The sequence below is a fragment of the Rutidosis leptorrhynchoides genome, chromosome 5 (assembly GCF_046630445.1).
Source record: "Rutidosis leptorrhynchoides isolate AG116_Rl617_1_P2 chromosome 5, CSIRO_AGI_Rlap_v1, whole genome shotgun sequence".
NCBI classification, from domain to species: Eukaryota; Viridiplantae; Streptophyta; class Magnoliopsida; order Asterales; family Asteraceae; genus Rutidosis; species Rutidosis leptorrhynchoides.
The window spans coordinates 391526714-391598802 of NC_092337.1; the positions used below are offsets into that span (position 1 = coordinate 391526714).

General features: G+C 34.3%; 1 long non-coding RNA gene and 1 other non-coding gene across 2 annotated transcripts in view; one reads left to right on the forward strand and one right to left on the reverse strand.

Moving 5' to 3' along the window:
• Positions 1-27105: 27105 nt before the first annotated feature.
• Positions 27106-27212, reverse strand: LOC139850745 (small nucleolar RNA R71). The gene has a single exon (XR_011760126.1). It is a non-coding gene; the product is annotated as a small nucleolar RNA R71 (small nucleolar RNA).
• A 43798-nt stretch (positions 27213-71010) lies between these two features.
• LOC139846558 (uncharacterized) overlaps positions 71011-72089 on the forward strand; it is a 4368-nt gene continuing 3289 nt past the window's right edge. Inside the window, exons 1-2 of the long non-coding RNA XR_011759095.1 lie at positions 71011-71140; positions 71225-71276. This is a non-coding gene — a long non-coding RNA (uncharacterized lncRNA). The remainder of the gene's footprint in view (positions 71141-71224; positions 71277-72089) is intronic.

Sequence of the window (72089 nt, forward strand, 5' to 3'; positions counted from 1 at the left end):
TCTTGTGTAAAATTGTATCATATTTAATAGTATTTCCTGCTAAATTTAATAGCTATTTCACGTACACCTCGCACGACATCAACATACATCTAAAAGCTGTGTATTGTACGAGTACGAATACGGGTGCATACGAGTAGAATTGTTGATGAAACTGAACGAGGATGTAATTGTAAGCATTTTTGTTAAGTAGAAGTACTTTGATATGTGTCTTGAAGTCTTTCAAAAGTGTAAGAATACATATCAAAACACAACATGTATATACATTCTAATGGAGTCGTTAAGTCTTCGTTAGTCGTTACATGTAAGTGTTGTTTTAAAACCTTTAAGTTAACGATCTCAATTAATGTTGTTAACCCAATGTTTATTATATCAAATGAGATGTTAAATTCTTATATTAACATGATATTATGATGTATGAATATCTCTTAATATGATATATACATTAAAATATCGTTACAACGATAATCGTTACATATAAGTCTCGTTTCGTAATTCTTGAGTTAGTAGTCTTGTTTTTACATATGTAGTTCATTGTTAACACACTTAATGATATATTTAAATATAATTTTATCATGTTAAATATAGTGTATCAATATCTTAATATGATACATATATATTTAGTAGACGTTATCATAACGATAATCGTTATATATATCATTTCGAGTTTCTTAACTTAGTAATCTCATTTCTTATGTATATCACACATTGTTAATATACTTAGTGAGATAATTACTCATCATAATCTCATGTCAACCATATATATATGTCTATATATACCATAACATGTAGTTTTTACAATTTTGTAACGTTCGTGAATCGCCGGTCAAATTGGGTGATCAATTGTCTATATGAAACTTATTTCATTTAATCAAGTCTTAACAAGTTTGATTGCTTAACATGTTGGAAACATTTATTCATGTAAATATCAATCTCAATTAATATATATAAATATGGAAAAGTTCAGGTCACTACAGTACCTACCCGTTAAATAAATTTCGTCCCGAAATTTTAAGCTGTTGAAGGTGTTGACGAATCTTCTGGAAATAGATGCGGGTATTTCTTCTTCATCTGATCTTCACGCTCCCAGGTGAACTCGGGTCCTCTACGAGCATTCCATCGAACCTTAACAATCGATATCTTGTTTTGCTTAAGTCTCTTAACCTCACGATCCATTATTTCGACGGGTTCTTCAATGAATTGAAGTTTTTCATTGATTTGGATTTCGTCTAACGGAATAGTGAGATCTTCTTTAGCAAAACATTTCTTCAAATTCGAGACGTGGAAAGTGTTATGTACAGCCGTGAGTTATTGAGGTAGCTATAACGACCCTCATTTTTCCATTCTATATTTTTCCAATATTAAAAGCCCAAACAATATAATTAAAACTTAATGATTAAACTTTAATCAACAATTGTTAAGTGTTAAGAGTTAGAAAACATATTAATTAACTTTGTACAAAAATTGACAAGTTAATAAAAGATGAAAATAATAAACTGTTAGTCGACACTCACTGCTAATTAAAATTTATGCATTTATGTAATATTATAACTAATAACCTATAAGTAATAAATAAAAAGTGACATTTATATAAATAATAAAACAATTGGGAACTAAATATATACAAGTCATGAATTAGTAAAAAGAAAATAATACTTATCATGTAGTAAATGTAAAAATAATAATAATAATAATAATAGTAATAATAATGAGACTAAAAAAATATTACATCCTTATGTTGACTAAAAATAAAGTATAAACTAGTACATCCTTATGTTGACTAATTATAAACTAGTACCACCTATTGTTGACTAAAAATTATAAAACAAAATAAAATCATTAATTAGAACATCCTTATGTTGACTAACACTCTAATACTTGCACTATATAAACACTCCTAGACTCCTAGTTTCTCATTCACAAATCACACCAAAATCCTCTCTCAAAAACAATCTCTCCCTCTCCCTCTCTTGTGGTATTCGGATCTTCAAGCTTGTTCTTCGTGTTCTTCAAGAATCTTCAAGGAGTTCTTCAAGATTTTCAAGGCTTTGATCTTCCATCTTCATCGTGTTCATCTTTTCTTTGTTAATTATCTTGAATCTTCAAAGGTATAACATAAACCCTAAACTATTTACATAAACTTTAATCTTTGTTAATTCATATTCATATTATAAACTTGTTATTCATAAGTATATACATAAACACACCTAGATTTATATATACATATATAAATGTAAAAAAATATATTTTTATATATATATACATATATATACGAATTATATATACATATACATATTAAAACCTTAAACCCTAATACTACTTATACTAGTACTTAACATGTATACACTATTACTATTACTAGCACCTATAACCTACTACTTATATTGTAGCACAAAAACATTTTGGGATATGTATTAGAGATGTATAGATCTTCGAACTTTCTTGACTAATGGTTTCTACGAGATTCTAGGCAGAGGGTTTGGATTTCCGATTTAAAGGGTCCTATGGCTCAAGCCTCTAGATCTAAATTAGCCATTCGAAGGGAAAGGGGTGATTGGAAGCTTATCTAATACAGCAAGTATCCTAAAATGGAAAACACTCATAAAAGTAGAAACTCTCTAGTCATAGAAACTTAGTAAAATAAGAAACTTTCTAAAAATGGAAACTTTATAAAAATAGTAACTTACTAGGAATAGAAACTTAGTAAAACAAACTATACTTAAACACATACTTAAACTTAAACATGGGCAAAACACTTAACTACTCTTAAATGTCAATAGGTTGACTTTCCTGCTCACTCGTTCAACTCTTTATTCCGAGGAATAACTCTCTCTCTACTTACTAAGGTGAATTCATAGCCCCACTCTTTATTGCTAGCAAACTTATTTAACTTTTTGGGGTGAGACACATGCTGCTTTTACTATTTACAATTTAGACACAAGTACCAACTGTTAAAACTATGCTATACCCGGCTATGTCCGACTAAGTCCCTACAGTGATATTTTTAAGTGCTGCGGCATGCTTATTTATTGGGGGTAGGCCTATCGGGAGTAACGTCCCCGATACATTTGACTAAGTCTTTGTATTACTTGATAATGAAATTAAACCGACAAGGACAGACACAACTTGTCATGGGGCAAACTTGAATGTTTAGTCTAAATATCACGCACTGGCATAACTTTTGGATCTGCGAGATCTACTTTTTGATCCTGCGGGAGATCAACGTTACAAACTAAATCTTGTGGTCTAAAACAATGATAACTACTTTTGTTAAACCTATGAATTTCACTCAACCTTTTTGGTTAACACTTTAGCATGTTTTGTCTCAGGTGCTGTTTGATTCAAGCTTTCTTATCTACTACTTATGTGATGCTACTTGGACTTAGGATCAAGAGATATCGCATTTATTACCTCTGCATATGAACAATTACTTTTTCGTTATTTCCATTATTGTAACGACATTTCATTTTCCGCTGCGTACTTAATAAAGTTAAATTTTCTCATTTAGTATTGTTCTCGTATTATAATATGTTGGTTTATTTGATATTAGTAACGTTTCTTCCAGACCCTATTGGGAGGACGTTACAGATTGGTATCAGAGCATAACCAGGCTGTTATAGAGAACCAGGATTGCATTTTTATGTGTGCCTTACTTGCTAGCTAGGGTGCCTTAGCAATCTAGGAAACTATAACCTTTCCTGCCTTAGACTTAAAGCATTTAGAATTGCCTTATAATCTTAACAATCATGCTTTACCAAACTTGACTTAAAGATTCTAATCAAAGTCTCTTTCCTAATGTAGGACTACAACTTTCCTTGACCATAGTGCCTTTAATTGTTGCCTTTAACTGTTAAATGCTACACTATACTTTAGAAACTTTACTTATCTTAGAATGCCGAGCTAATCTAAGAACTCTGCTCACTTTCCTGAGTACTATCCAATTACACCACCGCATCTAAATGCGACACAATGATTTCAGAAATTCTTGACATTCATAAGTCATCTATCATGGTTATGTGTATTACATATGTATTACATGAAATATTATCCATGATTTTGAAATTCTTATAATTGTTACTACTCACACTCAAACGTATATAACTCCCTGTTATATCACGTACCTATATGCCTTATGCCTTTATGCATCGGTTTATGAATCGAAAAATGTCATTGGGTTATCACAGTATACGAATTGAAAGTCTTTAATCAAAAGATTATTAGATTACATACTTATCACTTTATGATCTCGACACGTCATACTGCCATTATTAAAGTATAGACACATCATATCTTATTATATCTTATCGTATCTATCCCAATAGATTTTGTCTAACACTTTTCCTAAATTCCCTCCGTAAATTACGGAAATCTTTTTGCTATATACACGTATTCGAGGAGACGAATATATCATCCAGTATTCAACACTAATCTCATATCAAAAACCCTAATTCCAAACACATAATATGGATTCCTCGAACTCTTCGAGCTCCAATGGCAGCGTAACCGGAATAAACCAACCAATCAGCCATCATCTATTTTGGATGAATTGGGGATGGGTTCGTAGTAAACTTAATCAATGGAGACAAGAAGAAGGTGATCCCTTCCACCAACCGAATTCACCTCTTGGTGAAGAACCTGAAGCACTTACTGGCGAACCCGTTCGGAACACTATTTTCACCCTCATTTCCAGGATATCCAGTCACGAATATATAATATCTAAAATTTTAGAACTTATTCATCCACTTGTCCGAACCGCCAATCATCCCGGAATAATAGAAGAAGTCAACGAGCTTCGCGCTCGAGTAGTGGCTCTGGAGAATATGGTGCGAAACCTACGAACACCAGCAGCAGCACCAGCAGCATAACCAGTACCACCAGTACCATCGACATCACCACCAACATCACCACCAACATCACCAGCTTCACCAATGACAACATCCGCATTCCACGCCTCAACATCACACTCAGTACCTCAAACATCAACATCATACGCCCCATAGATACCAAAGAATATTAGTAATAATGAGTTAAGATGTATTGACTCATTCTTCCTGAAGAATTACATATGTATACTTTATATATATGGATTGGAACAATAATAAATCTTTTCGTACTAAGCTATTATGTGTGAATCTTAACTAGTATGTACTACATGGTTAATTCATATCACAATATGCTATGATGTACATCTTTTGTTAATAACTTAACAATCGTTAATCATTGCTCCAATACAATAAACTCCATTTCGTAATAAACCAAGTGTATTACTCAAATACATGATTGATTGTATACTTTAATTTTCGATGTACTCGAAACTTTCTAGAAAATATCATTAGTGCCTTATGAATTTCACAAGAATTCCAAGAGCACCAACATCATATACCGAAGTATATCAATAACAATGAACGATGAAGTATTAATTCATAACTTCATTAGCGAAATATTTCACGACAATTATGAAATCTCTAAGGTTTTGAAGATTATTTATTCTCGTTTCAACAGCAAATCAAATGAGTTTAATATTATATTAGCTCATTAAAACCATGATTACATCTGAAGAATACATAAATGAACGTATATCTTCTCTTTTGTACAAACTGTTAATTGTAAAAAATATTTTAACGGGTAGGTAAAACCCGAGAGATATTCATATCTCATATAAAAATGTTACATTGTACATTCTTCCATTCTGATTCAGCAGTTGTTAACTATACTACTTACATTCACATGATATATGTATATGTTCACCAAAGAAAAACCATTTTCATACAAATTCAGTTACATACTCTAATTTTGACATATCGGAACTTAAGTAAAGCTTTAGCAAGTGTTATCTTCCTAAAGATCACTACATTCATGAATTATATTCATTCGTATTCTATGATGAATTATCAAATCAAACCACCGAACTTACCATTCCTTACTTTTGAAAATCATAACATTTCTTCGTCAACCGTTAGATCCATTGATGGATGCATCTTACGCTTAAACACTTCAAATTCAAAATTCTTGAAAACATCCTTTGAATCTTGACGATCGCAATCAGCGTTTAATCATCTAAAAATGAAATTTCTTGAAACCATTTCGGATTGATAACCGATGATTCAAATATGGCTGCATTAAATGCAGAGGAAACAGAAAAATTGTAGATGGTCTTAAGGGCCAACAGTTTGATAATAAAGAATGGTACGTTGGAAAAGCTCAAAAGAAAATTTGGAACTGAAAAACGGATTGAGCTAACCATGGAGGAGACCAAGGACAAACACAAGGGCCAAACCCTATATTCAAAGAATCCAGGTAATTTTGGATCCGGTGAAATCTTTAGAGAATATCTTGCTCCGAAGTCATGTTAAAAGCTTGCGGAAAATTTTTCTTCATCAACTTTCGAACTTAGAAATTCCAAAATATCATCATAAATATCCTCTATATTTCGGAAGATATCTTCATAACGATTCATGTCCGCAATTAAGTATCTCTTTGCGATATCTTTATAAAGGAAACTGTTTTAGTTTCTATATTCTGTAAAATTCGAGTTTAAATTATAAATGCATTGAAGAAGTGTTGGGAATTGAAGCATGAGTTAGTATAATATAATGACGTCAGGCCAACGTGATTATATTACAGTAAGTCATGCTAAGTTTTTAATGGAAGATGATGATTCATAGATTTTATAATCATCATTTTCCATGTTACACGACTCTTACATTCTATTTAACCTCTAAACATATCAAGAAAATATTTTTCTTGATGATTCGGTCTTTTCCGGATATTCTGGTAATATGACAAATCAAATCGTGCTATTACCTTTCCTTTCTACTTTATATATTATGATCATTCGAAACTTCATACCTATGAATTCTGGACCATTACTCGCTTGACTTGAAGTAGGGAAGAAGAAACAAAAGCATAAAGCTCCGACATATAAGGGAAAATATAAAGCCCGATAACGACTCCGAAATTACAAACCGTGTATATCAATGCGTATAGAAATATAAAGACACGGGATAATTAAAAATACTATAACCCCAAGAGCATAGTAGAAGTAAACAGATTCCTCTGGCGGTAAAAGAAAAAGAAGAATGACTGCATAGATGGTCAATATAATAACCAGGATCAGAACTGGATTAAGCATTTTCTTAATCTTTTGGAAGTTTGAATTGAGAAAGAAAGTATACAAGTGGTGAAGATAATGAAACGAAAGAAGCTAATTTATAGCAAAATTCCAAACACATCAATCGAGGCAAATCACCGCATTTAATCAAACAAATCTCAAAATTTCGTAAATACCGGAGAATCAAATCTTATAGATTACGAAGATTTCCTTTAATTCCTTGAATTCCGGAAATCAATCGTGACTACGTCAAAAGTTAAGGCGAACATTTAATTTTCTCATTTCACTCTTTTATGATAGCTTCATTTATACTCTTCCTATAAACGAATCGTTTTATCCATATTATTCAATAGTGATAAAACTTTATTTTTCAACTTATATTCATCATTAAAATATTCTTGTTGTAAACAATGAAGATCTCTATCAAATTTCATGACTGTGATTTTCACGAACTCCTCTTTGTTTGTCTGCCCTAATATTGTGGCATAAAATGCTCAAGGTTTTAAATGAGCTCAATACTATTCATAACACATTTCATGTATCCAATTTACTGAAATGACTTGTATAACATCATCATTTTGAATGATCTTCGCATTAATGATAAAATGCACTTCGTTGAATAACCTATAGAAATCATGGAAGGAGAGGTCAAACAAACGCGTAAAAGCAATATACCTATCGTTAAAGTCCGTTGGAATTCGCGTAGGGGCCCCGAATATACCTGGGAATGCAAAGACCATATGAAACGGAAATATCCCCATCTCTTCTCAACTGCTGTTGCAAACGAGGAAACTACCTAAAAACTTCGGGACGAAGTTTTCAATAACGGGGAGGTACTATAACGACCCTCATTTTTCCATTCTATATTTTTCCAATATTAAAAGCCCAAACAATATAATTAAAACTTAATGATTAAACTTTAATCAACAATTGTTAAGTGTTAAGAGTTAGAAAACATATTAATTAACTTTGTACAAAAATTGACAAGTTAATAAAAGATGAAAATAATAAACTGTTAGTCGACACTCACTGCTAATTAAAATTTATGCATTTATGTAATATTATAACTAATAACCTATAAGTAATAAATAAAAAGTGACATTTATATAAATAATAAAACAATTGGGAACTAAATATATACAAGTCATGAATTAGTAAAAAGAAAATAATACTTATCATGTAGTAAATGTAAAAATAATAATAATAATAATAATAGTAATAATAATGAGACTAAAAAAATATTACATCCTTATGTTGACTAAAAATAAAGTATAAACTAGTACATCCTTATGTTGACTAATTATAAACTAGTACCACCTATTGTTGACTAAAAATTATAAAACAAAATAAAATCATTAATTAGAACATCCTTATGTTGACTAACACTCTAATACTTGCACTATATAAACACTCCTAGACTCCTAGTTTCTCATTCACAAATCACACCAAAATCCTCTCTCAAAAACAATCTCTCCCTCTCCCTCTCTTGTGGTATTCGGATCTTCAAGCTTGTTCTTCGTGTTCTTCAAGAATCTTCAAGGAGTTCTTCAAGATTTTCAAGGCTTTGATCTTCCATCTTCATCGTGTTCATCTTTTCTTTGTTAATTATCTTGAATCTTCAAAGGTATAACATAAACCCTAAACTATTTACATAAACTTTAATCTTTGTTAATTCATATTCATATTATAAACTTGTTATTCATAAGTATATACATAAACACACCTAGATTTATATATACATATATAAATGTAAAAAAATATATTTTTATATATATATACATATATATACGAATTATATATACATATACATATTAAAACCTTAAACCCTAATACTACTTATACTAGTACTTAACATGTATACACTATTACTATTACTAGCACCTATAACCTACTACTTATATTGTAGCACAAAAACATTTTGGGATATGTATTAGAGATGTATAGATCTTCGAACTTTCTTGACTAATGGTTTCTACGAGATTCTAGGCAGAGGGTTTGGATTTCCGATTTAAAGGGTCCTATGGCTCAAGCCCCTAGATCTAAATTAGCCATTCGAAGGGAAAGGGGTGATTGGAAGCTTATCTAATACAGCAAGTATCCTAAAATGGAAAACACTCATAAAAGTAGAAACTCTCTAGTCATAGAAACTTAGTAAAATAAGAAACTTTCTAAAAATGGAAACTTTATAAAAATAGTAACTTACTAGGAATAGAAACTTAGTAAAACAAACTATACTTAAACACATACTTAAACTTAAACATGGGCAAAACACTTAACTACTCTTAAATGTCAATAGGTTGACTTTCCTGCTCACTCGTTCAACTCTTTATTCCGAGGAATAACTCTCTCTCTACTTACTAAGGTGAATTCATAGCCCCACTCTTTATTGCTAGCAAACTTATTTAACTTTTTGGGGTGAGACACATGCTGCTTTTACTATTTACAATTTAGACACAAGTACCAACTGTTAAAACTATGCTATACCCGGCTATGTCCGACTAAGTCCCTACAGTGATATTTTTAAGTGCTGCGGCATGCTTATTTATTGGGGGTAGGCCTATCGGGAGTAACGTCCCCGATACATTTGACTAAGTCTTTGTATTACTTGATAATGAAATTAAACCGACAAGGACAGACACAACTTGTCATGGGGCAAACTTGAATGTTTAGTCTAAATATCACGCACTGGCATAACTTTTGGATCTGCGAGATCTACTTTTTGATCCTGCGGGAGATCAACGTTACAAACTAAATCTTGTGGTCTAAAACAATGATAACTACTTTTGTTAAACCTATGAATTTCACTCAACCTTTTTGGTTAACACTTTAGCATGTTTTGTCTCAGGTGCTGTTTGATTCAAGCTTTCTTATCTACTACTTATGTGATGCTACTTGGACTTAGGATCAAGAGATATCGCATTTATTACCTCTGCATATGAACAATTACTTTTTCGTTATTTCCATTATTGTAACGACATTTCATTTTCCGCTGCGTACTTAATAAAGTTAAATTTTCTCATTTAGTATTGTTCTCGTATTATAATATGTTGGTTTATTTGATATTAGTAACGTTTCTTCCAGACCCTATTGGGAGGACGTTACAGTAGCTCTAGTTGGTAAGCTACTGATCCGACACGATCTATAATCTTGAATGGTCCAATGTACCTTGGATTTAGTTTCCCCCGTTTACCAAATCGAACAACGCCTTTCCAAGGTGAAACCTTAAGCATGACCATTTCTCTAATTTCAAACTCTATATCTTTTCTTTTACTATCCGCGTAGCTCTTTTGTCGACTCTGGGCGGTTTTCAATCGTTGTTGAATTTGGATGATTTTCTCGGTAGTTTCTTGTATTATCTCCGGATCCGTAATCTGTCTATCCCCCACTTCATTCCAAAAAATCGGAGACCTGCACTTTCTACCATAAAGTGCCTCAAACGGCGCCATCTCAATACTAGAATGATAACTGTTGTTGTAGGAAAATTCTGCTAACGGTAGGTGTCAATCCCAACTGTTTCCAAAATCAATAACACATGCTCGTAGCATGTCTTCAAGCGTTTGTATCGTCCTTTCGCTCTGCCTATCAGTTTGTGGATGATAGGCAGTACTCATGTCTAGACGAGTCCCCAATACTTGTTGCAACGTCTGCCAAAACCTTGAAACAAATCTACCATCCCTATCAGAGATAATAGAGACAGGTATTCCATGTCTGGAGACAACCTCCTTCAAATACAATCACGCCAACTTCTCCATTTTGTCATCTTCTCTCATTGGCAGGAAGTGTGCTAACTTGGTGAGATGATCAACTATTACCCAAATAGTATCATAACCACTTGCAGTCCTTGGCAATTTAGTAATGAAATCCATGGTAATGTTTTCCCATTTCCATTCCGGGATTTCAGGTTGTTGTAGTAGATCTGATGGTTTCTGATGTTCAGTTTTGACCTTAGAACACATCAAACATTCTCCTACATATTTAGCAATATCGGCTTTCATACCCAGCCACCAAAAGTGTTTCTTGAGATCTTTATACATCTTCCCCGCTCCGGGATGTATTGAATATCTGGTTTTATGTGCTTCTTTAAGTACCATTTCTCTCACATCTCCAAACCTTGGTACCCAAATTCTATCAGCCCTATATCGGGTTCCGTCTTCCCAAATATTAAGATGTTTCTCTGATCCTTTGGGTATCTCATTCTTCAACTTTCCTTCTTTTACAACCCCCTGTTGCGCCTCCTTTATTTGAGTAGTAAGGTTAGTACGAATAATTATATTCATAGCTTTTACCCGTATAGGTTCTCTGTCCTTTCTACTCAAAGCGTCGGCCACCACATTCGCCTTCCCCGGGTGGTATCGAATCTCAAAATCATAATTATTCAACAGTTCAATCCACCTGCATTGTCTCATATTCAGTTGCTTCTGATTAAATATATGTTGGAGACTTTTGTGGTCGGTATATATAATACTTTTGACTCCATATAAACAATGCCTCCAAGTCTTTAATGCAAAAACAACAACACCCAATTCCAAATCGTGAGTTGTATAATTTTGCTCGTGAATCTTCAATTGTCTAGACGCATAAGCAATCACCTTCGTTCGTTGCATTAATATACAACCGAGACCTTGCTTTGATGCGTCACAATAAATCACAAAAGCATCATTCCCTTCAGGCAATGACAATATAGGTGCCGTAGTTAGCTTTTTCTTCAATAACTGAAACGCCTTCTCTTGTTCATCCTTCCATTCAAATTTCTTCCCTTTATGCGTTAATGCAGTCAAGGGTTTTGCTATTTTGGAGAAATCTTGGATGAATCTTCTGTAGTAACCAGCCAATCCTAAAAATTGACGTATATGCTTCGAAGTTTTTGGGATTTCCCACTTTTCAACGGTTTCGATCTTTGCCGGGTCCACCTGGATACCTTCTTTGTTCACTATATGACTGAGGAATTGAACTTCTTCCAACCAAAATTCACACTTTGAAAACTTAGCGTACATTTTTCTTTCCTCAATTCTTCTAGCACTTTTCTCAAATGTTCTTCGTGTTCTTGATCATTCTTTGAGTAAATAAGTATGTCATCGATGAAAACAATGACAAACTTGTCAAGATATGGCCCACACACTCGGTTCATAAGGTCCATGAACATAACTGGTGCGTTAGTCAATCCAAAAGTCATAACCATAAACTCGTAATGAACATAACGCGTCCTAAAAGCAGTTTTTGGAATATCATCCTCCTTTACTTGCATTTGATGATATCCAGAATGTAAATCGATTTTTGAATAAACCGACGAGCCTTGTAGTTGATCAAATAAGTCGACAATTCTCGGCAGTGGATAACGGTTTTTGATGGTAAGTTTATTCAACTCTCTGTAGTCAATACACAAACTAAATGTACCATCCTTCTTCTTGACAAACAAAACAGGAGCTCCCCATGGTGATGTGCTTGGTCGAATGAAACCACTTTCTAATAGTTCTTGCAGTTGGCTTTGCAGTTCTTTCATCTCGCTGGGTGCGAGTCTGTAAGGAGCACGAGCTATTGGTGCAGCTCCTGGTACAAGATCTATTTGAAATTCAACAGATCGATGTGGAGGTAGTCCCGGTAATTCTTTCAGAAATACATCAGGAAATTCTTTTGCGACGGGAACATCATTGATGCTCTTTTCTTCAGTTTGTACTTTCTCGACGTGTGCTAGAACAGCATAGCAACCTTTTATTATTAGTTTTTGTGCCTTCAAATTACTAATAAGATGTAGCTTCGTGTTGCCCTTTTCTCCGTACACCATTAAGAGTTCTCCTTCTTCTCGTATAATGCGAATTGCATTTTTGTAACATACGATCTCTGCTTTCATCTCCTTCAGCCAGTCCATGCCAAATATTACATCAAAACTCCCTAACTCTACTGGTATCAAATCAATCTTAAATATTTCACTACCCAGTTTAATTTCTCGATTTCGGCATATATAATCTGCTGAAATTAATTTACCATTTGCTAATTCGAGTAAAAATTTACTATCCAACGGCGTCAATAGACAACTTAATTTAGTACAAAAATCTCTACTCGTATAGCTTCTATCCGCACCCGAATCAAATAAAACGTAAGCAGATTTATTGTCAATAAGATACGTACCCGTAACAAGCTTCGGGTCTTCCTGTGCCTCTGCCGCATTAATATTGAAAACTTTTCCGCGGCCTTGTCCATTCGTGTTCTCCTGGTTCGGGCAATTTCTAATAATGTGGCCCGGTTTTCCACATTTATAACAAACTACATTGGCATAACTTGCTCCGACACTACTTGCTCCACCATTACTCGTTCTGACACCATTTGTTCCTTTCGTTCTGTTAACCCCTGGTCCGTAGACCTCACACTTCACTGCGCTATGACCATTTCTTTTACACTTGTTGCAAAATTTGGTGCAGAACCCCGAGTGATACTTTTCACACCTTTGGCATAGCTGCTTCTGATTGTTGTTGTTGTTGCGGTTTTTATTGTTGTTGGGATGATTGTTGTAGTTGTTGTTGTTGTTGTGCCGTTTGTTGTAGTTGCGATTGATGTTGCGATTATTGGGATAGTTGTTGTTGTTTTGGTGACTCTTATCACCATTTTCCTCCCACTTTCTTTTGACTAGCTTCACGTTGGCCTCTTCGGCCGCCTGTTCTTTAATTCTTCCCTCAATTTGGTTCACTAGTTTGTGAGCCATTCTACATGCCTTTTGTATGGAGGCATGCTTGTGTGAACTTATATCTTCTTCGATTCTCTCCGGTAACCCTTTCACAAACGCGTCGATCTTCTCTTCCTCATCTTCGAACGCTCTCGGACACAATAGGCACAATTCTGTGAATCATCTTTCATACGAAGTAATATCAAATCCCTGTGTTCGTAACCCTCTAAGTTCTGACTTGAGCTTATTGACCTCGGTTCTGGGACGGTACTTCTTGTTCATCAAGTGCTTGAATGCTGACCACGGTAGCGTGTAAGCAGCATCTTGTCCCAGTTGCTCTAGATAGGTATTCCACCATGTTAACGCAATACCTGTGAAGGTATGCGTAGCGTACTTCACTTTGTCTCCTTCAGCACACTTACTTATGGCAAACACCGATTCAACTTTCTCGGTCCACTTTTTCAATCTGATTGGTCCTTCGGTCCCATCAAATTCTGAAGGTTTGCAGGCAGTGAATTCCTTGTAGGAGCATCCTACACGATTTCTTGCGCCGTTAGCTGTATTGCTAGATTCAGAGTTATTGTTGGTATGTAGCGTGGCCTGTACTGCGGCTATGTTTAAAGCAAGAAAGGTACAAAATTCCTCTTCGCTCATATTCAAGGTGTGTCGAGTAGTCGGTGCCATTTCCTTCAAAATAGTCAAATGAAACAAGTTAATCATACAGAATATTAAGAGTAGTCAATAGTATCTTGTAGCATAATATGAACTCATTTATAAAAGCTTTTTCTTCATATTAGCATTTTATAAGTTTAAATTCGGGTACTACCTACCCGTTAAGTTCATACTTAGTAGCTAATATACAATTCAACTACTATAATTCCATATGAAAAACTGATTATAATAATATATCACATACAAATATTCTTCAAACTTACAACTTCGCTATATTACATATAACATGAAATATAGTACACTATGATACAGGACAGTTTTGAAGATAAATCTAGTTAATACATAAGTTGTTTAGCAAAGAAAATAAAGACACGTAATTCATAAGTCCAGAAACAAGCCATGCATTCTGGTTTTACTAAGACGACTTCCCATCCTTGGTCTTGTGGAAAATAAGAATTATGACCATTGGCTAGGCAGCATGTTGTAATGTCGTCAAAAGGAAGAGGGTTTCGTAATGTCCAACAGCCCCATAATAATCTAAAAACCTTGTTTCTCACCCCAACTACTGAATCCGTCACTTGTGGGAAAGTTTTATTTAAAAACTGCAATCCGATGTTCTTTTTCTCACTTTGGTAAGAAGCGAACATCACTAACCCGTAAGCATAACATGCTTCTTTATGTTATATGTTAGAAGCTCTTTCTAATTCATGAAATCCTATGTTGGGATATGTTGAGTCAAAATAGGTTCTTAACCCGTAGCGTAAAATTGCATTTGGGTTCACCGCATTTAACGCTTTAAAGAAATGGGATTTGTGCTAGAGGTAGACATCTATCACACAATATCAAACATGTTAAGAGATTAATATATCACATAATATTTACTTGTTAAGAGATTAATATATCACATAATATTTATATGTCAATGGGATTTGTGCTAGAGGTAGACATCTATCACACAATATCAAACATATTAAGAGATTAATATATCACATAATATTTACATGTTAATAATATATAGTTTCCAACAAAAATGTTAAGCAATCATTTTTAAAGAAAACACGGTCGAAGTCCAGACTCACTAATGCATCCTAACAAACTCGATAAGACACACTAATGCAAATTTTTTGGTTCTCTAAGACCAACGCTCGGATACCAACTGAAATGTCCCGTTCTTATTGATTATAAACGTTCCATATTAATTGATTTCGTTGCAAGGTTTTGACCTCTATATGAGACGTTTTTCAAAGACTGTATTCATTTTTAAAACAACCATAACCTTTATTTTATCAATAAAGGTTTTAAAAACATTACGTTGATTATCAAATAATGATAATCTAAAATATACTGTTTACACACGACCATTACATAATGGTTTACAATAGAAATATATTACATCGACATATGTTTCTTGAATGCAGTTTTTACACAATATCATACAAACATGGACTCCAAATCTTGTCCTTATTTTAGTATGCAACAGCGGAAGCTCTTAGTATTCACATGAGAATAAACATTGTTTAAACGTTAACAAAAATGTTGGTGAGTTATAGGTTTAACCTATATATATCAAATCGTAACAATAGACCACAAGATTTCATATTTCAATACACATCCCATACATAGAGATAAAAATCATTCATATGGTGAACACCTGGTAACCGACATTAACAAGATGCATATATAAGAATATCCCCATCATTCCGGGACACCCTTCGGATATGATATAAATTTCGAAGTACTAAAGCATCCGGTACTTTGGATGGGGTTTGTTAGGCCCAATAGATCTATCTTTAGGATTCGCATCAATTAGGGTGTCTGTTCCCTAATTCTTAGATTACAAGACTTAATAAAAAGGGGCATATTCGATTTCGATAATTCAACCATAGAATGTAGTTTCACGTACCTGTGTCTATTTTGTAAATCATTTATAAAACCTGCATGTATTCTCATCCCAAAAATATTAGATTTTAAAAATGGGACTATAACTCACTTTCACATATATTTCCTTCCTCGGAAATAAGACTTGGCCACGGATCGATTCACGAACCTATACAAATATGTACATATATATCAAAGTATGATCAAAATATAATTACAACCATTTTTATTATGTTTTAAAGATTTGAGTGTATTAAGTCAGCTGTCCTCGTTAGTAACCTACAACTATTGTCCACAGTTAGATGTACAGAAATAAATCGATATATATTATCTTGAATCAATCCACGACCCAGTGTATACACGTCTCAGGCTAAATCACAACTCAAAGTATATATATTTTTGGAATCAACCTCAACCCTGTATAGCTAACTCCAACATTACTGCATATAGAGTGTCTATGGTTGTTCCAAATAATATATATACATGGGTCGATATGATATGTCAAAACAATTGCATACGTGTCTATGGTATCCCAAGATTACATAATATATTAGAATACATGTATAATACAATATAAGTTAGCTAGGATATGACTTATATAGATTTGTTAAACATTTCCCGTAACTAAAACGATCAAAAATATCCAATCTTGTTTTACCCATAACTTCTTCATTTTAAATCCGTTTTGAGTGAATCAAATTGCTATAGTTTCATATTGAACTCTAATTTAAGGATCCAAACAGAAAAAGTATAGGTTTATAGTCAGAAATTTAAGTTACATGTCAATTACTAAAGAGGTAGTCATTTCCTTCGAAAGAACGACATCTTGATGACCATTTTGAAAAACATACTTTCACTTTGAGTTTAACCAAGATTTTTGGATATCGTTTCATGTTCATATGAAAAATCATTTTCCCAGAAGAACAACTTTTAAATCAAAGTTTATCATAGTTTTTAATTATCCAAACCAAAACAGCCCCCGGTTTCACTACGACGGCGTATATTCGATTTTATGGTGTTCATCGTGTTTCCAGGTTTTAAATCATTAAGTTAGCATATCATATAGATATAGAACATGTGTTTAGTTGATTTTAAAAGTCAAGTTAGAAGGATTAACTTTTGTTTGCGAACAAGTTTAGAATTAACTAAACTATGTTCTAGTGATTACAAGTTTAAACCTTCGAATAAGATAGCTTTATATGTATGAATTGAATGATGTTATGAACATCATTACTACCTCAAGTTTTCTGGATAAAACTACTGGAAATAAGAAAAATGGATCTAGCTTCAAAGGATCCTTGGATGGCTTGAAAGTTCTTGAAGCGGAATCATGACACGAAAACAGTTCAAGTAAGATTTTCACTCGAAATAAGATTGTTATAGTTGTAGAAATTGAATCAAAGTTTGAATATGAATATTACCTTGAATTATAAAGATAACCTACTGTAAATAACAAAGGTTTCTTGATCTTAGATGAATACTTGGAATGGATTAGAAAGCTTGGAAGTAGACTTGCAAACTTGGAAGTATTCTTGATTTTTATGAAACTATACTTATGGAATTTATGAAGAACACTTAGAACTTGAAGATGGAACTTGAGAGAGATCAATTAGATGAAGAAAATTGAAGAATAAAAGTGTTCGTAGGTGTTTTTGGTCATTGGTATATGGATTAGATATAAAGGATATGTAATTTTGTTTTCATGTAAATAAGTCATGAATGATTACTAATATTTTTGTAATTTTATGAGATATTTCATGCAAGTTGCCAAATGATGGTTCCCACATGTGTTAGGTGACTCACATGGGCTACTAAGAGCTGATCATTGGAGTGTATATACCAATAGTACATACATCTAAAAGCTGTGTATTGTACGAGTACGAATACGGGTGCATAGGAGTAGAATTGTTGATGAAACTGAACGAGGATGTAATTGTAAGAATTTTTGTTAAGTAGAAGTACTTTGATATGTGTCTTGAAGTCTTTCAAAAGTGTAAGAATACATATCAAAACACAACATGTATATACATTCTAATGGAGTCGTTAAGTCTTCGTTAGTCGTTACATGTAAGTGTTGTTTTGAAACCTTTAAGTTAATGATCTCAATTAATGTTATTAACCCAATGTTTATTCTATCAAATGAGATGTTAAATTATTATATTAACATGATATTATGATGTATGAATATCTCTTAATATGATATATACATTAAAATATCGTTACAACGATAATCGTTACATATAAGTCTCGTTTCGTAATTCTTGAGTTAGTAGTCTTGTTTTTACATATGTAGTTCATTGTTAACACACTTAATGATATATTTAAATATCATTTTATCATGTTAAATATAGTGTATCAATATCTTAATATGATACATATATATTTAGTAGACGTTATCATAACGATAATCGTTATATATATCATTTCGAGTTTCTTAACTTAGTAATCTCATTTCTTATGTATATCACACATTGTTAATATACTTAGTGAGATACTTACTCATCATAATCTCATGTCAACCATATATATATATATGTCTATATATACCACAACATGTAGTTTTTACAATTTTGTAACGTTCGTGAATCGCCGGTCAACTTGGGTGATCAATTGTCTATATGAAACTTATTTCATTTAATCAAGTCTTAACAAGTTTGATTGCTTAACACGTTGGAAACATTTAGTCATGTAAATATCAATCTCAATTAATATATATAAACATGGAAAAGTTCGGGTCACTACAAATAAATGGGCATTTCTCTTACATATTAATGGATCACTAGCTATTAATAATTGAGCTAATTAAGTAGTCCACTAACTAGTGTAGGGTGGGCTAAGGCCCAACAAGGTAGAAAGTCCAACAAGACTAACTAGTAAGCATAAGTAAATTACTACGCGTAATTAGGCATCTAAAAACCCAAGTGATTATTATTATGAAATAATAATTAAGATTTCATAGTCATAATATTCCGATTACGACAAAAGTTAAACGTGTACGCAGTTTGTTCGTAATGTCAAGTGACACTAACGGTCATAAAGGCTTCCGGTGATCAAGTTAAGTATCATACGTACTTAAAGGCACGTTTTAACACATAAATGAAAGTAAGCCATGTATATAAAGATTCAGGAGTATAAAGTAGCACAGTACGCACAAATACGCAGTTTCGCAAAAACACAAGGCACAAAAACAAGTCAAAAAAGTTGGGTCGTTACATTACCCACCTGTTAATGAAAATTTCGTCCTGAAATTTTAAGCTGAGGTAGGTGTTGGAGTCGGGAAAAGGTGAGGATACTTCTGCATCATTTGATACTCTCGTTCCCAGGTAAATGTTTCCCGTAGCATGATATTGTTCGCTTTGCCCGTAGGAGCACGGATTTTTCTTAGCAACCACACACAACGAGCACTTTCCCAGACGGTCACCCATGTTGAATTCGAGGTCTTTACGTTTAAGGTCGGCATAACTCTTTTAGCGATCACGGGCCACCTTAAGTCTTGCTTTAATTTGGACAATCTTCTCGGTTATTTCATGGACTACCTCGGGTCCGGTGATTTGCTTTTCGCCTACTTCGGCCCAACAAATAGGGGAACGACATTTACAGCCATACAACGCTTCAAAAGGTGCGGCATTAATACTCGAATGATAACTGTTTTTGTAAGAGAATTCAGCTAGCGGCAAATGTCTCTCCCAAGCCTTTCCGAAGTCAATAACACAGACACGCAACATGTCCTCCAAATTCTGAATCGTTCGTTCGCTCTGACCGTCAGTTTGCGGGTGATATGCGGTACTCATGTCGAGACGTGTTCCCAAGGCTTCTTGCAAAGAACGCCAAAATCTAGAAGCAAAACGGGTATCGTGATTTGAGATAATCGATAAGGGTACACCGTGTCGAGATACAACTTCCTTTATGTATAATTGCGCCAGTTTCTCCATCGTATCCGTTTCCTTCATGGCTAAGAAGTGTGCAGATTTAGTAAGTCGGACAACGATAACCCAGATGGTATCATAACCGCCTACCGTCTTCGGTAGCTTTGTGATGAAGTCCATAGTTATCCTTTCCCACTTCCATTGCGGGATTTCTGGTTGCTGAAGTAATCCAGTTGGCCTTTGATGTTCGGCCTTAACTTTCGAACAAGTCAAACACTTCCCAACATAAGTAGCAACATCCTTCTTGAGATTAGGCCACCAATACTGTTCCTTGAGATCGTGGTACATTTTACCTGCTCCTGGATGAATCGAATATCTCGACTTGTGGGCTTCATCTAGTATAAGGCTCCATAGATCTCCATAACTAGGTACCCAAATCCTTCCGGCAAAGCATCGGAGTCCAGTCTCCTTAACCTCGAATCGTGAAACGAGAATGTTCAAGTGTTCTTGAGAAATATTCTCCTCTTTGAGAGCCTCATCTTGGGCTACTCGGATCTAGCTATTGAGATTTAATTGAATGGTGATGTTCAAGGCGCAGACACGAAGAGGTACCGTCCTCTCATTTCGGCTCAGGGCATCGGCTACAACATTTGCCTTTTCAGGATGGTAATGAAGTTCACAATCATAGTCATTCAGTGTCTCGATCCATCGTCACTGCCTCATATTCAGTTGTTTCTGATCGAATATGTGCTGGAGGCTTTTGTGATCGGTGAAGATGGTACTTTTAGTTCCATAAAGATAGTGTCTCCACAATTTGAGCGCAAAGACAACGGCTCCAAGCTCGAGGTTGTGAGTAGTGTAGTTTCGCTCGTGAATCTTTAGTTGACGAGAAACATAGGCAATAACCTTTGATCTTTACATCAATATGCAACCAAAACCATTTTTCGAGGCATCACAATATACGACGAAATCATCACTTCCTTCAGAAAGAGATAAGATAGGTGCGGTGGTCAATTTCTGCTTCAAGTTTTGAAATGCTGATTCGTGTTCTTTTTCCCAAACGAACTTCTTCCCTTTGTGAGTCAGCGCGGTCAAAGGAGGTGCAATCAGAGAAAAACCTTCAATAAATCTTCGGTAGTAACCGGCAAGACCTAGAAATTGGTGGATGTGAGTCAGAGTAGTGGGGGTTTTCCACTTGCTGATAGCTTCGATCTTTGCGGGATCAACTTTGATACCTTGATCACTCACAATATGACCCAGAAATTGGACTTTCTTCAACCAAAATTCACACTTGGAGAATTTGGCATAAAGTTGCTCTTGTCTCAAGAGTTCCAACACTAGTCAAAGATGTTGTTCATGTTCTTCTTCACTTCGGGAATAGATGAGGATATCATCTATGAAAATGATAACGAACTTGTCCAGATATGGCTTGCATACTCGATTCATGAGATCTATAAACACCGCAGGTGCGTTGGTTAAACCGAATGGCATCACGAGAAACTCATAATGACCATAACGGGTTCTAAACGCAGTTTTCATCACATCACTCTCCTTCACCCTCAACTGGTGATAACCTGATCGCAAATCAATCTAGGAGTAAACACTGGATCCTTGCAGCTGATCGAAAAGATCGTCAATTCTGGGAAGGGGATATCGATTCTTAATCGTCAACTTGTTCAGATCACGATAATCGATACACATGCGGAAAGATCCGTCCTTCTTCTTCATGAATAAAATAGGTGCGCCCCAAGGTGATGAACTCGGTTGGATAAATCCATGGTCTAGCAATTCCTTCAGTTGACTCTGCAACTCTTGCAGTTCGGAAGGTGCTAGTCGATAAGGTGCGCGAGCTACGGGTGCAGCTCCTGGCACTAGATCGATCTGGAACTCCACTGCTCTAGGTGGCGGTAATCCAGGCAATTCTTCCTGAAAGACATCGGGAAATTCGTTCACAATTCGTACATCATTCACACTCTTCACCTCGGTTTCTAACATTTTCACATGTGCTAAAACAGTAAGACTTCCTTTCTTCATGATCTTTTTTTGCTTTCATGCAACTAATGAGGTTCAGCTTCGAACTACATCTCTCTCCGTAAATAATTAGTGGCTCACCATCTCCGTGTGGTATATGAAGAGCTTTATCTCCACAGATAATGTCGGCCCTTACTTTGATCAACCAGTCCATACTGACAATTACATCAAAGCTTCCCAATTTGATGGGTATCAAGTCAATCTCGAAATCTACACCAGCTATGTTGATAATAGCTCCTCGGCCAATTTGGTCAACTTTCTCAAGTTTTCCATTGGATACCTCAACAAGCATACTCTCCTTTAAAGGAACTAACGACCAATCTATCTTAGAACAAAAGTGTCTACAAACATAGCTCCTATCGGCACCAGTATCAAATAGGACAGAAGCTAATAGATTGTTGATAGTGAATATACCTGTAACCAAGTCGGGATTCTCACGGGCATCCCTTGCATTTACATTGAAAGCTCTTCCATGCGCTGGCCCGCCGTCCTTTCTCTTGTTGGGACATTCATTCCTGAAGTGGCCCTGTTGTCCGCACTCATAGCACTGCCTTGGTCCAGTAGGGTTTGTCTTCACCGTTAGGGTGGGAAACTTGCAGTCCTAACCAATATGTCCGGTCCTTTTGCACTTTTCACAGACCACATTACAGTACCCGGTATGGTGCTTGTAGCACCTCTTGCACTGCGGTAGACTACCCTTGTAGTTGGGGTTCGAGCTAGTGTTCGGGTTGGGGTTCCTTCCGTTATTATGCCTCTTAGCTGGGTTTTGATCAAAGACCTTTCCCTTGTTTCCATCCCACTTACGCTTCTCATGACTAGTCCCCGATTCTGATTTCGCTTTCTAAGGTTCCTTGTGGGTGAACTGGTTCATCAGGGTGTGCGCCATGCGCATAGATTCCGGGACGTTGGGTGGCTTAGAAGAGGTGACATTTCCCTGAATGGACTTGGGAAGTCCCCACAAGTATCGTTCCATTCTCTTAAACTCCGGGGTAACCATCGTGGGACACATCAGCGCTAACTCCAGATACCTACGGTTGTAACCATCAAGATCGTTTCCCACAACCTTTAACTCCCAGAACTCAGCCTCCATTTTCTGTATCTCTGTTCTGGGGCAGTATTCTTCGATCATGGCTCTCTTAAATTCTTCCCAAGGAGTAGCATAAGCCTCGTCAATACCTTTGGCCTGAGCAAGTGTGTTCCACCAGGTTAGGGCGCCGTCCGATAGCGTACATGAGGCATACTTGATTTTGTTCATCTCTGAGCAGTTGCTTACATGGAACATAGCTTCTAGTTTCTCAAACCACCTAGTCAATCCAACTGGCCCCTCAGTACCACTAAAGTTGTGGGGCTTGCAGCTTTGAAACTCCTTATATGTACACTCGTTACGGATGGGCTGGTTAACTGGTGGAGCTTGTGGGTTAATTTCCGCAATAACTGCGGCTACTCTTTCAGCAATCATTTCCTCAATTTGTGCTGCTGTGGGCGCTGCTCTTCCATTTGCCATTGCTCTTCTAAACAAAAATTTTGACTTAAGTCAAAATCCAGCATTTAATAAATAATAATATAGTATATGGCAACCAACATGTAATCAACGCAACACATGTTAACTAAGTAATGCACTAGATACAGATACCACAGAATCATCATACAGTAACGTAAATAGAACACCGTACAAAAATTAAACAACACTAAGTTCCATTCATTAATAATAAGTTGCATACATCCGCAAAGGTTCGCACAATACATGAGTAAAACATGAAACTACAAATGAGATTACATAATGAATTCTACTACAATGCCCTATGGTGATGGTGGGTAAAGGAAGTTACTTGGGACATCTGGTCCTCGAGCTCAGTTACCCGAGCACGGAGGATCTCCACTTCCCTCGTCAGTTCCTCGACGGAGGGAGAAACTGGTGGGGCAGGCGGTGCAGATGGTACAGGTGGTGCAGGTGGTGCAGACGTTATAGCGCCAGAAGTAGATGGTGCGTAACGGTAAGCCTTACGCACGAATGGATCGGCAGGATACGGCACAACCCGCTTGCAGGCGATGACCCGAGTCCTCAGTGCATGTGCGTTAACGGATGACCTACCTCTGTTAACCCCTGGAATAACGGTACCATCGAAACGATACCGCTTCTTCGGCGGGGTAGAGGGTGGCTGCACGGGCGCCTCCTCAGGGTCCTCATCGGAATCCTCGTCACTGGAGTCATCAGAGGATGAGTCGTCGGATGATGAGTCATCGAAAACAGCTAGAGGTGGCTCTGCTCGGTCGGTAGTCATAATCCGATATCTGAAAGGTGGGATCGGCACTGATATTACTCAAATTAGTCATATCTTTAGTCGTAATATCACGTCCTATTGTTGTTTATTTCATATGTAAACATAGTAATTTCGTTTATATTTCATAGTATTGTAATATAGTCCAGAATCATTGTAAACTTGAAGAAATATGAAGATTATGTATGATAACAGCTCAGAGATCGAAAACAAGACCAGAAACCCAAAGACAGAAGAGTGCGCTCAGCGCACATTGCATAAATTTGTTCAGAGGATTTCTTGGCCAAAACCAAAGTGTGCCAAGCGCACATTTTGATGGTGCACGCCACGCACAGTATTGTGCTCAGCGCACCCATACGCGCACTTTTAACAGAAAAGCAGATTTGAACGTGCGTTGTCAAGCTGTAAAGTAAAAAGTGAAGTAGGTGAGAGTGCGCTCAGCGCACCCTTACTGTGCGCGCTGCGCACAGTGCTTTTCACCAACTGATCAGCTTATTTAATTCCATTTCCAGTTTCATTTTAAGGGTACCAGTTTCCTTTCTGTTCAGAGATGAAAACATACGATTCAAAGCAGTTCTTGGGCTTATCAAAGTGCATCTAAGCACTCAAATCATTGAAGAATCCAAGATCATTCAAGAGCTTCATCCAAGATTACTCCTAAAAGGTTAATCTTGTATTTACAATGAATTCTATCTTTGTTACTGTTGTGTTTAAGTTTTCAAGCATGATTGTTGGCTAGTCCATTTTATGTTCATCTAGATAAATAACCGATATGTTGAATGTTTACTATTGATTGATTGTTATTATGTACGATAGTTTGATGTTTGATTACAAGAACCATTCTTGTTAAGTTTAATCCTTTCGATTCAACTAGTTGATATGTTCATTTGATTAAGAAACATCATCTTGTTAAGTTAATGTATTGATTTACACCTAGTGACATGTGTTTATCCGTCTTTTACCAAAAGGGATAAGTTGAGTTCAAATGGTTAATTTACATAAGAATGTAAGAACGACTCTTGTAGATACTTTGGAATAGCTTAATTAGTATGTGTAATTGTCTAGGAGAATGACCAATTCCTTAGAATCTGTTATACACACTTTTAACTACCTAGTTTCATCAATTGACATGTGTTAGTGATTTGCCTTATCTAGTGACGTTTATAGGGATCTTATTATAACACTTAGTTAATTATTTGGGTTGGGTAAATTGAGCAGTTTACCGAACTAAGGGAATGAACTAAGTTAAACCTTTAGTTGATATAGGAGTGGATCATGTACAACACACCATTGACTTGATCATTCTTCAAGTCTTCAAACTAGTTGAATTAGTTGATTACAAATAAGAGGTCTTAGATGACAAGAACATCACTTGCGTCGTGTAATCCCGTTTGATTGTTTGCGCAAGACTAATCTTGGTGAACCAATTAATTAGTTCTCGTGCATAACCAATCAATCCGATCTTAATCCTAAATAACATTCAACATTAAGGGTAAAAAGTCTAGATGAGCATATCTCTTTAATTTGATATCAAAACTATCTTTCTGTTTTCATAAACATAAAATACCAAAAATATTGTCTTTTTAATCTTATTCATCACTTGATTTGCCTATCGTAAAAGGGCAAACCAAAATATATCCTGTACTTGTAATTTTCTTAGTTAATCACAATTTAGTCTATAATCCTAATTTGATTTAGATACTGTCCTTGGAATGATACAAGGATTTTACCATTTACTATACTACTACACGATCGGGTACACTGCCCGTTAGTATGTAGCAATCTCTAATCGGTATTTTTCCATACTATTTCATACGATAATTCATATACCACGTTTTGCACATCAAGTTTTTGGCGCCGCTGCCGGGGACAGTTTTGTGTCAAAATAGAATTGTTAACTAATTTGTGATTAAGTAGTTTCTTAATTATTTTAAATTATTAATAGTCTTTGATTTTAATTTTGTAGAATCGGTGCATTTAATAGTTTTGTTAGTTGTGTGATTGACAGATTTTAGGTTGCATATGCCACATACCCGAAGTTCAGATTCTCCATTACTTACACCGCTCACAGAACCTGATAAGAAGCTTGGTAGAATCCCAAAAGAAGTACTCAAACTTTTTGAATCTTCATCAAAGCAAGAAACTTTTGATTCGGAATCAAGTACAACTAAGCCAAGATATTCTGAATTTGAACCAGTTCATCCTCTAAATTTTGAAATGGAAGGAGAGGCAAGACAAGTGGTACCAAGACAATCAATGGCGGTCAAGATGAAGGCAACCCGAACCAGACAAGGTAGTGCCATTACTCCACCCACAGGTGAAGAAAAATTTGAAATAAAAGGACCTATTCTCCAAATGATTAACAACAGATGTCAATTTGGTGGTGGTCCGAATGAAGATGCAAACGAACATATTTGTCTTTTTCAAGAGATATGTCTTCTTTTCAAACTTAAACCAGACACTGACCAGGCCATATTTTTAAGACTTTTCCCATGGACACTCCACGGGGAAGCACGAAGTTGCTTAGATTCATTGGCCGAGGCTACGATAGAAACTTGGGATGGTATGTTGGAAAAATTTCTTAAGAAATATTTTCCAGCTTCTAAGTCCGCGAGACTCCAACATGAAATTACCCAATTTTGTCAAAAGCTGATGGAAACCTTATACGAAGCATGGAACCGATTTTCCAAAATGCTAAGAGGTTGTCCAAACCATGGTTTGGATACCTTCCAAAAAGTCCAAATCTTTTACAAGGGTTGTGATGTTGCAACCCGAATTTCCATTGATCAAGCGGCCGGAGGTTCACTCATGGACAAAACTGAGCAAGAGGCTTATGAGATAATCGAGAAACTAGCCAATTATTCTCATGAGTGGCATCAAAAATGACCAATTACTCGTAATCCTCAAGTCCAAAGCGCCGGTGCTTATGATGACCTTAGTTCCCTAAGTGTGAAAATAGACGGCGTTGCTCGAAACATGGACAAAATCACCAAGGAAATTCGTAGTATGAAGGTAGGTTGTGAATACTGTGATGGTCTCTATTTAGGAAAAGATTGTGATGCCAGTCTAACAATGGCTCAAAAAGAAGAAGTGGCTTTTATAAGCCAAAGAAATAATAATCAATTTCAAGGAAGAGCCCAGTTTAACCGAAACTTCAACAACCCATACAACCCTCAAGGTCAAAATTCCAATTACCAACAAGGGTCAAGTAGTGGGTTCCAACAACAAACTCTGGATTTTTATCAAAAACCCCAACAGGAAGAAAAAAAAGTCAAATTTGGAGAGTATGTTGGAAAAGTTGATTGCATCACAAACCCAGCTTGTTACAAACATAAATCAAACGAATGAGAAAAATGAACACCAATTTAGGAACCAACAAGCCTCAATTCAGAATTTGGAGAAGCAAATGAATGGTATAGCTAGTTTACTTAGTGAGAGAAAACCCGAAAGTTTACCGGGCGATACTAATAAGAACCCCTGAAATGAGCACGCCAATGTTATCACCACACGGAGTGGTCTAGCATACGAAGCTCCAAGAATGCCCAAAGATTCTGATTTCAGTGTTCTGTTGAACAAAAATGATGAATCGGTTAAGGAGCCGGAACAAGTGGTTGAGAAGGAAGAACGGGAAAAACCCGTAGTGAAGCCATATCAACCACCGCTCCCATACCCAAGGAAACAACAACAAGAAAGGCTCGAAGCCGAAAGGTCAAAATTTTTAGATATGTTTGAACAAATTAACATAAATATGCCTTTCATTGATGTGATTTCAGGTATGCCCAAGTATGCTAAGTTCTTAAAAGACTTACTTACTAATCAGAAGAAAATGGAGGAACTTTCATCCGTCACCATCAATGCTAATTGTTCCGCAATTTTGATGAACAAAATACCAAAGAAGTTAGCAGATCCTGGGAGTTTTACCATACCATGTCTCCTAGGAGATTTGGAATGCATTAAAGCATTAGCGGATTTAGGGGCTAGCATTAATTTGATGCCTTATTCATTATATGTTAAGCTAGACCCCGGGGTGCTAAAACCAACCCGAATGGCAATTCAACTAGCAGACCACTCTGTTAAATTCCCTCGTGAAATTTTAGAGAATATGTTAGTAAAAGTGGGTACCCTAGTATTTCCGGCCGATTTTGTAATTTTGGACATGGAAGAGGACACACGTGTGCCTCTTATATTGGGTCGACCTTTCCTCAATACCGCTAGAGCTATGAGAGATGTTCATGGGCAGAAATTGACCCTTAGCATTGAGGATATTAAGGTTACCTTTTTCGTTGACCATGCTGTAGTGACCCGGAAATTTCCGATCAAATTTAAACTTTAATCTTTATATGTATCCGACACGATAAGCAAAATCTGTAATGTTGAGTCTCGAAAAGTTTGAAAACTATATTCATGTAATCAATTACCCTTTGACCATGTCTGACGATTCACGAACAAAAATGTGTAAATAGAAATGTATGTGTATGTACATATGTGTATTTTTTTTTTAGCTAAGAAATATTGATAAAACATTTAAGAGCTTGGTGATACAAAAATAGATTATGAGATTATTATGTGACTTGAAAGCATTGAACGAATTAGTTGATATGAATATAAGCTACGAGATCTATTTTATGAACATAGAAATGCTATCACAGTAGTTAGTGAATAATACTTTACTTGAACGTATTTGTTCGATGTAAGTTTATCAATGAGATTAAAAGATAATATCAAGTGATTGATTTATCAGGTACATTGAATTATAATTACGAGTCTTTGTTATGAGGTCCACTTGAATTAGAAAACTCTTACTTTTAACGATATTCGGAATATTTAGTAAAGCGATTCCATGTAAGAACAAAAGTGTTATTATTGAGGATTAGACAGAGGTTAGCGGAGAGTCTCGTTTAATTATCAAAAGCGTACCTTGCAATGATTGACTTGTGTCACTTGGTAGGTTAATTATTTAGTTTTCTTAATATTGAAGACGTTTTACGATATAGATGAAACCTTTTAAAGAATGATTTTGAATATAACTAATTCTGGAAAACTAAATTATATTTATTCAATTTAGTACAAACACATTTTTTTTCGATATAATAGAATTTGATTATAAAATATTTTTATGGATTTTCAATGATATAAAAATAAAAATAAATATAAAATAAAGATTTCTAATGAGCACCAAAAGACTACAACATTTCATCACAAGATTGAAAGTTAAAATGTTGGAAATCACTAAACCTGCGCACTTGCACGAGAAAAATCATAACTAAATCATACTGACTCGAAAAAGGGTGATTCCGGTGTCCAAACGACCGTAACTCAAAAATCTACAACTTTCATGAAGACACCATACACGAATCGTGTACCTATCTACACGAAACGTGTAATCTTCTGCCGACATATTTTGGTGGCGGCTCACTATGCAACATGTTTTTAATTTTTATTAATATTATATTATATTATTATATTATTTATAAATCTATATATATAGGATCGATCATAATTGTTTTCTAACTATCTATCTCTCACACTCTCTCTATAATTATATTTATTATTATTATTGTTAGTGTTATTATTATTATTATTATTAGTATTATTATACATAAAATACTACGACGAGGTCATGGGCGAGTTATTTCAAAACGGGTTTTATGAGCGGGATAGAGCTAAGGAAATTATGAGTTATGGTTATGGAGGTGATGGGTATTGTTCATGGGTATGCTTGTGAGGTTAAACTAGTGTTTGTCACCTCCATTGCGTCTACGTACCTTTCCTACAATATTGAACCTCAATATTGATACGTGAGTACTCCTAATTTAATTTTTACATACTAATAGTGTATCCCTGACTAGTGCTCGAGAAAATAGGATTATGCATGCTTGTAAATTTGATAGTGCCCTTAGATAGGTTATGCCGAATCTTAAAGGTTGTTATATTATAGTTGAAGGAAGATATAAGATTTGCATGTCCTTAAAAAGCTAGAAAAAAATTAAGAACTTTTCCTTTAGATGCCAAATAGATTTGATGGACGGATTAAAAGTTATAGTCAATTAAAATTTCGTAAAAATGATTATTATCGTCGTTAATATCGTTGTCTTAATTTTTTTATCAAATTGTTATTATTCCAAAATAACACGACTGTTACTTATTATTATTATCAATACTATATTATTAACTAGAAATGTAATACAAATTATATAACTACCTTAATAGAATCTATCGCAGTATTTTTATGATATTAAATGAACTTTATAAGTTTTATTACTTAAGATATATAAAAGTATATTTTAATATAAAATTTTATTTATAAACGAATTATATTATTTACTTTATTAAATCTTTAAAAAAAAAAATATTTTAAAAATATAAAACGACGATATTTAAATTATATAATAAAACATTTATAAAGTTTTGAAATCATTTGGAGTTAAACTAATTTTTGTCGACCTTTGCATACTAGACTCGAGCATTAGGATTGTGGTACACTATGACTTAACTTAATGTATTAGACAAATATTGACAAATACATAATTATATATAAATAATTTAGGTTCGTGAATCCGAGGCCAACCCTACACTTGTTCAATGATGTTATATGTATTTTTACTACAAAATACAGTATGGTGAGTTTCATTTGCCCTTTTTACTCTTTACATTTTTGGGGCTGAGAATACATGCAAATGTTTTATTAACTGTTTTACAATAATTATATGCGTGAGTTTCATTTGCCCTTTTTACTCTTTACATTTTTGGGGCTGAGAATACATGCAAATGTTTTATTAACTGTTTTACAATAATTATATGCGTGAGTTTCATTTGCTCCCTTTTACTCATTACATTTTTGGGCTGAGAATACATGCAATGTTTTAATAACTGTTTTACAATATTTATATGCGTGAGTTTCATTTACCTTTTTACCCTTTATATTTTTGGGCTGAGAATACATGCGCAACTTTTATAAATGTTTTACGAAATAGACACAAGTACGTGAAACCACATTCTATGGTTGAATTATCGAAATCGAATATGCCCCTTTTTATTAAGTCTGGTAATCTAAGAATTAGGGAACAGACACCCTAATTGACGCGAATCCTAAAGATAGATCTATCGGGCCCAACAAGCCCCATCCAAAGTACCGGATGCTTTAGTACTTCGAAATTTATATCATGTCCGAAGGAGGATCCCGGAATGATGGGGATATTCTTATATATGCATATTGTTAATGTCGGTTACCAGGTGTTCAATCCATATGAATGATATTTTTGTCTCTATGCATGGGACGTATGTTTATGAGAAATGGAAATCTGAAATCTTGTGGTCTATTAAAATGATGGAAACGATTGTTTAAGTTAAACTAATGAACTCACCAACCTTTTGGTTGACACTTGAAAGCATGTTTATTCTCAGGTTTGAAAGAGATCTTCCGCTGTGCATTAGCTCATTTTAAAGATATTACTTGGAGTCATTCATGACATATTTCAAAAGACGTTGCATTCGAGTCGTTGAAGTTCATTAAAGATTATTATTAAGTAAATGACAGATTAGGTCATTTATAGTTTGGATATTATGAAATGGTATGCATACATGTCAATTTTCGATGTAAAGAAAGATTGTCTTTTAAAAACGAATGCAATGTTTGTAAAATGTATCATATAGAGGTCAAATACCTCGCAATGTAATCAACTATTGTGAATCGTTTATAATGTATATGAACGGGTCCTTTCAGTTGGTATCAGAGCGGTGGTCTTAGCGAACCAGGTCTGCATTAGTGTGTCTAACTGATAAGTCGTTAGGATACATTAGTGAGTCTGGACTTCGACCGTGTCTGCATGTCAAAAGTTTTGCTTATCATTTCGTGTCGAAAATTACCTGCTTATCATTTTTAAGTCTAGACGCGCTTTCCTGCATTTATTGCATAATAGTGTATCGACGAATTCTTATCTTAGCATATCTGATACTGTGAACTTTGACTGACATTTTTCAAAGATTCTCCGTAATTTATGGGATTTTGGTATTATATATACATATGTAAATTATGTATAGAAAGATATCAAATCTAACTCCTATAATCTATTTCATATCAAAAATTCATTCCCTTGATCATACGAGATGGATCCCTCAACCAATTCGAATTCCTCAGATTACGACAGCTATTCCGATATGGAGTCTCATTCCAGCTCTGAAAGCAGTATGACCGGAATAGATCAACCAATCAGTCATCACCTATTCTGGATGAAATGGGGATGGGTTCGTAGCCTCCTCAATTATTGGAGACAAGAAGAAGGTGATCCTTTCCATCCACCAAATTGCCCTATTGACAATGAACCTGAAGCACTTACCGGCGAACCTGTTCGAGAAACCATTTTCTCTCTCATCTCCAGAGTATCTCGTCACGATTATATACTACACCAAATTCTTGATTATATTTATCCGCTCGTCCGAACCGACGATCACCCCGGTGTAATAGAAGAAGTTAACGAGCTTCGCGCTCGGGTAGTGGCTTTGGAGAATACGGTGCGAAGGTTACAAACACCATCAGCAGCACCAGCAGCGTAACCAGTACCGCCAGTAACATCCACATCGCAAGTCTCAATACTAAAAGCACCAGCAGCATCACCGACATCAACATCAACCACCATTATTAACATCAACAGGATCATTACCACCACCAACAATCACATCCGCATCACACACCTCAATATCCCAATCTGTATATCGGATATCAACGTCACACGCACCAAAGATACCAAGGAGTACCAACAACAACAAACGATGAAGTATTGATTCATAACTTCATCGGAGAAACATTCTGTGGTGATTAGGTAATCTCTAAAGTTTTAGAGATTATCTATCTCTGCCTTAACCGTAAACCAGATGAGTGGACAGAGATGATAGAGAGAAGAACCGAAACCCTAACAAGACTGGTGCGTAAGGTACAAGCTAGACTTGTTTTACCAACATCATCAGCAGTACCAATAGCCTCACCAACACAGTCAATGCTGTCAACATTGTTAGAATCGTCAGCACCTCTAACCTCACAAGTTTCGCCAATTCAAGAATCACTGTGGAAACCATTACAAATTAATAACAAGTATATTGTATCAACGAGTTATGAAGTATTAACTCAGTTCCTCCAAAGAATTTATATGTATATTCTATAAAAAAAATTTTTTTACCATAATAAATCTTTCTGTACTAAGCTATTATGTATGGAACTTAACTATCTGGTTAATTAATATTACTAATTTGCTATGATGTACATTCTTTGTTAACAATTTAATCATTGTTAACTACAATCTCTGCTTCAACTCAATGAATTTTATTTCATAATAAATCAAGTGTATCATTCAATAACATGTTTGATTATACACTTTCATCTTTGATATACCCGAAATTTACGGGAAAACAATATTCGTATCTTGCGAAGTTAGCAAGAGTTCCATGAGCATCAGCATGATTCACTAAGGAAATACATATAAATATTGAAGCATTGATTACATTAGTGAAATACTCCGCAAAGTTTATGTAATCTCTAATGTTTTAGAGAAAATTCATTTCTAATTCAATCCGAAAATCAAATGAGCTTAGTATGATATTAACTCATTGAATCTGTACTACATCTGAAGAAAATATACCCACATATATTTTCATAAAGATTGTAATGAGAATTCTTGTTCAAAATATTATTTGTGAAATTTTTTTTAACGGGTAGGTAATACCCGAGAGATATATAAAATCACAATTAATATGTTACATTCTTCAATTCTGATTCAATAATCATCAACTAAACCAATATACATTCTTCTATAGAAATCAAAACAATCATACTCATTCGAATCTAATTACATATTCTGATTTTGGGAATTTCAGAATTCAACTCGAGATACAACCAAAATCATCACTCTTAGATCCTTATATTTTTCAAAGCTATACTTTGACTTCAAAACTGTGATAGCACATCACTTTTAATCGTAACACACAAGATGGATATGAGAAATCATTCGGGATTTAGGACGATTTCATCATTTGGATATTGACTATGACAATCTGCAATCAAAACCCTCCGAAATTCTAGAAGACACTTCAAATAATAAACAATTGAGATGATGATCCAACCACACGTTACCCGAAGTTTTGTACCTGAAAAACTCTCGAAACCAAAGTCATAATCTAACATGTACCTGCGTCGAATTCTTCTAGCAAGAACAACATTTCGATTCCTTTTCAAAGTAGCCAATTTTGTCACGGATCCAGCAAGTCAACTTCGATTTTTTCAGTCGAACCAGTCTTATTATAACCCTGATAGATACGTTGCCCTTTCGTCATTATTACTGGGGAACCTTTCATATTCCACCATATTACCACCAGCGTTTAATCATCTAAAACACGATTCTTCTGAACCCACCTCAGATTGATAACCAGAGATTCAGATATTATTGCATTAAATGCAGAGGAAACATAAAAATGGTAGATGGTTTAAACGGTCAAAAGTTTGATGATAAAAGATAGTGAGTTGGTAAAGCTCAGAAAAAGAAAGGATTTGGTACTGAAAAATGGATTGAGCAAAGTATGAAGGAAGCCATGGACAAATCACAGAGACTGAATCTGCCTTCAAAGGATCCAAATGATTCAGTGCCTGCTGAACTCGTTAGCGAACACCTTATTTCTTATTCTAAATCTCCACAGACAAATATTATTCATCATCATCATATCTTGAATATTCTAAGATATCATAGTATCTTTCATTATAAATATCCTTGATAATTCTGAAGATATTTTCATAAGTATTCTCATTTGAAATCAATTATCTCTCTGTAATATCTGCAACATAAAAAGAAACTGTGTTAGTTTCTAAATACTGAAAAAATTCGAATATGAATGTTTTTGAAGTAGTGTTGGGAACTGATACATGAGTTAATATAATGACACTTGATCAACGTCATTATATTACAGTAGGTCATGTTAAGTTTCTAATGGGATGTGATGATTCACAGCACCATCATCATGTGCCATTTACACGACTCTTACATTCGATCTAATCCTTAAACATAGCAAGAAAATATTTCTTGATGATTCGATCTTTTACAGGATATTCTGGTAATTTGACAAGTCAAAATCGCATCATTAAGATTTCCTTCTTAGAACATTAACTATGTTCATTCCGAAATTCATAACTGCAAATTCTGGACCATTACTCGCTTGACTCGAGGACGGGAAGAGGAAACGAAAGAATGAAGCTCCAAACTAGAAATTGGAGCATAAACCGCAGCAAATAAAAGAGAATATTAATTATGGGTGACAATGATTATAGAAGACAGATGCAGGGGCATCGAAATATAAGGGAAGATATAAAACTCAACAACCACCCTGAAGCTACAAACCGTGCATATCAATACGTATTGCCACGTAAAGGCACGGAAAAATTAATAACACTATAACCCCAAGATAATAGTAGAAGTAAATAAAATCTTCCGGTGGTAGATGAAAGAGAAGGATGACAGATGTAAAAATTAAGAGTATATCAAGGATCAAAATGGGATGGAGCATATTGACGAATGTTTTAAAGTATGAACTAAGGAGAAAGAATAGAAGGTGTGAGTTGTAAGGAAACAAAGAGGGTGGATTTATAGAAAAATATCCGACAGAGCAATCGGAACAGATTATTACATTTACTCAAAGAAGATCCTGATTTCCTAAGTCGCCGAAGAACCAAATCTTATTACGAAAATTTTCTTTAAATCCCTTAAATTCCGGAAATCAATCATAGCTACGTCATCAGTTAAAACAAATCTACATTTACTCATTTCGCTCTTTTACGATAGCTTCACTCATACGCTTCGAGAAATCGAATTATTTTATCCGTACTTCTTAATCATGATAAAACTCTATGTATCAGCTTATATTCGTCATAATAACATTCTTACTATTAGCTATGACGACCTCTATCAAATTTCGGGACGAAATTTCTTTTAACGGGTAGGTACTGTAGTGACCCGGAAATTTCCGATCAAATTTAAACTTTAATCTTTATATGTATCTGACACGATAAGCAAAATCTGTAATGTTGAGTCTCGAAAAGTTTGAAAACTATATTCATGTAATCAATTACCCTTTGACCATGTCTGACGATTCACGAACAAAAATGTGTAAATAGAAATGTATGTGTATGTACATATGTGTATTTTTTTTTTAGCTAAGAAATATTGATAAAACATTTAAGAGCTTGGTGATACAAAAATAGATTATGAGATTATTATGTGACTTGAAAGCATTGAACGAATTAGTTGATATGAATATAAGCTACGAGATCTATTTTATGAACATAGAAATGCTATCACAGTAGTTAGTGAATAATACTTTACTTGAACGTATTTGTTCGATGTAAGTTTATCAATGAGATTAAAAGATAATATCAAGTGATTGATTTATCAGGTACATTGAATTATAATTACGAGTCTTTGTTATGAGGTCCACTTGAATTAGAAAACTCTTACTTTTAACGGTATTCGGAATATTTAGTAAAGCGATTCCATGTAAGAACAAAAGTGTTATTATTGAGGATTAGACAGAGGTTAGCGGAGAGTCTCGTTTAATTATCAAAAGCGTACCTTGCAATGATTGACTTGTGTCACTTGGTAGGTTAATTATTTAGTTTTCTTAATATTGAAGACGTTTTACGATATAGATGAAACCTTTTAAAGAATGATTTTGAATATAACTAATTCTGGAAAACTAAATTATATTTATTCAATTTAGTACAAACACATTTTTTTTCGATATAATAGAATTTGATTATAAAATATTTTTATGGATTTTCAATGATATAAAAATAAAAATAAATATAAAATAAAGATTTCTAATGAGCACCAAAAGACTACAACATTTCATCACAAGATTGAAAGTTAAAATGTTGGAAATCACTAAACCTGCGCACTTGCACGAGAAAAATCATAACTAAATCATACTGACTCGAAAAAGGGTGATTCCGGTGTCCAAACGACCGTAACTCAAAAATCTACAACTTTCATGAAGACACCATACACGAATCGTGTACCTATCTACACGAAACGTGTAATCTTCTGCCGACATATTTTGGTGGCGGCTCACTATGCAACATGTTTTTAATTTTTATTAATATTATATTATATTATTATATTATTTATAAATCTATATATATAGGATCGATCATAATTGTTTTCTAACTATCTATCTCTCACACTCTCTCTATAATTATATTTATTATTATTATTGTTAGTGTTATTATTATTATTATTATTAGTATTATTATACATAAAATACTACGACGAGGTCATGGGCGAGTTATTTCAAAACGGGTTTTATGAGCGGGATAGAGCTAAGGAAATTATGAGTTATGGTTATGGAGGTGATGGGTATTGTTCATGGGTATGCTTGTGAGGTTAAACTAGTGTTTGTCACCTCCATTGCGTCTACGTACCTTTCCTACAATATTGAACCTCAATATTGATACGTGAGTACTCCTAATTTAATTTTTACATACTAATAGTGTATCCCTGACTAGTGCTCGAGAAAATAGGATTATGCATGCTTGTAAATTTGATAGTGCCCTTAGATAGGTTATGCCGAATCTTAAAGGTTGTTATATTATAGTTGAAGGAAGATATAAGATTTGCATGTCCTTAAAAAGCTAGAAAAAAATTAAGAACTTTTCCTTTAGATGCCAAATAGATTTGATGGACGGATTAAAAGTTATAGTCAATTAAAATTTCGTAAAAATGATTATTATCGTCGTTAATATCGTTGTCTTAATTTTTTTATCAAATTGTTATTATTCCAAAATAACACGACTGTTACTTATTATTATTATCAATACTATATTATTAACTAGAAATGTAATACAAATTATATAACTACCTTAATAGAATCTATCGCAGTATTTTTATGATATTAAATGAACTTTATAAGTTTTATTACTTAAGATATATAAAAGTATATTTTAATATAAAATTTTATTTATAAACGAATTATATTATTTACTTTATTAAATCTTTAAAAAAAAAAATATTTTAAAAATATAAAACGACGATATTTAAATTATATAATAAAACATTTATAAAGTTTTGAAATCATTTGGAGTTAAACTAATTTTTGTCGACCTTTGCATACTAGACTCGAGCATTAGGATTGTGGTACACTATGACTTAACTTAATGTATTAGACAAATATTGACAAATACATAATTATATATAAATAATTTAGGTTCGTGAATCCGAGGCCAACCCTACACTTGTTCAATGATGTTATATGTATTTTTACTACAAAATACAGTATGGTGAGTTTCATTTGCCCTTTTTACTCTTTACATTTTTGGGGCTGAGAATACATGCAAATGTTTTATTAACTGTTTTACAATAATTATATGCGTGAGTTTCATTTGCCCTTTTTACTCTTTACATTTTTGGGGCTGAGAATACATGCAAATGTTTTATTAACTGTTTTACAATAATTATATGCGTGAGTTTCATTTGCTCCCTTTTACTCATTACATTTTTGGGCTGAGAATACATGCAATGTTTTAATAACTGTTTTACAATATTTATATGCGTGAGTTTCATTTACCTTTTTACCCTTTATATTTTTGGGCTGAGAATACATGCGCAACTTTTATAAATGTTTTACGAAATAGACACAAGTACGTGAAACCACATTCTATGGTTGAATTATCGAAATCGAATATGCCCCTTTTTATTAAGTCTGGTAATCTAAGAATTAGGGAACAGACACCCTAATTGACGCGAATCCTAAAGATAGATCTATCGGGCCCAACAAGCCCCATCCAAAGTACCGGATGCTTTAGTACTTCGAAATTTATATCATGTCCGAAGGAGGATCCCGGAATGATGGGGATATTCTTATATATGCATATTGTTAATGTCGGTTACCAGGTGTTCAATCCATATGAATGATATTTTTGTCTCTATGCATGGGACGTATGTTTATGAGAAATGGAAATCTGAAATCTTGTGGTCTATTAAAATGATGGAAACGATTGTTTAAGTTAAACTAATGAACTCACCAACCTTTTGGTTGACACTTGAAAGCATGTTTATTCTCAGGTTTGAAAGAGATCTTCCGCTGTGCATTAGCTCATTTTAAAGATATTACTTGGAGTCATTCATGACATATTTCAAAAGACGTTGCATTCGAGTCGTTGAAGTTCATTAAAGATTATTATTAAGTAAATGACAGATTAGGTCATTTATAGTTTGGATATTATGAAATGGTATGCATACATGTCAATTTTCGATGTAAAGAAAGATTGTCTTTTAAAAACGAATGCAATGTTTGTAAAATGTATCATATAGAGGTCAAATACCTCGCAATGTAATCAACTATTGTGAATCGTTTATAATGTATATGAACGGGTCCTTTCACATGCCTTGCAATACCCTGAGTCTACTGATGATAAATGTTATAATTTGCAAACCGTAGACACGTATTCAGAATTATTGCAGGAATTTCCAGAATTGCAAGGTTCAGGAGAATGCATTTTGGCAGAAGGTGATGAAAAGAACATGGTGGAAGAAGTGGAGATGTTGACCACCTTGATGGCTAACGGTTATGAGCCAAATGATGAAGAATACAGAAAGTTAGATTTAAAAAATGAGTACCGATGTAAAACATCGATTGAAGAACCTCCCGTTTTGGAACTAAAGCCACTTCCAAGTCACTTGGAATATACTTACCTTCAAGAGGATTCTACTCTCCCGGTTATCATTTCATCCGAACTCTCTGTAAGTGAGAAGTCTAAACTTGTTTCCATGTTAAAAGCCCATAAACCGGCTCTAGCATGGAAAATTCATGACATCAAGGGTATAAGTCCCTCTTATTGTACGCATAAGATATTAATGGAAGATAACTATAAGCCATGTGTACAAAGACAAAGGTGACTGAACCCTAATATGCAAGAAGTCGTTAAAAAGGAGATTGTCAAACTCCTTGATGCCGGTCTTATTTACCCAATTTCAGATAGTCCTTGGGTGAGTCTGTTCCAATGTGTACCCAAAAAAGGGTGGCATGACCGTTATCACCAACGAAAATGACCAATTAATTTCCACTAGGACTGTCACGGGTTGGAGGGTATGTATTGATTATAGAAAATTAAATAATGCTACCCGAAAAGACCACTTTCCCCTTCCTTACATTGATCAAATATTAGAAAGGTTAGCAGGAAAGAACTTTTATTGTTTTCTTAATGGTTTCTCGGGATATTTCCAAATCCCTATAGCACCCGAGGACCAAGAGAAAACCACCTTTACATGCCCTTATGGTACTTTCTCCTATCGACATATGCCCTTTGGCTTATGCAATGCTCCTACTACCTTTCAAAGGTGTATGGTAGCTATTTTTCATGATATGATTGAAGACTTTATAGAAGTATTCATGGATGACTTTTCAGTCTTCGGTGATTCTTTTGACTCATGTCTTAATAATCTTGAACGTATGTTGATAAGGTGTGAAGAATCTAATCTTGTGCTTAACTGGGAAAAATGCCATTTCATGGTAAGAGAGGGCATTGTTTTAGGTCATAAAATTTCTTGTGCGGGATTGGAGGTGGATAGAGCTAAAGTGGAAGTCATAGCCAAATTACCACCACCGACAAATGTGAAAGGTGTAAGAAGTTTTCTGGGGCACGCCGGTTTTTATCGACGGTTCATTAAAGATTTTTCTAAAATTGCAACCCCGATGAACAAAATTCTTGAGAAAGACGCTCCATTTGTCTTTACGAACGAGTGTCTTAACGCCTTTAACCTCCTTAAAGCAAAGCTCACACAATCACCCATTCTCATATCGCCGAATTGGTCAATTCCATTCGAACTTATGTGTGATGCTAGTGAATTTGCTATTGGCGCCGTCTTGGGGAAAAGAATTGAAAAACATTTCCAGCCCATTTATTATGCTAGTAAGACATTGCAAGGAGCCCAACTTAATTACACTACCACCGAGAAGGAACTCCTAGCAATTGTCTTTTCGTTTGATAAATTTCGATCCTATTTGGTACTAGCAAAGACGGTTGTCTATACTGACCATTTAGCATTAAAGTACTTGCTTGCTAAGCAAGATGCTAAACCCCGGTTAATACGTTGGGTCTTGCTTTTGCAAGAATTCGACATTGATATTAAAGACAAAAAGGGGGCCGAAAACCTAGCTGCCGATCACCTTTCTCGCCTTGAGAACCCGAATCTTGAGGTTCTCCATGAGACTGTTATCCAAGATAACTTTCCAGGCGAAAATCTCATGAAAATTGAGAAAATTGATGATCCTTGGTTTGTTGACATAGCCAACTATCTTGAAGGTGGATTCCTAGAAACCGGTATGTCACATCAAAAACGAAAGAAATTTTTCAGTGACTTGAAATACTATTTTTGGGAAAACCCGTATCTCTTTAAACGGTGTCCTGATGGGATAATCCGTCGATGTGTCTCCGGGGAAGAATGCAATCAAATTCTTCTCCAATGTCATCTTGGTCCCACTGGTGGACATTTCGGACCCCAAATCACGAGGAGAAAAGTCTATGAGGCCGGTTTTTATTGACCTACCATCTTTAAAGATGCCCACCGTATATGTAAATCATGCAATTCTTTCCAAAGGGCAGGAAAGATTAGTCAAAGAGACGAAATGCCTCAAAACATAATCCAAGTTTGTGAGGTTTTCGATATTTGGGGCATTGATTTCATGGGACCATTCCCAAAATCTCATTCCAACCAATACATACTCGTTGCCATTGACTACGTATCAAAATGGGCTGAGGTAAAGGCTCTCCCCACAAACGATGCACGAGTTGTTGTAACTTTTCTTAAAGAGCTTTTTGCTTGGTTCGGTACCCCGAAGGCTTTAATTAGTGATCGTGGTACCCATTTTTGCAACACTCAATTAGAAAAGGTGTTAAAACGATATGGGATAACCCATAACATTTCTACATCTTATCACCCACAAACAAGTGGGCAAGTTGAAAATACGAATCGGGCACTTAAAAGGATTCTTGAGAAAATGGTTAGGTCCAATCCTAAGGTGTGGTCAACGAAGCTTGACGATGCTTTGTAGGCATTTAGAACTGCCTACAAAACTCCTATTGGAACCACACCTTACCGCCTAGTCTATAGGAAGGCATGTCATCTCCCTTTGGAGATAGAGCACAAATCACATTGGGCTCTTAAGACTTGTAATCTCGAAATTGAAGACGCGGGAAACCTTCGTTTAAACCAACTAAATGAGTTGGATGAGTTGAGACATAACGCCTATGAAAACTCGCTCATATACAAGGAAAAGACCAAAGTTTGGCACGATAACCGTCTTAAGAATCCGAAAGATTTTAAAGAGGGTGATCACGTTTTGTTATTTAACTCACGATTTAAACTTTTCCCTGGAAAACTCAAGTCCCGATGGATGGGACCATTTGTTGTTAACAAGGTTTTTCCATATGGAACGGTGGAATTACGGAATGCGAAGGGTGATACATTTAAGGTAAATGGACACAGGGTCAAACTATATGTTGACGGACCCATGAACATTGAAGATGAGGTGAAACTCATTTTCAACCCCAAAGCTACCTAAGTTTGGGGGAAGAGTCGGGTGAAGCGACTCGTTTTTAAAACCTTCACAAATGTTAAAAATAGGTTTTTGTGTGAATTACATGATTTTGAGTGATTTTAATTTTTGTTGAATGCCATTACGTTCACCAATCTTTTACCAACCTTCCTGTACTGACCAAACACGAAAAACAGCTAAAAACAACTGTGCGCTCCGCACACCCCTCATATGTGCGCTCGGCGCACTTTGTAAAAATTTGGTCAGAAGAATTTTTAGCTTGGAGCACTAGTACGCGCCGCGCACCCCAAAGTGTGCGCTTGGCGCACTCTCAATTTTTGCTCGGATCTGTTTCAATTTTTTGTAGGGTCCACGATTTTATCTCCTCTTTTACACCACACACTCGATTTTCATCCATTCCTCACCCAAAATTGCAGATCTTTTTCTCTCTTATTCTAAAACACTTCAAAACCCTAATTTAAATTCTTCCAAATCTAACCAAGTCTTCTCAAATCAAAGCCTAAATCAAGATGCCTAGGGTATGTTCATATGATTCCACTTAATTTTTTTTCCAATACTTCGATTTCATGCTTAATTTTTCGGATTGCTTAAGAAATTTATGTGGGTTTTCTTGAATTGATAATTGTTATATACATTAACATGCTTTAGGTTGTTATAATTACCTTGTATGCCTTGAAATCATATTACATTGTGTTTTCAGGGTATATACATGATTCTAGGGTTTATGTAGAATTTAAATCCGAATTTTGGATTTAAATTTGGTTGAATTTGGTTCCTAGCAAAGTGTTTATGAATGTTTAAGATAATTTGTATAATTCATAAGTATGTATCACATTTTGAGCATAACATGGTTCATGTTTTGGAAATCTAACATTTTTTGGTTCTTAATTGATATAAATACTTGAAAATTGTTAAGTTTCCATTACTTTGTGTCTAATGTGATAGTTTGAGGGATGAGAATGATATGAGGTTCATGTTCAAATTTGGTTTCTAGAATGCTAGACTAGTTATGTTAATCTTGGATATTTTGAGAAAATGTTTAAATGAATGATTAACATGATTATGTGCTATATGTATTTTTGAACATATACTTGATTTATGATGAACTCACACTATTGCATACTATTGTCTATGCGCCTCTTTTGTTTTGGTGTATGTTTTATGTGTGCAGTACAACTTTAGATCAAGGGGAAATCAACGACAAGAAGAACCTTCACACCGGTACCGAGAAGAACAAGATTCTTCAGATGAACAAAATTCTCCACCAAATGAACGACAACCTTCACCTGAAGGATCACCGGATCAAAATGATCCAAGGGTTTGGTTAGCTTATGTCTGGGATCATCCAGATTACACAAGTGCATATAATTAGGTAGCGAATAAATCATGTGATGCCACTTGGTATTTTGACCCGGCTCCATTGGTAGAAGCAAGGGAATATGATAGAGTGTCGAGAATGTTGGAGGTTAAATACCGGCTTTTAACTGGCAGGTTAATAACAATCAGGGCATGGGAAAGAATTATGGGATTCAATGATGTCATATACCCGGAATTATGCAAAGAATTCATAGCATCTTTACGTTTTGATCTCATTATGGACCCGACAAATCAAAATTTCATGAGATTTTGTTTAGGTGGGATCGATCGGGCACTTAGTCAAATTGAGTTGGCCCGAATATTTGATATGTATATCGAACTAGATGATGACCAACTCAATGCTTATTTACGGTCACCCGAGTATTATGACGATTCTTATGATCCACGCCCGTTTTGGAACGATATGAGTGACACTCAATTCTCCTCTAGCCGAAGCAAGTTCACCGATATAAATGATAAAGACAAAAGAATGCTTCATCGACTAGTTGCATGTATGTTTAATGCAAGAAAACATGGCACAAATAAGGTAACACGTCAAGATGTTTTTCTTGTAGACAAAATCTATAACCAAAGTAGTGTCGACATTCCATCTACTTTGGCGGATTATCTTGATAATTCGCGGGGAGATAGAGGTTTGAATCAGATTGTTGGTGGGCATTACATCACCCAGATTGCCAGGCATTTTGGTGTCGATTTCTCTCGGTTGATTCCAAACAGTACTACAATGAAGCCTTTAAGCAAGACTTATTATCTGAATGCAGAATTTTTGAGCTATAATAATCATCAAAGGCTTATTCCATTTATCCCGAGGGTAAACGAACCACCACGTACCCATGATCATGAAGCGGGTGGTAGCGGTGTTGGAAGAGATGATGCGGACGAAGAGGTTCGAATGGAAGAACCTGAAACTGAAGAAGAGTTATCACAAGCTCAAAGGAGAAGGCGTAGGTGGACACAAAGGTCAAGGGAAGAAGAGTTGGAGGAAGTGATTTCCGATTTTCATGATATGAGGGTAGGTTATCAATACAGGGATGACTAATATGAGCAACAAAGGCAACAATTCAACCAATATCATGAAGAGCAGCGCGAGAATAATAGGGTTGTAAGGTATGACCAATGGTGGGGGAATTACAGGGGCGATTGGCTTCGCCATAATGTTGGTTTATATATTCAAAACCCACAAGAATATTATGCTACTTCCTACCAACATCCGACCTATTACCACACCCCAAACCGAATTCCGAGTCCTCCGTTATATGAGGAACAAGCGGCCATGCAAGATGCACAAAGACGCTTTGAGGAGCAATACCCGTAGGAAAGACCTAGGAATGATGGTAAGGGCACCTACTCCGGCTGGCCTTTTGGTAACTTCTTTGGTGACAATTAGAGGGCTCATGTGCCCTATTTGGTAATATTTGGTAACATTTTGGTAATTTTTCAGAATTATTTCTTTTAAGACAATGGTGTGTAATAATTAGAATATTTATGTTGTACGCTTGACGTTTGTGGTGGTTGTGTTACATACATCACTTTTATCTATTTTATTTTGTGTGTTTGTTTATTTCTTATTGTTAAGGTTTAGTGATGCTGGCATTAAGTTCAGTGAAGTACAATCAATTTGGAATTTGTGATAGAGATCAAGGAATGAACGATGTTCTTATGCTGGCATTAAGTTCAGCGCCATCGCTCACCTACATTTCACGATCTCCGGCTTTATATCAAGGTTTTTTGAACTCTTTTCACACTAATGCCCTCGTGAATTTTTAAATTATTTCTGATTTTAAGTAATGAGGGCCTTACTTAATCTTAAGTGTGGGGGAGGGGGTAATTCTCTCGGATATGCATTGCAACTTGACTTATTGTCGCATTTTATGAAAAAAATTTAAATTTTTGAACTAAAAGTATTAGCGAAAAAGCCAAGTGTGGGGGATGTTACTAAGCTTTTCGAATTATTATCACAAAGTTTTGCAAAGCTAAAACGATTAAAGTACTTTTGGCTTGGAAATAAAAGAAATAAAAGTCACTAAACGGAAAGGATGCATCTAGTCCATCCTTGACGGAAGTAAAGTCTTCCGATTGTCGCCTTACTTGATATAGCAAACTTCCTAAACTATGTCATTTCATACCAATATCATTTCACGATATTAGGTACAGTGGGAAGGGGAAGTCTTGAACTTTCAAACCCGAAAATAAACTTGGTAGGGTAAATCCAAGGAGCTGTCCAGTGTAAAACCGATTACGGTATATAAGCTGGAGCAGGATCTGTCCCGCGCGATAGCTCAGTCTTCGCAGTTTTAACCCTTGAATTAAAATGTACAAATTGTCATGAAAGACCGATATTAATATCGCGTCAGGGGGCACCCGGTTAAGAGTTCCATGATACTACAATCATGGGGGCGGATAGCTTGCTAATCGCCGACTGAGACTTCGGTTTTCAGTTACCCTCAACCGGAATTTGAGGTTAAAACCATAAAACGTGTCTAGTTTAAAAACTAGCATTGACATTTTCAAAATATTAAAATGTTTTCTCAAAGATCCAATTTTCCCTAAGGATCCAAACTTTTAAAGAACTTTCACCGAAGTTCGTCTCTCCCCAAATAATCCAAATGTGTGCGTGTATTTCATAAATTGTGTGTGAGTACCTCAACGCGTGTGTATTCCATTTGTGTAATTTGTGTTTCATAAAGCGTGAGTGCGTGTACCAAAATAATGTGTGTGTTTTCGTGTACTTCGTGTGACTAGTGTAAATTTGTGTACTATAAAGTGAGTGTGTATTCCATTTGCATTTTATGGGTTTCATATAGCGTGAGTTTGTGTGTGTTTTGCGTGATTCATGTGATTCGTGTAATATGTACTACAAATAAATGCGTGTGATTCATTTATGTTTGTGTTTTGTATACGAATGATTAGAACAAGACTTGCTTGAGGACAAGCAAGAGTTAAGTATGGGGGATTTTGATATTACTCAACTTAGTCATATCTTTAGTCATAATATCGTGTCCAATTGTTGTTTATTTCATATGTAAACATAGTAATTCCGTTTGTATTTCATAGTATTGTAATATAGTCCAGAATCATTGTAAACTTGAAGAAATATGAAGATTATGTATGATAACAGCTTAGAGATCGAAAACAAGAATAGAAACCCAAAGACAGAAGAGTGAGCTCAGCGCACCACAAAGGTTGCGCTCAGCGCACATTGCATAAATTTGATCAGAGGATTTCTTGGCCAAAACCAAAGTGCGCCAAGCGCACATTTTGATGGTGCGCGTCGTGCACAGTAGTACGCTCAGCGCACCCATACGCGCACTTTTAACAGAAAAGCAGATTTGAACATGCGTTGTCGAGCTGTAAAGTAAAAGGTGAAGTAGGTGAGAGTGCGCTCAGCGAACCCTTACTGTGCGCGCCGTGCACAGTGCTTTTCACCAACTGATCAGCTTATTTAATTCCATTTCCAGTTTCATTTCAAGGGTACCAGTTTCCTTTCTGTTCAGAGACGATAACATATGATTCAAAGCAGTTCTTGGGCTTATCAAAGTGCATCTAAGCACTCAAATCATTGAAGAATCCAAGATCATTCAAGAGCTTCATCCAAGATTACTCCTAAAAGGTTAATCTTGTATTTACAATGAATTCTATCTTTGTTACTGTTGTGTTTAAGTTTTCAAGCATGATTGTTGGCTAGTCCATTTTATGTTCATCTAGATAAATAACCGAGATGTTGAATGTTTACTATTGATTGATTGTTATTATGTACAATAGTTTGATGTTTGAATACAAGAACCATTCTTGCTAAGTTTAATCCTTTCGATTCAACTAGTTGATATGTTCATTTGATTAAAAAACATCATCTTGTTAAGTTAATGTATTGATTTACACCTAGTGACATGTGTTTATCCATCTTTTACCAAAAGGGATAAGTTGAGTTCAAATGGTTAATTTACATAAGAATGTAAGAACGACTCTTGTAGATACTTTGGAATAGCTTAATTAGTATGTGTAATTGTCTAGGAGAATGACCAATTCCTTAGAATCTATTATACACACTTTCAACTACTTAGTTCCATCAATTGACATGTGTTCGTGATTTGCCTTATCTAGTGACGTTTATAGGGATCTTATTATAACACTTAGTTAATTATTTGGGTTGGGTAAATTGAGCAGTTAACCGGACCAAGGGAATGAACTAAGTTAAACCTTTAGTTGATATAGGAGTGGATCATGTACAACACACCATTGACTTGATCATTCTTCAAGTCTTCAAACTAGTTGAATTAGTTGATTACAAATAGGAGGTCTTAGATGACAAGAACATCACTTGTGTTGTGTAATCCAGTTTGAGTGTTCGTGCAAGACTACTCTTGGTGAACCAATTAATTAGTTCTCGTGCATAACCAATCAATCCGATCTTAATCCTAAATAACATTCAACATTAAGGGTAAAAATTCCAGATGAGCATATCTCTTTAATTTGATATCAAAACTATCTTTCTGTTTTCATAAACATAAAATACCAAAAATATTGTCTTTTTAATCTTATTCGTCACTTGATTCGCCTATCGTAAAAGGGCAAACCAAAATATATCTTGTACTTGTAACTTTCTTAGTTAATCACAATTAAGTCTATAATCCTAATTTGATTTAGATACTGTCCTTGGAACGATACACGGATTTTACCATTTACTATACTACTACACGATCGGGTACACTGCCCGTTAGTGTGTAGCAATCTCTAATCGGTATTTTTCCATACTATTTCATACGATAATTCATATACCACTTTTTGCACATCAGGAACGACACGCCCATTTGGAAGGCGTCTAGCCCAATGGTTATGCTCGTTATGGAACCGAAACGTCCCCATATTCCCCGGGAATCACAACACCATCGGGATGGTGCTGTGGCTCCGAGGGTCCTGGGATGAGTGGAGCTAGAATCTCCGGTGGATCCTCGTGTTCGTCTGAGATGATCACTGGGTCGGGTGCATGGCTACTGGCTCCAGAGGATGAAGCGCCAGAGTCACTGGAGTTTGTCGACGACGGGATATGTGAATCGGCAACAATGGCAGGCGAGGTGGAGGGTGAGTCTGAGTCACTCTCCAAAATGATAACGGTCGGGACATCCGACATCTGAACAGGGAAAAATAACTTTTTCCATGTCAGTAAGTCATAAAGCAGGCACGTATTAGGCAAAATAACTACGACAGTCTAGATCATCTATAGCAGTAAATAGCATGGCAATAATAGCAAATCGTACAGAAGTATCATGCAATCGAAAGCAGATAATGTCATGCAGTAGTGAAAATCATGTAGCAGTATATGACATATAGCAGTAAAAGTAAGCAGCAACATGCAGTAAGTTTCGCGGAAACAAGTAAACTAGCAAGTTGTAGATTAGTCCTATTAGTGAATCCTACTCGGTCCGGTCTAGACTCACTAATGCAACCTAATTCCCTACAACCAATGCTCTGATACCAAATGTGACGCCCCGTACAAAACCATCGTGTACGGATCATCAACAACAGGATCATTACATGGTCAAACACTATATGCTGTTTGAAAACCAGTTTTTCATTCATAAAAGATAGCGTTTACAAAAGATAACGTGACACAAAGGTCGTTACAAAGTCATTATTTGAAAATAACATAAATTACGAATACAACAGAAAAGTTCCATGATTGAGACATCTCTAAGTAATGCAGCGGAATTCTAGCACAGCAGGTCCTTAACAGCAAGTTTAAACACCAAGACAGCAAGTCTAAACAGCGTAAGCAACAAACCTCTAAGCACCTGAGAAAACATATTTAAAAATGTCAACAATAATGTTGGTGAGCTATAGTTTAAGTTGTAACAGTAATGTAAGGTAGCCCACGAGATTTCAGTGCTTCAAACAGCGTTTCAAAATAGTATGAAAAGTATATGTTTAACCGTGGGCACTTGGTAACTAACTTAACGTTTATAACCCCTAAAAGTACACTTGGCGAGTGCGTATGTTTACGAAGTATTAAACACCCGTTAAATGCTAGCGCGACTAGCCCGAGTGGGGATGTCAAACCCTATGGATCCATATCTAAGATTTGCATTCACCGGTTCAAAAACCAATGACTAAACGTTACAGAGCTAAGGGGAAAGTTTATGCCATTGTATAACCCACACATATATAAAGTTTAAGTACTCGTGCCTAGTATGTAAAACGTAAAAAGCGCATGTATTCTCAGTCCCAAAATAGTTTAAGTAAAAGGGGATGCTATAACTCACAGTGATAAGAGCGGTAAAGTCGATAATGAAAGTATGCAAGTAGTAAGTCGGTCCGAAAGGTCGTAAACCTAAGTCAGAGGTTACTAGGTCAGTATGTTATCCTCATAAGTTCTAATAGTGAATAAAATAAGTTTAAGTGTCATAATCATCATCATCATCATCATAAAAGCTAAGTAAGTTTGACAAGAATAGAGATCGAAACAATAGGCTGACTTCGGTCAGCTTCTACGACCTCTATACAAAATGAAAAGACGCGTAGTTAGTGGCTATGGCTCCATATATGAGTCCCCTAACTGCTGACCAATTTTCAGAACCTAACTCGTCTTTGTTTGACCGTGGCGACGGTTTAAGTGCGAGTAGGTCAGAAATTTCAGCACAACGTTACAATGGCGTAGTGACTTTCGGAGGGCTATAAATCCTAAACCGTATATCGGATTAAGACGAGGCCTAAATGGAAAATCATCTACTCGAACCGAAATAACTGAAAATCAACTTTCTAGTAGCCCAGGTGGTCTGATCAGATCCCGAAAACAGTAAGCAAGGTGTCCGTGGGGTTCTTAGTGCTTGATGCTCATCACGGTTCTCATCCTTGATGCTTATAGCTTCAAGTGTACAACTCGTTGATGGGTAAGCATCACCTTGACCAAGATTCTACCATCAACACACAATATATTAAGACCAAGTAAGAACATAACTCATTTAAGAGTCTTAGATGGATGATGAACCAAGGTTACATCATATCCTTAGTCTTAACACAATTACAAGCTATATTTACAACTAAAGCTACAAAATTTACTTCAATCAAGCAAGTATAAACATAATCTAAGTCAAATAAAGTGATGGAACCCTAAGCTAGAGAGCTTGGATCCTTTTCACACAAGTTATAAGGCCACAAAGCTAGAAAGCTTGAACCTTTAGTGTTCTTGAAGACCTTGAAGCATAAAGCTTAGATCTTTAAGTTACATGAAGACCATAAACACAAGTTTTGATCTTTATAACAAAATAATGAGATCATAAGTTAGAAAACTTAGATCCATCAAAAGATATGAAGATTCAAGCTAGAAAGCTTGCATCTTGGTTGTTCTTGAAGATCTTGAAGCATAAAGCTTGGATCTTTAAGTTACATGAAGATTACAAACACAAGTTTGAATCTTTATAAAAAAATAACAAGATTAAAGTTAAAAGATATAGATCTACAAAGTAGATGAAGATTCAAAGCTAGAAAGCTTGAATCTTTCATGTTCTTGAAGGATTCAAATCCAAGTTTGAATCTACAAGATGTAATCAAGATCAAAGCTAAAAAGCTTGATCCTTTATTGATGATGATGAACACGAAAATGATAAGAGAAGAAGGAGAAGAAATTCAAAAACTTACAAGTTTTAGAGTGAGAAAGACTAGAGAGAAAATAAGAGAGTAAGTGTGTGTGAAATATAAATTAGAGCAAGTGTAAAATGGATGGAATGAGGCTTGTATTTATAGGTGAATGAGGTGAGGGGAGGGGGTGTTTGGCCGTGATTTTCATGGGGGGACAAGGGAGACCAACTTTTGCTTTTTGGTTAATGGTTGTTTAAAGTTGGTGCTTATGTTAGGATCCCAGGCAACATTAAGGATAATACTTGACATAAATGCTAGCATGTTCCCTATAATAAATGGGCATTTGTCTTATATATTAATGGGTCACTAGCTATTAATAATTGAGCTAATTAAATTGTCCACTAACTAGTGTAGGGTGGGCTAAGGCCTAACAAGGTAGAAAGTCAAACAAGACTAACTAGTAAGCATACGTAAATTACTACGCGTAATTAGGCATCTAAAAACCTAAGTAATTATTATTATAAAATAATAATTAAGATTTCATAGTCATAATATTCCGATTATGATAAAAGTTAAACGTGTACGCAGTACGTAGTTGGTTCGTAACGTCAAGTGACACTAACGGTCATAAAGGCTTCCGGTGATCAAGTTAAGTATCCTACGTACTTAAAGGCACGTTTTAACACATAAATGAAAGTAAGCCATGTATATAAAGATTCCAAAGTATAAAGTAGCACAGTACGTACAAATATTCAGTTTCGCAAAAACACAAGGCACAAAAACAAGTCGAAAAAGTCGGGTCGTTACATGATATCGAGACATGGGGTTCCTATATCTATTGTTTCGGATCGAGATACTTGTTTCACTTCTCGATTTTGGAATAAGTTTCGTGAAGATATGGGTACTCAATTGAAAATGAGCACGGCGTATCATCCTCAATCGGACGGTTAAACTGAACGTACAAATCAAACGTTGGAGGATATATTAAGGGCGTGTGTTATTGATTTCGGTGGTAGTTGGGATGAGCACTTACCATTGGTGGAATTCTCGTACAATAATAGTTACCACACTAGTATTGGAATTCCACCTTATGAGATGCTTTATGGGCGTAGGTGTCGAACTCCCATTTGTTGGGGTGAAGTGGGACAATGAGAAATCGGGAGTACCGATTTGGTCCTAGAGACGAATAGTAAGATTGAGATGATTCGGGCTCGACTTAAGGCGGCGCAAGATAGATAAAAATCTTATGCCGATAAAGGGAGGCGAACGATTGAGTTTCAAGAAGGCGACATGGTGATGCTTAAACTTTCGCCATGGAAAGGAGTTATTCGATTTTGAAAACGAGGAAAGTTAGCTCCTCGGTTTATTGGTCCTTTCAAGGTTTTGGCACGTGTTGGTGAGGTTGCTTATAGACTAGAGTTGCCCGAAGAGCTTGCGGGGATTCATAATACGTTTCATGTTTCCCATCTCCATAGGTGTCTTGCGGATGACTCGACTTGGGTGCCGTTAGATGAAATTACTTTGAATAATAAGTTAGAGTATGCCAAAGAGCCGATTGGAATCCTTGATGAGAAGGTTAAAATGTTGCGGAACAAAGAAGTTAGAACTTTCAAGGTGCAATGGCGATATCGAAAGGGTTCCGAGTTTGCATGGGAATCCGAAGAGTTCGTTTTGGTTTATCTTCCGGTTTGTCATGCGGCTTGGATCGCGATGACGCACTCCGATTCAAGTGGGGGAGAGTTGTAACATCCCGTTTTCCTCGAATATGACTCAAGGTGCGTATTTAACCTCGTGTACGTTTAATATTGCATCTATGATCGTTTGTTTATAGTTTAAATGTTAGAAAATGTTGAAAATGGTGTGATCAGGCCTCCTGTCGCGTCCGGGCACTATGTATCGCGTTTCAGCTCGTCGTGATACGCGACAGGTGAAGCTGGAACGCGACAGGTTAAAATCCTTCAACCTGTCCACTTTGTCGCGTTCTGGTGAGGATTGTCGCGTTCTAGTTGTCGCGTAACGCGACAGATTGTCACGAAACACAAGAGAGGTCGCTGTTTTACTTTTTTGTCCATTTTAAATGGAATCTTTTGTGGGTGTTTAGGTCTTTTCACTTATGTTCGGTTTTGGAGACTTAAAGGCTGGTTCAAGCTTATCCTAAAACATTAAACACTTTCTCAACCACATCCCATTCAATTTTAGAGAGAGAGAGAGAGAGAGCTAGGGTTTAGTGAGAGAAAGCTCATTTGGAGAAGAAGAAGACCGAATCTCGCCCGAACCCAAGTTTTAAAGTTGTTCCTTGCGTCTCTAGCTACACTTTGATAGTCTTGGTAAGTCTTAACTCTGTGTTTTGAGTTTTAATTAGTTTATGCTAGGGTTTGGTTCATTTGGAACTTGTATGACCCATTTGGAGGTTAAATGGGTGGGTTTTGGGTTAGATTGATGAAAGTAAACCCTAATAGCCATAATCTAGGGTTTGGTCTCATGAATTGAGATTTGTAAGGGTTAATTGTGTTGTTAGGCATTAAAACACTTGTTTAATGTTGAAAGAGTTGTAAATGGGTCATGTTTGACCAAGTTTGTAGGTATAAGTGTTAAAATGGGTCAAATGAATAATGATTGACCTAATTGGGTGAAATGGGTATGAAATACCCTAAGTTGGTTTTAGTTGGTGTGAGTAGACTCTAATCACTAGCTTTTAGTTATTAATAATGAGTCTCGGCCTTTGATGGCCGATTTTGGTGTAAATGGGTCATTTAATGCATTTGGGTCATCAAATGCTCAAGAGTTAAGTAATGTGGTTAGTTCCACTAGTTGTGTATTGAATGTGTGCTTATGTATTAGGTACTTTTCTCGAAGCATACGGAAGCATTAAATCACCACCGAAGTGTTAAGGTGAGTGGAATAATTATATGCGTGCATATATGATGTATTTATTTATGAAGTATGAGTTGTGAAGTGTCGATGTGTTAAGACACCACTTCTCACGTGGCGAGTGAAGTGTCGATGTGTTAAGACACCACTCGGGAGTGAAGCATCGATGTGTTAAGATGCCACTTCGAGAGATGTAGTGAGTGAAGTGTCGATGAGCTAAGACACCACTCGGGGTGAAGTGTCGAAGTGTTAAGGCACCACTCGGGGTGAAGTGTCGAAGTGTTAAGGCACCACCCGGGGTGAAGTATCGATGTGTTAAGATGCCACCCGTGGGGTTAGTGTACGAAGTGTTAAGTGCACTAATGGTTGTTATGAACTCCGACGGTCCTTTAAATATCGTTCCCTCGTTCGATTGGTTAACCATGGTTGTGTGTGGATTGTAGCATATTATATTGTTTAAACTATATGCTATTGTTATGCTAGCTCGTATGGTGGAAGGTTTTGTATTATACTTGTGATGGTATGATTATTTATATTGCTAGCATGCATGCGGTAAATGCGTAAGTGATTGCAAGTAAGTAGGTTGTATTTGTAATCGTATAATTGTTGCACTCACTAAGCATTAGCTTACCCCTCTAGTTGTTTATCTTTTTAGATGCAGGTGCGGACAAAGGGAAGGGGGTTATTGGATACTAGTTCCCCGTGTTGGATTAATGTGAAGCTTTTGAAGTTGGCCTAGCGTTTTGGGTAGTTTAGCCCCAAACCATGCTCGAAGTGTTGTTTGGATTAAAACTATCGTTTTTGAATGGGTCAAACTTGTATTACATTTTTTGATGGCCTTCGTGCCTTGTGTAAAACGTTAAACTTGTTGTATGTTCTAACGAAACGTGGGGAATGGTTTACATCATTTAATTGGCGCGTAAATGTGTATTATAAAAAAAAATTATCGTATGGAATACAGGTTGGGTTGTTTCAATAACATATGGATACATTGCGAGACATTTGACTTCTATATGATACATTTTACAAACATTGCATTCGTTTTTAAAAGACAAACTTTCATTTCATCGAAAGTTGACAGGCATGCATACCATTTCATAATATCCAAACTTTAAATGACCTAAACTGTCATTTACTTTAATTATAATCTTTATTGAACTCAACGACTTGAATGCAACGTCTTTTGAAATATGCCATAAGTGACTCCAAGTAATATCTTTAAAATGAGCTGATGCACAGCGAAAGATTTCTTTAATACCTAAGAATAAACATGCTTTCAAGTGTCAACCAAAAGGTTGGTGAATTCATTAGTTTATCGTAAACAATCATTTCCATAATTTTAATAGACCACAAGATTTCATCTTTCAATAACATGTAATCTGCATAAAAATCATTCATATGGATTGAACACCTGGTAACCGACATTAACAAAACGCATCTAGAATATCCCCAAACATATAAATATCGAAGTACTAAAGCAGTTCAAATTCTCTGACTGGGGCGTGTCAAAGCCCATAGATCTATCTTTAGAATTCGCGTCAACTGGTGGCAATTATATTATAATAAACACCAATTCTTAGGCTACCAAGTTCAACAAGGGCGATATCCGGTATAACAATTCAACCATAGAATGTAGTTTCAATTACTTGTGTCTATTTTGTCAAACATTTATAAAAGCGCATGTATTCTCAGTATATATTGCAAAAGCATTTAAAAAGGGAGCAAATGAAACTCACGATACTGTATTTTGTAGTAAAAATACATATGACGTCGTTGAACAAGTGTAGGGTTAGCCTCGGATTTACGAACCTATATTAATTATATACATTCATATGTTGGTCAATATCTGTCTAACCATTTAGGTCAAGTCGTAGTGTATCACAATCCTAATGCTCGAGATCGATATGCAAAAGTCAACAAAAGTTCACTTGACCCAAAATGACCTCCAAAATATATACATGTTTTTTATATAACTTAAATATAGTCATTTAATATATTTAAATATATTTATCAGATTTTATTAGAGTGAATAATATAAGTCATTTTATTAATAAATGAAAATTTATATTAAAATTTATATATGATATAAATATACTTTTATATATCTCAAGTACTAAAATTTATACAGTTCATTCAATATCATAAAAATATAGTGGTATGTATTATTAATGTAATTATATTACGTGTGATAAAAATATCTTTGTAACACATATTTATTTGATAAAATAATATTGATAATAATAATAATAATAAGTAAAAGTTGTATTATTTTGTAATAATAATAATTATTATTATTCTACTAATAATAATAACAATATTTATATTTACTAATGATGATATTAATTATGATAAAATGATAATTCTAATCATGATACTTTTAATAATAATGATACTTTTTAATATTAACTGTAATAATAATAATATTTCATAAAAATAATAATTCTATTCAAAATAATAATTTTTAATAATAATAATACTAAAATGATACTAAAAATGATATCTTATAATAACAATGATATTTCTATTAAAAATGATAATTTTAATAGAATAATAGTTTTAATATTAATGATACTTTTAATAATAATAATAATAATGATAAAAATAATGAAAACAATATTTTTATTTAAATCAATATCTTACAATATTTTAATTTCATCATTTATTATAATGCATTAATGATAAAAATTTATGTTAATATATAGTAAAAATATATTTTTATATAGTAAGTATTATAATTTGTATAATGTTCCCATAATGTCTTTTTAATGATAAAATGTAGTGATATATATCATAAATATATATTTGTATCAAGTATTTATTTGATTAAATAATATAATAATAATAATAATAATAATAATAATAATAATAATAATAATAATAATAATAATAATAATAATAATGAACCAAAAGTTGTATTATTTTATAATAATAATAATATTAATTATTTTAATAATAATAATAATAATAATAATAATAATAATAATAATAACAATATTGATATTTACTAATGATAATAATAATTTTGATAACAAATAATAATCTTTTGTAGTAATACTAATGTCATAATAATATTACTAATAATGATAAAAATAATGAAAACGATATTTTTATCTAAATCATAATCTTAAAAATATTTTAACTGAATCATGATACTTATTCTCATTATTTCCTAATCGACTTGTTTAATAGCTTTTAGTCCTCTTTTATATCGTATTCATAATAATGATAATAATAGTAATCATAATAATTAGATGATACTAATATTAGTTTTAATGATAATGATACTAATAAGTATTATAATAATATTAATGATAATACTAATAATTATAATAATAATAATATTAATAATAACCTTAATGATAATAACGATAGTAATAACAATAACAATAATAATACTTATATTAATAATGATAACGATATTAATAATAATTATTATTATTATTATTATCAAATAATAATAATAATAACGACGATAATAACGACGATAGTAATAATAATAATCCTTTTAATAATAATGATACTAAAATTAATAATAATTCAGTTGATCGTATCTTTTAATTCGTTCATCGAAACCATAAGCTTTCTAAATGAAAAGTTATTAATTTTTCGCCAGCTTTCCAATGCCATGCATATCATATACCTTATCTTAGTAGCATATGTATTAAATTCATGATTTATCATAAACTATTTAACAACGAAACTAAGCATACGAACATGCATAATCATATATACTCGAGCACTAGTCAGGGATACACTATTAATATATAAAAGATAAGATATGAATGCTCACGTATCAATATTGTGATTCAATATTGCAGGAAAGTACGTAGACGCAATGAAAATGATAAACGTTAGGTTGACCTCACGAGCAATACTCTCGAACAATGCCCATAACCTCCATAGCTATAACCCATAATTTTCTTAGCTCTATCTCGCTTGAAAACTTATTTTGACATCGCCTGAATATAACTCCGTCGTAGTATTTTATGTATACTAATAATATCTTGAAATAATACTGAGTAAATATATATATATGTAAATTGATTGAGAGAGTTTAGAGAAATATATTTTCAAGTTTCTATGAAATAATGAAACCTATTGAATTCTATTTATAATAGATTTTTGAATTATTAAAGTGAATTATTAAAGTATGAATTATTAAAGTGAATTATTAAAGTATGAATTATTAAAGTGAATTATTAAAGTATGAATTATTAAAGTATGAATTATTAAAGTGAATTATTAAAGTTAAAGTAAAGTAAAAGTAAAGTAAAGTTAAAGTTAAAGTTAAAGTTAAAGTATAGTAAAAGTATAAAATATGTACGTATAATATTCGTATAAATATATATAATATTAATTTAAATCGTTATATATTTTTAATAAAATAAAATATAAATATCATTATCTTTATCATACTGGTTAAGTAACGAGTTGTCAAAAGTGGTTTTAGATATTTATAAAAGTTATATACATTTTAATAATAAAGTTCTTTTTAAACTGAAAACGTTTTTGTACGTTTGAAACTAAATCAAATAAATATGATAATATTATTTTCCAAAACTAAATATATTTAAGAATCATTTTGTTAAAAGGTTAAAATAATGGAAATCGTTATATCATAAAATGTTTAGAAAAGTAGAATTATATATATGCATAATATGTTTCAAGTTTTTAAATTACAGTCTGTTGGTGAAGCATAGGATAAGTCCAAAGGTTAAATAAACGTATGAAATCATCTTAATGAAAAATGTCGAGTTACTTAACTTGTCGATATCCATCATCTAAGTTATTTATACTCCACGTTCTTACTTTCATATTAAATAAAATGAAAGTTAACATAGTTATCTTATCAAGGTCACGAGAAAATATTATAAAACATGAATTGGAATTTAAACAGGAATTTCCACTAACCCTTGTCTGGTTCCCGTTAATTGACACATTTGTCCTTACTTATAAATCACTTTACCATTTTTCGAATATTGTCAAAAATAATAGATTTTTTAAATCACAATGGACCTCATAACATAGACCCGTAATCATTTCACAATGTATCTGATAATTCAATCATTTGATATTATCTTTTAATTTCGTCGGTAAATATATTAAACATATATTGAAACAAATACGTTTATGTAAAGTATTATTTATCTAATACTTTGTTAACGTTTTCAATTAATATAACTATATTATAGATACATATCTATGTACACATAAATGTTCGTGAATCGTCGAGCACAGTCAAAGGGTAATTGTTTACATGAATATAATTCCAAAACTTTCGAGACTCAACATTACAGACATTGCTTATCGTGTCAGAAACATATAAAGATCAAGTTTAAATTTGGTCTGAAATTTCCGGGTTGTCACACCTTACGAGATGCTTTATGGGCGATTCGTTGGGGCGAAGTGGGTCAAAGAGAAATCGGGAGTACCGATTTGGTTTTAGAGACGAATAGCAAGATTGATATGATTCGAACTCATTTGAAAAAGGCCCAAGATAAACAAAAATCTTATGCCGATAAGCGTAGACGACAAATTGAGTTCCAAGAAGGCGACATGGTGATGCTTAAAGTTTCACCATAGAAAGGTGTTATTCGGTTTCGAAAACGGGGAAAGTTAGCTCCTCGGTTTATTGGTCCTTTTAAAATTTTAGCTCGTGTTGGTGAAGTTGCGTATCATTTGGAATTACCCGAAGAGCTTGCGGGGATCCATAACACATTTCATGTTTCCCATCTCCGTAAGTGTCTTGTGGATGATTCATCTTGGGTACCTTTAGACGAGATTGAGCTAAACAATAAGTTAGAGTATATTGAGGAGCCGATTGCTATACTCGATGAGAAGGTCAAAAAGTTGAGAAATAAAGAGGTGAGAACTTTTAAAGTTCAATGGCGTCGTAGTAAAGGTTCCGAATTTACTTGGGAGCCCGAAGAGTTCGTGTTAGTTTATCTTCCCTCTTGTCATGCGGCTTGGATCGCGAGGTCGCGCTCTGATTCAAGTGGGGGAGAGTTGTAAGACCCTAATATTTATTGTACAGAGATGTAAATAGGATGCATGAAGTGTGGGTGACATTGTGTAATTAAACAGAAGTCGGAAACTGTCCAGCACGTTGTGCGCGCCTCGCACACCTAAGGGAGCGCGCCGCGCACCCTTACTGTAGCCGGATTCTGTTTCTTATAATGAGATATTTTGGAAGGGCTATTTGGTAAATTCATTTGGGAACGAGTTAAAGGCCACCGGATATGTTTGAGGAGTGTCATAACTCCATTAACACCTACCTTTATCCATTCCACTTAAATTCTAGAGAGAGAAGAGTTCTTGAGTGAGAAAGCTCAAATCCAAGAGGAAGAAGTTGATTTCGGGTCAAGGCGCGTGCGTTAGAGTTATTCATCTAATCACTAGCTACGTTGTGATTGTGGTGGTATGCTCTAATACTCTAATCACTAGCTACGTTGTGATTGTGGTGGTATGCTCTAATCTTGATTTTCCTTATTTTAATTTGTTGAGGGTTAGAGTTTGAGTTAGTGATGAACATAAAACCCATATTTGGTGATTTTGGGTGTTCTTGGGTAAGATTGAGTCATGAAGACTCAATAGTAACTAACCTAGGGTTTCAAAGTGTTAATTGAGATTTATGAGCCTAAAATGGGTTAGTTAATTACTAGCACACCTAGATGTTTAGTAAATGGGTGTATGTGGGTTTGCGAATGACCCGAAATGGGTGTGTTGATCTTAAAGTGGTCAAGTGGGTGATAATTGACCTAATTGAAATAGATGGGTATGAAACACCCAAATTATGTATTAATTAGGGTTGTTAGACCTAAATCACTAGCTTTTAGTGATATGTGGTGGTTTTGACCTTAATGGTCGGTTTTGGTGAAAATGGGGCATTTAATGCATTAAGTCATTAATTGCACATGTGTAAATTGTTGGCTTTTAGCCCAACTAGTTTGTGTGTTGATCGAGTACTTATTGTATTAGGTACTTTGCTTTGTGGCTTGCGGAAGTTAAAATCATCACTGAATCGTTAAGGTGAGTGGAATAAGTATACATGTATGTATATAATGTATTTATTTGTAGGGACGGATATGTGTTGTCCTAGTTAGTGATATATGTTGTTGTACACTAACGATTTCTAAGAACGGATATGTGTTGTCCGAGTTAGTGATATATGTTGTTGTACACTAACGACTTTTATGAACGGATATGTGTTGTCCTAGTTAGTGATATATGTCGTTGTACACTAACGGTTTTATGAACGGATATGTGTTGTCGTTCCGCCAAGGGTTAGTGATATATGTTGTTGTACGCTAACGGTTGTTATGAACACCGATGAGAAATTCGAGTACCATTCCTTTGTACGATTGGTTAACCATGGTTGTGTGAATTTTTGTACTAGCATATTTAATTGTGAACTATATGCTTTTGGAATCGCTAGCTTATTATGATTGCGGATATTGGTATATGCATAATGTTTGCATAGTTGTCGAATTGCTAGCTTGTATGCGGTATTGTGTAAGTGTTTACAAGTAAGTAGGTAATATATGTGTATGTACAATTATTGCATTCACTAAGCATTTTGCTTACCCTCTCGTTGTTTACCTTTTTATAGGCTCGGGCGTTGACAAGGGTAAGGGCAAGGTTGTAAAACTCGCGACTCGGGGAGTACTCGGCAGGAGGTTTTTGAGGAGTAATCGGCGACTCGGGGAGTACTCGGGGGAGTAATCGGATGTTGACTTTCGTTGACTTTTTAAGATAAATATATATATTCTCATATATATATGTTAAATATTAAACTTCTTAAATAAAACCTAATTAATTATATCTCAAACTAATAATGTTTTATGTTTTAACTTGGTAAATTAAAATTTAAGGACCGAATTCTCAATGTATTTGTAATATGAGGGAGTTTGATATCAATTAATAAAAGGTTTAAGAGTGGATATCAAGTTTGTTCCTATTATTAACGTTTGATAAAAGTTTAAGGGCTATTATTGCCATTTGTAAAAAGAAAAAGATATTTAATACGGAGTAGGTGTTTAGATCTAAAAGGGATTGATGGGGACAACTCAATCCTTTACTCTGATTTATCTTTTACAGATGTCCTAAAAAATGTTCACTCAAAACATGTCCATTGCAACTTCAACTTCATCGATCCATTCCTCTTCTTCCCTTCTACAAGCTTTAAACCGGGTAAGTTTTCAGATCTACGGACTCACGCACATCATTTGGATATTTGGCCGCCGCTGACCGCCGTTGACCACCGCTGACCGCCGTTTGAGCACCGTTGACCGGCGTTGACCGAGTAATTGGACGAGTTAGGCACCGATTACTCGTTTTGTTCTTCCAACCGAGTAATCGCCGATTACTCGGCCGAGTTGACCGAGTTTTACAACCATGGGTAAGGGCGTACGATTGGATTAGAGATCCCGCTTGTTTTGATAGGGGACGCTTTCGGATGTGTTGGCTTTTGAAGTTTGACCGAGAGTTGGGTAGTTTAACCCCCAAACATCATGCTCTAGTGTCGTTTGGAATTTAAACTAATTCGGTTGAAACTTATACTTTTGTACGAAACTCGTATTACGGCATATGTGGGCCCGGTTTCGTAAAACTTATTTTATTATTGAATCGTGTGAGTTTTAACTATTATATTTTGTTGTGAAAAGCGTTTCGTCTAAATATGTCGGGAAGTGGGAGATCTTTATTTGAAAATTGACAAAACCGGACATAACTGATTTGGGCATGTGAGCGCCGCGCACCCAGAGGTGGTGCGCGTGGCGCACGCTTCTGACTAAAAAAAAAAAAATTTATTTCGCGTATTCGGTTGGTTATTGGTTTGGGTTGTTACAGCAATACAACCTTTGTCTTGGAAAACCTTCATGTTCCGATTCTTTCATAACAAATATGCACATGTCCACTCCACGGCTTGCCAAATTTTCAACCCGAGGGGGGACATGGCATTAGGTGATTTGCCACGAAGGAAATCGGAAAAGATCACGTTGGGATTGTTTCCCAAATTTCTTCATTTATATACCCGAGATCAAACATCCATTGAGAACTTGCGATTAATTAACGAATGATCCACTATTATAAAGCATTTAAGATAAAAAGAAAAACAGAAAAAAAACATGTATTAAATAATGGGTAAAAATGTACTTCTTTAGCTGAAGTTAACTAAATTGAGACGAAAAAAAATATTTAATTATTATATACTCCATAATTATCCAATTACATTGTGTTTGTTTACTTTCAAATATATATTCTATCCAAAATTCGATAAGGTGGAACTGTGGAAGGCATAATTACTATTATTATTAACATTAACATATTATCTATAAGACAAAATTTGTCTTATATGCGATGTATAGCACTATTTATATTTTCGCTTTTCACAAAACTAACCCCCTAATTTCTATTAAAATACAAATCGAACCCTCCATTTTATACCTATATTCTAAATTCTAAATTATTATTTATCTCATTACTAAAACCAAAAAATCCTGAATAATAACACCCACCACGCTTTACCGACTTGTACGCTGCGCTCAAACAGTTGGACCCACAGGGGCCACTACTGCGCTACAGTAATTTTTTTTTTTGTCTCCAACAATAAAAGAAGCAACTTTCGTAAAAGAACCAACCCTTCAATGTTACCAAAAGAGTCGGAAAAAAAATTCTTTTTTACAAAAAATTCAACTAACTTTTTTTTCCTTTTTTTTTCTTTTCTTCCTCAACGATAAAAGAGGCAACTTTCATAAAAGGAACAACCATTCAATACTACCAAAAGATGTCGAAAAACATTATTTTTTATAAAATAGACCAACTAACTTTAAAAAAAAATTCCAAACGCTAAAAGAAGCAACTTTCACAAAAGGAAAAACCCTTCAATGTTAGATGTCGAAATTTTTTTTTTTTATAAAATAGATCAAGACTTTTTTTTAACTGGCATTCAAAACGGAGCTCCCGGCGCGAAGTGAGGACTCCACAACTAGTTAATTACTATATTATCTAATAGACAAAAATGGTGAATAGTAATTAGGGGCATTTTCATCCTTTCACCTTTTTTTAATTCTAATTAAATTTTGCTACACCAACAAAGACCCACACACTTTTTTCAAATATTCAAATTTGGGGGTGTAAAGTGTCAAATAACCATTTTCATAAAAAATCTTAAATAAACTTCACCCAAATATTCAACGGGTCATATCTTCTCGTTCGCAACGAGTTAAATTGTAACACCCCGTCAAAAATCCCTTTAACGAAATGTTAACTCTGGCCTCAGTGCTTGGCTTGACTTCTACGTAACAGCAATATCTTACAGCGGAAGCAATTAATACCTGAGAATAAAACACGCAAAACGGATCAACAACAATGTTGAGTGAATCTACAGGTTTTAGGTAAACAATAAATTATGTTTAAGAAATACATTTCGAAAACGGTTATTAGTGGAAGACCACCAAGGTTCAATATTAAAAGTTTGTAGACAACTATGTGTCCCATTTCAAAAGTTTGTTGACACTACCATGTCAAGTTTCAATCATTTGTAGACAATACCATGTCAAGTTTCAAATATTCGTAGACAATACCATGTTAAGTTTTATCTGATTTGTTCGTAAACCACAATGTTAAATAACGTTGTATAGTATCTGAAAAATAGTTATCAGAAAATAGTTTAAGTTCCTTGACCACGAGATTTTACAAGTACAACTCCAAGTTGCGAAACGTTTGCATAATCTATGAGCACCTGAATACTAGCAATGACCCGAGTATAGAATCCACTATACCCGCCTTTACCTCATAAAAATGTTTTACACTTGTACGAATGTATTATGTTCAAAGTAAATGCACCACAGTTAATATTGTAGGGTGAGGTTGTCAACCTAACAGATCCGTCCATCTAAATTGTGCCTACACCGATGGTATTTAAAGTATTCAAGCTAGAGGCTTTGTGTACAAACTCAATATGCAGATTTAGTACTCGTGTCAATACAAAGAGCATTTGATAATATAAGTATAACAACGTGTATTCTCATCCCTGAAAACATGTAAAAAGCGGGACTGTAGACTCACCTTTGAATAAAGCTCGGATTGAAAAGTGGACAATTTACTTGTACGGTTTATAGCCGAGTAATGCAACCTAAGTATATGTATTTAGGTTGGTCAATAAATATTTCTTAAACAAGTGTGGTTTCATAGTATAAGTTGTCTTATTGCTCGAATCGACGCGTTTCAAAGTAGAAGTCAACATACAGTCAACTAATTCATGCAAGTCAAACAAAGTCAACCGAAGTCAAACCGAAAGTCAAACTTGGTCAAAGTAGTCAACTAAAGTCAACATCAGTAGGTTCATGTCAAATGTTGGTCAACATATCAAACCTAAGTCAAATAACACGTTTTAGATCATAATTGGTCAATTTCACAATTTCAGTTTATCGTTGTGCACAAAGTTCATGTACATGTAGCAAACTTAGCATATTATCTCATAGTACCAAATTCAAGTAAACATGGAAAACTCCAGATCATAAGTATACTAAAAATTGATTCCAAAAAGTCCGGCCAGGGTCTTATACGATAATTAAAAGTCAGGAATCAGAAGGGGTACATTTGTGGTTTGTCAAGTCAGTTTCTGACCGCGCACTGATTTCGTTTTGGCTATAACCGGAGCTAGGGACATGAAATTGACACAAGACCAATGGCCATGGTTCAAGGACAAATCAAACTAACACATATCAAAAGTTGAGCAATTTTTTTTAGCCAATTTGTACAGTTTATTCGTGCAAGTTGAATGTTCAGTTTTCAGCTCAATTCAGAATTTACATAATGTGTGGCCCTATTGTGCCCAATGTATAAGGTTTCAGAGATTGACATTAACTAACCATATGTCACATATCATGTTAAGATTCATTTTCCAGAAGTATACATGCTAATTCAATAAACACAAACCACCGAGTATAAAACAGAGAGCAAGTTGCTGTTTCGATTCTAGTTTAGTTAGTCACATTCGTACGCAATTATCCGAAGATCTAGATACAATTTGACTATGATATCTACATGAAATATGAAGTAATTTTTGTGTAGATTTCAAATATGCAAAGCTTTAATCACAGAAGATAACACATTTTATCATACAAGGTTGTTTTCATGCAAGTGCTGTATAAAACTACTTTTACACTAATTCAAGCATATCTCGGGTTTTACATAAGCAAAAGACATGATATCCTAGTCTAAAGTGTGTGTTTTTAAATTATATTTCCAGTGGTATAAGTTTCACATGCCAATTTGTAACACACAAATTGCAGTTTTCGTTTTGTTGCATAATTACATACCGAAACTTCAAACGATCATAACTTAGGCTATACTAAACGAAATCATGCGATTCAAGCGAGAAAATTCAATAGTTTTTCGATAGCTATCCATCTAAACACTTTTCAATTACAGAAAACAAAGTCACAAAATCAGTAGCATAGAAATACAATTCGTGATTAACTCGCAATTCGGACAATATAACGACTAAATACATGTACAAACGCGGCCAATTGAGCAATAGAGCATCTAAATCATATGATTAGAAAATAAATCTGGAAAAATAGAGTTTTTAGATCATACCCTAATCATACAATTGTTGGTATAGATACGTAGGGCTCGTCGAGAGGAACACGGCTATGCGATCAATTTAACGATCAAACAAATATTGAGGGTGTTCTTGAAGAAAAGATGATGGATGATGGTGATTTTTCTTATTATTTGCTATGATCGATGATTTTGACGCCATTTATGGTTTAGAATGTTTTGGAAAGAAATTTGTGATTTCATATGAAAGAAATTTTTTTTAGAAGATGGAGAGATTGACGGATAAAAAGAAATACGCAGTGAACGTGAAGTTGGAAAATGTAATTGCATACTGAATGTCTTTGGTTCCTCAAATTGGAATAAAAAGAATGAGTATTCACCCTTTTGTTGACTAAACTACTTTTAAATTTAAATTAATAATTTAATATTTAACAATAATAATAACAATATAGTTATAATAATATGGAATATATATATATATATATATATATATATATATATATATATATATATATATATATATATATATTCAGTTTCATTCATTTAAGTGTTCTTATATATTGGCACACAAATATGTTAATTAATTACAACATATCACAGTAGGTTACGAAATAAACATTTCAATTTATTTAATTCATCTTATGTGCATACACTTGTACAGTATCATTAAATTCAATTTAATGAAATATCTCACAATCAAGTCAAATTGTAATCACAAGGATATACTATATTAATGCCCATTACTATTATTAGAATACTTACAACATTATTAATATAATAATTCAATATAATAATGTAATAAGTTTATTAAAACTACTAAACTTTTGTTTTTATACCTAATTACTAATTGTTAAGATATTTAGAAGTCATTTGGATCACTCAAAATCTGAATTTTTAGTAATCTATATACATTACTTGATTTATTGACTTTATAATTTGGCCCGAATTAGGAGAGTGATACGAGCATGGAATATAGCATTAAAAGAGATGGAATTAGTTAACTACTTTGTGTTTGTCCTACTTTCACAAGACAACAATTATATGTATCCATGATCTATTTCCTCACTTTTCATGTAAAATATGTTAGTATACCAACTCCATGTTTTCACTAAGTCAACAAGTGCATGCTTCCATGATTCCATGTTTCTCTTGTTAATTACAAGTGGTTATCCATGTGATGTATGAGCCATTAACAAAATAGCAGTTAGGCACGTAGAGTCAATTAGTAGTTTGCATCATTGGCGAAGCCACGTTAGCTAATGGTGTCAGTTAACACCAACGAAAAACATATGTGAGCTGTAAATTTTCATAGTTATAGGTTAGGAATTTTGAATTTATTATAAAATGACACCAACCAATCTATCTATTCAGTATTCACTTCGGCAACAAATAAAATATATAATGCAATAGAGTTTTAGACAGTAGGTATTGCGTTGAAAGTCAAATATATCAAAAACACATCCCAATAATTTAATACTCAATATTTGATGGACAACATAAATTTGAGTTACCATAATACTTGTAAGTTATAACACAATAACTCACAACTGAGCTAAAAAGGGCATTACATCTAAATCATCTTTTTACTTTAAGGTAATTTTGTATTATGTATATATTTTCTATTGCAAGTACTAATTTACGTTATCTAAAAATTTAGTGTTTATAATTTTTAGATTTTATGCTTACTTTAGTTTAATAGTTTAGTTGAAATCATTTATTATATATTCTATGTATTATTACATTCTATTTAATAGATATTCGTTGAAATGCAACAAATATTAGAAAAATTTGTATAACTAATGATATCGTCTAATGAGGAAGAACCTTCAAGTATAAATACTTTTAACAAATTTTCAACATCCACTCCTACAAAAAAATAAAATAAAAAATAGATGTAAATGATTTTGCTTGAAATCCCGTATAGAAATAATATCTTAAAATGTGACTCTATCAAAGAGATCAAATCATGATCATTTTCAACAAAAGAAATATTGCAGGGAAATTTTGTGTTACAAGGTAATTTGATACAATACTTTTATGTTTGTACTTGTTGATCATAGTTTGGCAAATAAATTTTTGGCACTTTATACCGATAATACTTTTTGACACCAATCATTCATATTTCTGGCTTCGCCACTGGTTTGCATGTATCCATATTTTTACTCCATGTTCTCTTAGTTAGTTAATTAGGATAGCAGTTTATTATTTAGTCAATCTGCATTAGGTAGTTATTTGTAAAACATGTTTTTTTAGTGATAGTAGGTTTATTTGCTAGTAATTAAATATCTTGTCAATGTGGGCTGGCTACTTTAAATGATTTTTAAGAGGGTCATGTTTGGTTAAATAATAATAATAATAATAATAATAATAATAATAATAATAAACTTTATTATTGGTTTAAATTATTGAGCTAATTATTAGTTTGAACTATTGACTCAATAATTAGTTTTCAAATTATTATTAGGCTTCAAAATTTTCTAGGGGTAAATTAACACATATCAAAATATGTAAAGAAAGAAAGAAAAAAAAAGGAAAAAAATTGGCGTAGAAAATTATAGAACTTTAACTAATAGTCGTTAAGTATTTAATGGAAAAAGTCGGGTTGTTACATAAATTTTTCCGACACCATCGTTAAACTCGAAATAATTTTAGGAACACAATGTCACTAACTATACGCAAAACGGACGCTTTTTAAAAAATGCTAAATATCTGGGGTACTTTTCATACACGTTGATTTTGCGTTAAATTTTTAAAAGTCGATAATTACATAGCTAAACGCGGAGATGGACATATATTGTTAAATTAAAATAACATTTAAATCTTTCACGGGCTATACCTTTTAGTTCGACTCGAGTTGCGCTTCAACAACATCATTCTTTAGCTACGAAATAATTTTACAAACTAAACGCAATAAAATACATTGAAAACTGAACTCCCGGTACGAAGCGAGGGTTCAACTAGTTATAATTATTATTATTTTTTAACCTGGGTATCCAAACGGTCAACTTGACTAATCCCAGGGCGACTACTCGCTACGCGAGCAGCCCGGAGTCATTACAGGCGAACCTCCGTGACCATGAGTGGATAACTGTGGATGCCTGGAATCGAACTCATGACCTCCACTATAGAAGGCCAGGGTCATAACCAGTCAACCACCACGGTCATGGTAACTACAAATGTGACCATTAAAGTATCCATGGCAAAAAAAAAAAAAAAAAAAAAAAAAAAAAAAAAAAAAAAGTATCCATGTAAAATGGGCCATAAATTACTTTTGATTTTCTTTAATTGGCCATTGGGGTGTGGTCGCAAATTTCAAAAGTATAGTCAATGTCGTTTTCTAGCATATAATATAATAATAATTATTATTATAATTATAATTAGGGGATGATTCTTACACACTATTTTTTATCCTCACACACCCTTTTACCCTATTATTAGGGAGGAGTTCAAGTAAATTGGTGTGTGAGGATAAAAAACAGTGTGTGAGAATCATCCCCTTATAATTATAATATAAAAATAAAAATAAAAGAGATTTGAACTGTGAACCTGATCTTCATGTCCACAAAAACCTTATATATACCACAAAACTCTTACGGTAAAAATTACAAACGGCCGCTGTTTTGCTACTTCAATAGCAAAGACAAAAAAATCCTAATCCTTCCGTTTAGCTATCATGGTAAGTCATCTTCGACTTTAACGATTCATCAAAATCCTAGCAGTTTCAAACATAAATTTTGAATAAATTTGGTTATATTTTCAGACCATCACGCATCTTCTTCTTCATGATCCAAGCGTCAAAGATTTAATTGATGGTATCATTTTCTCTCTTATTCATCTGATCTGATTAAATACTAATGCTAATGAATTGTTTAATTCTACTCATACATACAGAGGGTGTTTTGTTGCTAAAAAGGATTACGTACAATGTTAGAAAATAGGAATTTGGTCTTGATAGTTTATGTTTGATTCTTGAATTGTGTATAACTTTCTCAATAAGGTATTTAAACCCTATGAATAGGTTCATATTAGGCACACAAAATAAAAAATCAAATAAGAGTTTGTAGGTTTTTGTAGGGGTGTTTGGATTTGCGTTTTGAAAATTGATTATGCGTTTTGGATAATCATAATCAAATAATCAGCTGCAGCAAAATGTGATTTTAATAAATGGTGTTTGAATTTGATTATGTTGTTTGATATCGTAATAATCAAATAATCACTTTTTGAGTGTTTGTGAAAATTAGATTATTTGATATTTTAACATGTAAATTTACTAAAGAGGACATTGCTTTAAAGTAATCAAATATGCAAAATCAATATCCCATAATATAAAGTATGTTAACGAAAACTCTAAGAGTTGTAGTTAGCAAAATCTTATAATAAATATATACTTAGAAAAAAATAGTAAAATACGTTAGATTCGATCGATGTTTAAAAACTGAGAATGTAATATATATTGAAATAAATTAAAAGTTACTCGGTACAATCATAAACATATACTCTGTAATACTCGTACTCGTACATAACATAACATTTGAAGTTAAAAAAAAAAAAGCATGACAAAATTGAATTGAAGTATATACGGAGTACGAGTATTATTTATGAATCACGTGGCAAAGTCTGATAAA